Here is a 72,089-nt window from a genome sequence, read left to right as displayed (position 1 = left end):
GCTATGCTTTCCTGAGAGTGGGTGGATAGGTACTGACAAAGATGGCTGACACTGGTGCCTGGTGTTTTGAGCACAAGTCACTGTTGGTATTTGTAGAAAAGTCTGACACCAGAGCCCAGTGTCATGCATTCTGCTAGTGAATAAAAAAAACTATAGTCAATCTTAGTTCCTGTTGGTCTGTTTGTGATGTTTGGGGAGGTGTATGTTGAACAGTGCCTGATGTGAGTTGTAGCCTTTCCAAATTCTCCCCTCCCACACATCCAAGGTAAGTCTTTCGTGACTATGGCTAAGCGGCATTGAGGTCAAGTGTACTACAAGGATGCTGATGCTGGTGCATGTTGTTACACTTGAATCCAAATTCCCAAAAAGGCCTTCTGCCTCAAACAGCATGCACCAGTGTCAGGCATCTTGCTAGTCCACTTCCATTCACTTTCATGTAGGCATAGTCCCAGATTAAGGTGTTAATCTGGGTGGGTGTAAGAGTGTTTCCCATAACACCAGCTCCCAACAAGCTTTGTTAGTCACACACTCTTCCCACCCAGAGACAACTGGCCAAATGTCGGAATGGCTTCATGACAATGATTGAGAGTGTATTGTCAAGCTGTGTAACACTTGTGCTTGGTGTCTGATTTGGCACACATCCCAACAGTACCTTTAGGTTCACACAGCAGTCCACATTGTCATCTATCATAGCAGTACATATCCACTTACTGTCAGGTATGCTTAGTTCCAGGTGTACTATTTGTGCTTGGTGGATAGAGTGTATAGGACAGGGCCTGCTGGGAGATGTAGTCTGGGGCCAGGGATTCCACTCGACCAACCACCCATCCTAAACAGCCCACCATGAAGCATGCTTACCTGACAGTGAGTGGAAGTGTACTGACAAAATGGCTGACACTGGTGCCTATTGACTGGCTTGACTGCAATAGCATGCAGTAGTGTCAGCCACCTTGACTGTACACTTCCCCTCACTGTGAGGTAAGCATAGGCACAGAGTAGTTAGCATGGCTTGATGTGAGGATGAATATTTGCAATGTCTACAAGTCACATCAGGCCTTTTCCCACACACAGCTTCCCACCCATTTGCAAAAGCCTACCTGTAACTCAGATTCCCTGACAGTATTTGTGAATGTACTTGCATGATGTCTGTCACTTATGATTGGTGGCTATTTGTCCACTACTCCTGGCAGGGTGTGGTTGTCCGGTCACTAGTCCCCAGTGTCAGCCATTTTGTCAGTACATTTCCACTTGCTATCAGGTGAGCATGGTTCCTGGTGGTCTGTTTGTGCTGGTTGGGAGGAGAAGTGTTTGCCCGGCTCCATCACCTATCAGGCTCTATCATCCACACACCTTCCTACCAATCCTAAATATCTTACCTGTGACTCTTCTTCCCTGATGGTGAGTGGTAAGGTTCTGTCAAGAAGTCTGACACTAGTGACTGGTGTCTGATTTGTCAAGAACTCACCAACAGTGCCTTGAGGTCCAACAGCAGTCTGCAGTGCCAGTCATCTTGCCAGTACATACTTATTGACTGTCAGTGAAGCTCTGTTCTATGTGGGCTTGATGATCTGGGTGTGAGAAGGAGTGCATGCTCTGACTTCAACTCCCATCATGCCCGGTCCTCCATACACCTACCCAGCCAGACCAAACTGCAGACTTGGAACTATGTAGTCCCTGACAGTGGAAGGAAATGTACTGGCAAGATGGCTGACACTGGTGGCTGCTGTTTGGAGCACAAGGCCAAGATGTAATCAGTAGTCAACTTTGACACCAGGCACCAGTGTCAGACATGTTGTAAGCACACTACCCCTCACTGTCTGATAACCACTCTATTTGGTGTGCTGTTGGAGCTGTTTGGGAAGGTGTGTGGTCACATGCCTGATGAGATTTGTAGTCCCAGCAAACACTCCTCCTCACACACAGGCAAAACAGACCCACAGGAATTTTGCATCCCTCACAGTGAGTGGAAATGTATTAGCAAGATGACTGACACTGCTGCATGGTGTCTGTAGCACAAAGACTTGACGAGAGTTGTAGTACATGCAAGCTACATGCACCAGTGTCAGAAACCTTGATAGTATACTTCCATTCAGTGTCAGGTAGCTATACGCCCAGATGAGCTGTTTGGGCAGTGTGGGAGGAGGACTGTTTTCATTGACTATATCTCCCATCAGGTTCTGTCATGCACACACCTTCCCACACACCCCAACCATGTCACCAGGAAAAGTGGTATCCAGACAATTAAGGCATGTGTACTTGCAAGATGTCTGACACTTGTGCATGGTGTTAGAATCGACCACAACTTCCATCATGGCCTTGTGCTCCTCACACAAGTCCCCAGTTTCAGCCATCTTGTCAGTAGATTTCCACTCACCATCAGGGACATCGTAGTCCCAGGTGGGCTGGTTAGGCTGTGTGTGAGGGTATGTGGGAGACTGGGCTTGATGGGAGATATAGTCAGTACAAAGACTCCTCCTCCCACATTGCCCTAACAGCTCATCTGGACGTCTGACTGGATGACAGTGGATGTAAGTCTACTCTCAAGATGTCTAACACTGGTGCCTGTTGTTGACTTAACCACAACTCCCATCAGTTCCTTTTGCTCCTCACACTAGTCCCCAGGCTCAGCCATCTTGCTAGTCCATTTCCACTCACTGTGAGGGTCGCATAGTTCCAGTGGGTCTGTTTCGGCTGTGTGTGAGGAGGAGTATTTGCTGCGACTACAAGTCCCAAAGGGCCTGTGACCAGACCCACCTTCCCAGTCATCCCAAACAGACTACCTGTGACTTAGCTTTCCGATGAGTGAGTGGAAAAGTACTGGCAAGAGATCTGACACTGGTGCATGTAGTTTGCATGGACTACAACTCCCATCAGTTCCTTATGCTCCTCACAGTAGTCCCCAGGCTCCGCCAACTTGCTAGTCCATGTCCACTCACTGTGAGGGTAACATAGTTCCAGTGGGTCTGTTTGGGCTGTGTGTGAGGAGGAGTGTTTGTTGCGACTACAAGTCCTACAGACCCACCTTCCCAACTATCCCAAACAGACTATTTGTGACTCAGCTTTCCTATAAGTGGGAAAGTACTGGCAGGATGTCTGACCCTGGTGCAATGGTGTGTTTGTGATATATATGTACATGCTAATAGTTTGGTGAATTTTCCATTTCATTGCATGAATGTTTGTTATCAATTGGACATACACTTCACATGCTCTTTGACTCTATTTGTTAATCTAAGTTAAAACAGTCATTTGTTTTACTTTAGCCTTTACAGTGATGTCTCTAGGGGTGTAATTGGTAACTTCATTTTAATGTTGACTTGGTACTTACCAGTCTCTGGCGCTTCTGTAAGGACATGGACGCTCACTGGTGGAAGGATGGCACTCACCTTCTCCTAGCAAGAAGTGAAGTGAAATAGTTGTGCAAGACGGCCACCGCCAGTCTGCTGACTTTGGGCGTGTTTCCTGCCCAGCAGTTTTTTGACCCTCCTTCGCACATCATAGTACTTGTTCCTGATATCATCCATTGTGCGCATGCAAGGTGCTTCAGTGCTCACCTTGTTGACTATCCTCTCCCACATACTATTGGTCTGGGACAGGGGGGTCTGTTGAACTTGGTTCCCAAATAACTGTGGCTCTACTCTGACAATTTCATCTACAAGCCCTCCCAACTCCTTATTTGTAAAATGTGGCTGCTTCCTTTTGGCCATGGTGAGGGTGAAGGTGAGGGTGAGTGTGAATATGAAAAAGAGTGTGTGTTTTTGCATGAAATAAAATCTGTGCAAGTTGTGTGGTGTGTGAAGTGTGAGTGTGTGAGGAAGAGAGCTGGGAATGTGTGGTGGTGGCTTCTTGGACCTATTAGCAGTCGTTGCAAAGGATCATGGACAAGGTTTTGGCCCTTTATATAGGTGGATTTGTGGGTGTGGCTTTTTTTTCTGTTTTTGGCATTGCCAATGTTTTTTTTGACTGTTTTTGACTTTTCCCCCTTGACATTTGAAACACAGACCAAAACCGAGTCAAATGCATCGTCATCTGCTTCCGGGGGTAAAATAGACTGATTCGTAAGCGGCATGCTATTCTAGCGATTCCCAGCGAGATTTGTCGCATCAGACCTATTTCCAGATGTTTCTTTCGGATGGATTGCATTCCATACAACTCGGTTGGAGTTTAACATGCAATGCAATGTAATCTGTGGCTGGGAAGGCTCATGGTCGAGTCAGTCGGAAAGCATCCCGGAACCGATTAGGTCAGGCTGCTTACCGAATGAGATTGAAATCGAGCCCATAGTGTTAAAGAAATACAAAACCACACTTGATATCTCAAATGGATTTTTCTACCAAAATATAGCACATGGAAGCAGATATCTGATTGTGTTCTCAGTGCTAGTCTTTCAGAGTTAATTTTGTCCAAACCCCGGGGCTATTCTTATACCCTGTGGGCAGTTTTTAGCCAGAATAACAGAGGTGCTACACAATTTTGATGATCAAGCGTTGTCCTAAGTCGATGACAAGAGGGGATCTCTTGACAAGAGTGGATCACAAATTTCTGGGGTTTGCTCACATGGGCTACAAATTTAAATAAAAATAATTAAAAATTGCCCACCTCAATGTCCTTTTTTTGGACTACGAGTTGTTGTGAAGACAACAGCCCTGCAACACACTTCTCAGAGAAGTGTGCGATACTTCAACCTTCAACAATGTTGAAAAGACTACAATTCATGTTGAGATTCTTAAATTTTGGCAGAACATACTTTCCAGATTATGCAGAATGGGTTAAACCATTCTACAACTTGATATGTCCATACTTTTCCAGTACACATTGAGCTCAGGAACACACGAATATCTTACATTCTGTACAAGCTGAAATGATAAACTTCAAAATATTTGCACACATGTGTAAACACAATCAACATGGTGATCCGCGTCATCGCGGGGACATCAGGGTACACCTACATTATGCGTAATGAAGGTGACAGTACTGGTTGCATATTAATTGTATTCATACACCGATGCTGAACTGCTTTTTGTACCTACAAATATACTGACATCAGTACAAACTGCTGCAGTGAGGGAAAGAGCCCTGTTTCAGGGTAAATGCATTATTATCGTAACTATGGTGCCAACCTTAGAGGCAGTCACCAGAGCAAGCATTCCACACCCAAAAGTATTCCATCCACGATGGATACAATGGGCTAACTCACTCAGAGCAGCCGATGTAGACTACAGATTTTACTCTACACTACAAATGAAAGCCTTTTTACAGTATGAACAATGCTGTCCTCTGCCCAATGAACTAATGCCTCTAGAACTATATGATTACATCATATATACTGATGTTTTTTGCCAGCCTGCCGTGCAGACAAAGTGCCAGTACTCAGCAGCATGCACAATTGTGAAAGGGAGCATGCACGATAGAGAATTCCATTGTGAGAAAATGTACATACAGTCACTTGGTGACTGTAGGCACAATTGGCTGAACTACATGAAATCCTGTTTGGGGTAAAGATATGCAGGTAGATTCATCAAGCATTTTTGCGAGCGCAAACGGTGCGAATCGCAAAATTCGGCCGTTTGCGCCCGCAAAAATGGCATTTGAGATTCATCAATGGTTCATGAACTCGCATTTTGAAAAATCGCAAATAATTGCGATTTATCAAATTGCGATCGCATTTAAGGAATCTCAATTTGAGATTCCTTAAATGCAATTCATGAACCTTTTAAAAATTGCGAAATCGCTATTTTTGGCAGCTATTTACCGCGAAGTCTGACTTCGTGGTAGATAGCGAAAACTTAGAAAAATGCACTTTAGTGCATTTTTCTAAGTTTTATGTGACACACACACATGTCCTTTGGACATGTGTGTGCGCAACATCAGGCTACATTTACATTTCAGGGGTTCTACAGGGTGTCCTTTGGACACCCCTGGCACCCTTGAAATCGCATCCTTATTTGCGATTAGCAAATTGCTAATCGCAAATAAGGATTGACTCCCCATTCATTCCTATGGGCCTTTAGGCCCATAGGAATGAATGGGGAGTTATTCCTTATTTTCGATTAGCAATTTGCTAATCGCAAATAAGGAAGCTGTAGGAATCTCAATTTTTTGCGAATTCTACATGAATCCCGTTTTGCGAGTCTTTAATAGCGATTCCTTAATAATCGCTATTAAGGACTCTCAAAACGGGACATCGATGAATCTGGCCGATGGGTCCCATACCTCAACAATCCCAGCAATATCAATGAACGTTTGGCTGTTTTACAGGAACTGAATGGCTTCCGCGATGACCATAGCAACATCCAAGTAAAAAATGTTCCACCACTGGGGAAGGGAAGGAATTGCAAATAGAACCTGACTGGGTCCCCAAGGTTGGGGATTTAGTCAGGGAGAAAATTGCGTAAAAGAATTAATTTTGGCCTGTCCTGGCTGTTGAAGGTACCAGAACTGTACTTCTTCTGCCTCTTGCCGGTCGTAAAGGTAAATGAGTTGTATCCATTGATCGGATCAAACCACAATTTGTGGCCTATTCTCAACAGTAAGCCATGTGGGCTCCTGGGTAGCTACCTGCCTTTTCTTGCTACCGTGCAGGAAGTTCAGATGGAAGCTTTAATAAATAATGAAGCATCCTCTTTTCAAACAAGAGACTACAATAAACAACAATGAAGCATACCTTCTACTAGTTGCTACAATAACCAAAACTGTACAGTCAACTAGCACAGAAACACATATTTCAATCCAGAATCCTGACAAGAATACTGTCTACGTCATCGTACCACAGATCAAGTCATCTCCCAGTACTACTAAACCTGCTGAGCTGCCAAAAATTGATCGGACTCCCTTGGGCTACTTCATTGACTTTGATGATTTCTCTTCAGATTCATCGGACCCACCACCGCTGCCGTTTAGGCTGAAAGTTCATGTTTTCTATCTTACTTTGTTTCTCCATGGTTACAATTTTGTTGCTTTTCCTGAACCTTTGGATTGATTTTGTGACAGTCTTGTTCCTTCTTCTGAATGGACACTGTCTCCCAGAAACCTCTGCTGTACAACTGGTGACCTTTATTCTTAAACCTCATTCATCATCACACCGAGAATGAGGAGACCTTTCCCTGGTGAACATTTCAGCAGCTCCGGTTACTAATGTGATTGTTTAGGGTAGCATATTATATGATGTGTATGGCTCCACTGAACCTCTGCAAATTCCATACCTACTTAAAGTATCATTTCATTATGTAATTAGCCTTAGTACTGTTTCTGATGATTGGGAGATTGATAGTACAGTGCATGAAATGCTAGAGGATCTTGAGCATTCTATTGTGTTCTCTTATAATGAACTGTATGAAGGTATATCTAATTATGATTAAATGTTTTCTTTCAACATTACGGTCGTTTTCTGCATAGAGCAAGTACTGCCTGTGCTGTTTTCAATTACACACAATGGGAACATTGCCCTACACCACCAAGGGGTAGTTAAAAAACATTTGCACAGAAATGCGCTTATTTTTTTGGTTATGATACATCTGATCCAGCCTCTACTTATTATAAGCAGGTACCTTCAACTGCAAAGAAACAAATGCTGACCAACACCAAACTGATATATTCTCTTCTTTTCTTTCCCAGTTGTCTGTACAAGGTTTTAACTTTTGAAGGTAAACTACTGAGGCTTTGTTTAGAGCATACCTAATACCACCACTGATGAAAACTGTGCAAAAAAAATCATGTCTTAGATTAGTTAAGATAAAATATTTGAACACACCATGCATTCCCACTTTTGCAAGCTTTTAAAAACTGGCAGCAGTTTACAAAATACAAGGAGGGTACATTGGACACCATGCTGCGCAGTGGCGCATACATTTCTTCAGACCCCAATAGGAAGGGAGGGTTTGTTTGGCCATTAGCCACGAACGGATGACAAGTATAATTTCTGCACAACCCCGAGGGTTTGAAAACAAGCAGACCTGACATACGTTACAGGCAGTATGAACACTCAGTGGTAACAACCTACAGTGTTGCAAAGTTGTGCTTTGATTGGCTATAAACATCAACACTGTCACAGATGAAACAACACTTGTTCCTTTTATCTGATGACCTGGAACTCAGGAACTTTCTATTAGGTCCTCGGAAACCACGCCAAAAATGCTTCTTGTATTCAATATACAATGAAATATGGAAAGTTGCATCATCAGTACAGTACAGTCATATCTTAGGGATACAACTGATTTCATCAGGCAGATCGAGGGATTAGAGTTTGACAAATCCGAACAGTGGATGGTGACTTTTGATGTCACCTCCCAGTACACTCAGACACCTCAGGAGGAAGCACTGGAGGTTATTGAGTTGCATTTAGAAAAAAGAGTAAGACCTCACAGAGTCTCTACTGAATTCATTCTCAGACTAGCAGAGTTGTCCCTCAGAAAAAACTACTTCAAGTATGACAACGACTTTTACCTACAAACGAAAGGGACCGCCATGGTATTTCCTTTTGCACCAGAGATGGCGGTCCTCTTCATGGCTCAATATGAAGACAAATTAATTTTTTTGAATAATCCCTTCTCGAGCAACATCAAGCAGTGGCTTTGCTACATAGATGATGTCTGGTGTCTGTGGTCCGGCCCAGTTGAGACTTTGGAAAGTTTCTTCGGGTGGCTGAACTGCAGGCATCCAGACATCAAGTTTAGTCATACCAAAATCAAGCCTAGAATAACATTTCTGGACGGGGAAGTTGTCTCACAAGACAAAGTCCCGGCAGTGACATTACACCAAAAAGCAACAGACAAGAACACAATCTTACAGTACAATAGTGCACACCGTAAGAGTTTAAAAGATAACTTGCCTTATGGTCAACAACTACGCATTCATAGGAATTGTTCTACTAAAATAGATTTTGATCGATATTCAGGGAGTTTTTGCGACCAGATGTCAGCTAGAGGTTATCCGAAGAAGATGCTGAAGCAGGATAACACAATGTCGATGTAGGCTTTAAAAAAAGGTGACAACTGCACCAATGGTAGAGTACTTCATGAAGGCGGGACTTTAAATGGACTGTTTTGACTGCATTGAATGTGTCTAGAAGTGTGGCAGATGTCGAGTCACTATTGTTGAAAAAAGAGGCATATTTAATTATGCGATTTAATAGTTTTCAATCTGGATTAAATGAAATGTCAGAACTTTCAAGGATATGACGTGATTGTGACACAGACTTACCTAAACGGATGTAGCATGATAATGTAAAATGATCATTCAACTGTAATCTGTATTGTGCATCAAAGATGCTTCATTGTTAATTTGTTTGCGATAATGTGGATGCAAAAATGTAATCAAGAGAGGGTGAAGATTGAGCTTTTTTCAAAAAAGAGTGTGAAGGTAGGTGCTATGTGAGACAACGAACAGCATATAATTAAAAATGTCCTGACAGAGAGGCATGGTGGCTGAAGTAGGATGGGCCTGACATGCCCCGTGTGGCAAGATATCCTCGTTGAAATGACAAAGATACCACAGATGAGAGCAATAATCTATTTCCCATAAAGAAGTCCACCAGAGAATGTAATTCTCATGACATTCCTGTAATGTCGTTGATGTGGGGTACATAATGGCTAAAATACATCAGATTACGCACTTTTCTCTATAAAGTATGTTGTGTCATTGAGACGCACATAAATAGTCAGGAGATCGGCAATTGAGCGCGTGAGCAGTTGCGCAAAAAGAAACAGAAGACCAAAATTCCCACAAGGCATAGCAGTATATTCCGGGGTACCTGGAAACACGGCACTTCCCGCTGTGAGTTTTTGCAAAGACGCAAGTGCGCTATTAGGAAGAAGCATACGGTGAGCACACAACGGCCAGTTAATTGTCATGGCAGTATGTTTAAACTCGTGCAGCATTAACTAAACCCGCCCGCTCTTGCTTTCCGCAGAACGAAGGAGAAACACACGGAGTGGACGAACGCACTACCGTTTTACTTAATTCATTAAAGGTACGTTGCGTACATGATTTTTCTTCCCCCGTGCGAGTCCGTAGAAACGAGGGCCCGCTAGTTACATAGTTGTTTGTTGGTTCTTCCCAAAGATTTGCGGCCACATGCATCATTCTAGGATTTTGCATTTCCTAAATTGCGGAAATTAAGGAATCGCAATTTAGGAATTGCAAAATCCTATGCATCAACAAATCCGATTTTTTTTTGGGATTTCTTAATTTTCGGAATTTGCAATTCCTTAATTGCGAATCGCAATTAAGGAATGGCATTACATTGATTCCTATGGGCCTTGAGGCCCATAGGAATCAATGCCGTTTTGCATTTTTTTTTAGGATTCGCAATTTGTTGATGCATTGTATTGAAATGTTTTTTTAAGTGCAAGTTTCACACACATGTGTGTGTAACATGACACTTTACAAAATGCTTTTTCGAGCTTTTTTGGAGGATTTCGCAAATTAACACGAGGGTCAACCTCGTGTTAATTTGCACCTCCTATTTGAAAATTCGCATTTTAAAAAAAAATCATGCATTGCATTTAAGGAATCCCACAAATGCGATTCCTTAAATGCAATCGCATTTTTAGGATTTCCAAAAAATTGCGGTTTTTGGAAAAATGTTTCATGCATACCAAAAAATGATTTTGGAATCGCAAACGCTCGAATTTTCCGATTCACACCGTTTGCGACTCCAAAATCGTTTGATGCATGTGGCCGTTGGTTTCTTGTCGTGCTAAGAGGAGAGTAAACCACAAAACAAACAACGTACCGCCACGAGATGGGTCTGTGGAAGGTATGTTTTTTTTATATGTAAAGCAACACCACCACAAGATAGAGCACCTATCTAGTTGTTCACAAAATGGAACTTAATTGTTCACAGATATTTACGTGAAATATATTCAGTAGTGGACATTGAGAGAGACACATGGTCACAGACATTACAGCTTCAAGCAAAATATTCAAGATAACGGCAAGTATGTGCGAAAGTGCCAGTAAAGGTCACAGGAATAGATTAAAAAGGGTAGTAGGTGCAACCAGTCATAATTTGTTTTATTTATATTTTAGATGTTTCCAATGTGGTGAAAAGGAGATGCCCTGATGAGAGCCCCATAGAGAACTAGTGAGGCTTGAAACACGTCGGCAGTTGCTAATAAAGTAGCAAAAGTAAAGGATCAAAAAAGAAATAGAATTGATTCAGGCTAAAGTTCAGATTTGTTTATCAGAACACTTAATGAGATTTAATTGAGCCATCGCTTCAGTTTGTGTAGTACATTGGTCCGTTTTTGATGTATCTATGGTTGTCTTAAGTATTGTTATTGTCATGAAAATGTTGGTTTTGTATATTGATGTAAGTACGGTACAAATTGTGATGTATGTAAATATGTATATGATATTGTGGTGTTTCATGTTTTAGATGTAAAGGTCCTTCAAAGAGAAAGGAGCCGTTAATAAGAGGGTGAATAAAATAACCCAATAACTAAATGAAAATAGTGTGGTTGTCGTAAAAATCATTTATAAATAATTAGGACACCAGGTTTTCTTTTCTTGTCAAAATATAATAAGGCCCTACCTGGGTTCTGCTCAACTGGGCCTAGCCCCCCCTGGTTTCAAGTATGCATTACAACATGGGCAGTCACAGGTTTAATCTATCCTGATTTTAAGTTGGACACTACAAACACTCTGTTCTGGCAACATATTAATGCCACAAGTCTGTGGTGAAATGGGGACACTAACTTTTTTCTCAGCGGTTCAGACTGCGAGAATGCTTTAGGTTGATCCTTAGTGTGCAAGGACGTTTTGCTTCATTGGGCCTGTAATTTTTCATAGCAAACCTATCTTGCTACTTAAAAGGTACCCAGAGGCTGTGATACGTCTGGCTTTCTGATTGCTCTAATGGGAGCTATTTGATGCAAAATGATCAAGGTTGCTGTGGGATGAAACCAGGGGTTAGGGAAAAGATGCTTTGGCCTTCAACAGTCTTTCTAGCATGCACTTTGATGCCCTGAGCAGTCAAAGGGGCACATGCATCAACCTATTCAGGAAGTGCAAACGGTGCGAATCGGTAAATTCGGCCGTTTGCGCTTCCTAAATACGTTTTTAGGATGCATCAAACACTTTTTCAGAATTCGCATTTTTTTGCATTTCTTAAAAATGCGAATGCATTTAAGGAATCGTATTTGTGCGATTCCTTAAATGCAATGCATCAATTTAAAAAAAATGCGAATGTTGAAATTGGAAGTGCAAATTAACACGAGGTTGACCCTCGTGTTAATTTGCAAAAATCTTTCAAAATGCAAAAAAATGAATTTTTTACACTGTCATGTTACAGACACACATGTCCTTAGGACATGTGTGTTTGAAACATGCACTTTCAAATACATTTCAGGGGTGCAGGGGGGGTCCTTTGGACCCACCCTGCACTCTTGGAATGCATCAACAAATTGTGAATTCGTAAATGCCTTCCCATTGACTCCTATGGGCCTTTCGGCCCATAGGAATCAATGGGATTTGCGAAAAAGCAGTTAGGAATTCAGTATTTATTTGCGATTCGGTAAAAATTGCGATTTTTACCGAATCACAAATAAATACCGAAAAAAATGATGCATAGCATTTTGCAATTCTTAATTTGCGATTCGGTAATTTTCGCAAATTAAGAAATGCAAAATGTATGAATGATGCATGTGCCCCTAAAAGCCTTATTATTCAGAATGATGTGGCCTCTGCATCTACAAATTACACATTTGATCTTCAAATTACAAAGTTCTCTTCATAGATATAGCTGCTACTTCGCACTAACCTCCTACTTAATTTTGGAGAGCTGGTGCACCACATTTTTAACATATGGCGGGAATAGCACACTTTTTTAAAGGTATAGACTCTGGGTTGCTGAGCACCTTCCAGACAGTGTTTGGAGTCATTCCGTCCTTCATACACTCCATGCTTAGAGGCATTTTTGGAGGTCGTTAGCTGGTCCTGCTCCTGATTGTCAGAACTGTGATCTTAATTTTTCTTTTCTGCATGAATGTCCCATTTCAAGAACAAATGGAGCTGGCACTACCGCATGTGCTGCTGTGCCGTGAATGAATGGCACATTGCGTGGGCACACCTTTGCTTCAGGAGCTAAATGAGCATTGGTTCTTGTTTATTTGGCTTCGCTGCATGCAGCCCGTACTCCGCTGTCTGCTGTGCACTTTTGAGTGCGCCTTGGACTTGTTTCTCGGAATGCAATTGGTTGAACCATCGGACATAAATGCACTGGTAGATCCCTTAAAGGCCCATTTGTATCGCTGCCCACTGCGTATTCCATTGCTTCTAGACACATTTAACAAGCCTTCCTGGGATGCCTCTGCTCCTGATGAGATGATCTTGCCTTTGGTTTTCTGGAACGTCCGCTGGCTTTGGTAACTTCCTTAGCGACTGCTGTGGGGGCTGGATGGGAACACATTTTCTCCATAAACCCAATACAAGGTGTGCCTCTGGTATCATTGTCTGCAGTTTCTGGGAACGGAAATGTTTCATCTACCAATCAGACCACATACATATTTGGCTATTCTGATGGTGGCAACTTTTAATTTGGCCCATTTTTAAGATCCTAGATTGATTTTAAATTAGATTTCATCAGTCTTTTAACATTTATTTTTACTAGCTTTGTACATTTTTAATGATGGCTTTCTGTGTGCTTTAGCTTTAAAATTGTATGATTGCCTTTTTTATATTGATTTTATTTTTATTGATTTTTTTTTTTTTTTGGAAAGCAAAAACTTTTATTGCATCATGTACAATACACTGCGGAATGCCTACAACCCGATGGGCCGGCCGCTAAGGTGTAATTGAGTTTTCAGTATAGCATTACATAGATTTCAAAGGAGTATTTATCCGTGCAGATTACAGTATAGGTGTCGCACTGGCAGTGTGTGGCATTTATCGCAGTACATCAGTAATAAGCGTTCTTTGATTTCCCATTTTCATAACTAAGAAAACAAACAAGTTAACTGTGCGGAACACAGGTGTGGTCATTTCTATGCGAATAATGAACTGCTGTATGTAACTTCCCTAGGTTTCCCATGCCAGAACCTGGCGTTAGCACCTCAGTCCCTGTAAGGGTCTAATCTATAACTAGTCATGCGTGCCATGAACTTGACATCTTGTGCGTTTCTGGCCCTAAAATCTGGCAAGGCAACTCAGGGAGGGTTCTCTTTTCTTAATCCCATCTCTCTTGCTCTCTCAGAACGTATCGCAACCCGTCACTCCTCCCCTTCATCCTCTGAGTCGTCCGGTTCAGTCTCCTGCAAGGGATCACATATATCACCTCTATACATATTCCATTTAGACCAGATCTTATTCCACTTCCCCGGGCAGGCACGGTTGGAATATACCGCCCTTTCTGTCACCATCACCTTATCCATATTCGAACACCAGTGCGACTTGGTCGGTGTTTCCGGCACTCCCCAGCGTTGTGCAATATCTCTCTTCGCCACCATCAACCCCACCGTTACCCAGATCCGTTCGAATCTGGAGAGATCCGTAGGTTCCCATACATTAATAAGGCACCTCTTCGGGTCAGGCAACAGTGTAGTTTCCAGTGTCTGTGAGATTGTGCAGAGTATCTGTTTCCAGTATTCTTGGATTCGGGGGCAGTCCCATATAGTATGGAAGAATGTACCCTCTTCCCCACACCCGCGAAGGCAATAAGGGTGTTCTATCCTGTGGATGCGGTGTAACATAGTTCTAGTGTAGTACACCCTATGTAATATTTTTAATTGTACCAGTCGTAGTCTCGCAGAGATGCCTACCTCCCTAGGCGACGCCAGTGCCTCGTTCCACTCGTGTTCATCCATCTCGCTAGTGTCTTCCTCCCACTTTATCTTTAAGGTCAATGTAGGGTCTGGGAAATTGTTTATCAGTTTGCGATATGTGAGGGATGTTGCGCGCTCAACCATGAATTCTGTAAGCAGGCGATCCTCTAGTGGGGACGCCTCAGGCAGGTCAGTGTCTACGGGCAAAACCGCCAGCAGTGCATGCCTGACCTGAACGTACCTATACAATTCCTTCTCATTGAGATCATACAGTTCTTTCAGTCGATTGAAAGGTATTACTCCGCCCTTTTCCCACAGATCTCCCACTGTGGAGATCCCTATCGTGTCCCAGTGGGAAAATCCTTTGCTGTTTCGTAGGTGTCCGAGGACCCGAGAGTCCCACAGTGGAGTTAGCTTGGTGACTGTCCCTTTCCAGCCCAGAGCAGTTGTCGCTGTGTGCCAGATTGTGACCGTTAACCTGGTGGGCCCCACTAAAGCGTGGATTTTACGGCAGTCATATAGCGGAGTCAGCATGCTGGCCGTGCCCAGCTGCCCCCTGTCAGCCTGAAAGGCTGGCTCAACGTGTGAAGCGTGAATCCAGCGGTTGATGGGCTTAAGGTGCGCTGCCCAGTAGTAAAGTTTTAAACTGGGTAGAGCAATGCCGCCATCAAACCAACCTCTATGTAGTTTTGATTGAGAGATGCGAGCCGGGTGGGTTCCCCATAGAAGGTTGGAGACCAACGCTGCGACGGTCTGGAAGAATTTAGGGGCTACCGGGTAAGGCGTGTTCTCAAGGACATATAAAAATCTGGGCAGAGCCATCATCTTGTAAAGTGCAGCTCGTCCCAGGAGCGTTAGTGGAAGATCCGACCAGAACTTGACATCACACCTGAGCCTATCTAAGGGGGGCTTCAGATTTTTATCAACGAATTCTGCGGGGTCTCTAGTGACGTGAATGCCTAAGTATTTGAACGATGAGCCTGCCCTTCGCAGAGGACAATTCAGGTCGAGGGCCGGTGACTGCCCCCTCAGAACATAAAGTTCCGATTTATTCCAATTCAGGGTGTATCCAGAGATCTTGCCATGAGCGTCTCAGAGCCGTAATAGGGCTGGCACTCCATCGTCAGGGTTAGTTAGATATATCAGCATGTCGTCTGCGTACAGCGACAGCCGATCCTCCCAGCCCTCCCTCCAGCAGATGCCCTTAAGCAGAGGCGAGGTCCTAATGAGCGTAGCGAGTGGTTCCAGCGAAATCGCAAATAGCAAGGGGGAGAGGGGACATCCCTGTCTCGTGCCTCTTCCCAGCGGGAACATCCGCGAAGTATGGCCATTGGCTACCACTCTTGCCACCGGGTCCGTATATAACAGCCTGACCCATGCAATAAATCGGGGTCCAAATCCCAGGCGGGACAGCGCTTCAAACAAGTACGGCCATTCCACCAGGTCAAACGCCATTTTGGCATCGAGGGCCAAAATCACTGCCTGCGACGGAATTGAGTCAGCTTTGGCTAGTACCCCGTGCAAGCGTCGCAAGTTCATCGCAGTGTTTCTGTGTGGCATAAACCCTGACTGGTCCGGGTGTATCAGGGAGGACAAATGGGGCAAGAGTCTCATCGCCAGGAGTTTAGCGAGTATTTTTGCTTCTGCATTGAGCAAAGAGATGGGGCGGTACGATGAACAGTCTTCCGGCGGTTTGTCCGGTTTGGGGATAGTCACTATAGTCGCTACTCTCTGGTCTGGGGGGAGCGTGCCATTTCTCTGACATTCCTTAAACATTCCCAGCAGATATGGACTGAGAGTCTCGGGTATCGCTTGGTACCATTCTACTGGTATCCCGTTAGGCCCCATAGCCTTACCCGGGTTCAAGGCACGAATAGCCAACTGTATTTCTTCCGCGGTGATCTCGGCCTCTAGTTCATCGGACACCTCCGAGGACAGTGTTTGGACCCCGATCGGCGCCAGCACCTCTCTAGCCATATCTGGGGTGATCACATGGTCAGGGGTATATACCTGTTCAAAGTGGTCCGCTAGCAGATCTACAATTTGGTCTGGGTTAGTGTGCAGTGTTCCGTATTCGTGCCTTAGATGTGGGATTCCCCTGGAGTTCTCCTCCCGTTTGTCGAGCCACGCCAGTAGTTTCCCGGCCTTGTCCCCCACCTCATAGATCCTGTTCTGGGTGTCAGTCAGATGTCCCTTTACATGCATACGTAGGTGGTCGTTGTAAAGCTGTTGTTGCAGAGTCAGTGCGTGTAGAGTGGAAGGAGTGGGGCCCTGTTCGTGTACCTTTGTTAAGTTCTGCAAAGTCAAGTCTATACTATCTAGTTCCTGAGAACGTTCGCGCCGGTAACCTGTGATCGTGTGTATGGCTTCTCCCCGCAGGACCGCCTTGTACGCCTCCCACAGTACCTCGGAGGAGCTCACTGAGTTTACATTTTCAGCGAAGTACTGTGTCGTTGCCTTTTTGAGGGCTTTACGGACTTGGGAATCTTGAGATAAGTAGCCTGTATGGGGTACATGCGCCTGCACGTGAGGAGAGTGTAAGTGTGAGCGGGGAGTGATCTGAGATCCCTCTCGGGTGAATTATCATTGTATCTACCTGTTGGAGACCGTCTCCCAGAGTCAAAAAGTGGTCAATTATCGACAAACTCCCATGTACTGTGGAGTGAAAGGTGTATTGTTTGGCGCTGGGGTTTAGGTGCCTCCAAATATCTGTCAGGCCCATGGCTGTTAAGAATCGTTGGAAGTAGGGGATCCCGTGGGGGCCGGTATGGGTAACCTATCGAGTTGGGTGTCTAGAATCGCGTTGAAATCCCCTCCCAGGATAATTTCCCCTTCAGGGAGAGTCAGAATAAAATCGCCTAATTTAGGGAGTTGTACTGAGTGCAGTGCTGGTGGGATGTACACTGAAACCAGGTTAAGTAGTTTCCCCTCCCATTGTCCCTGGAGGGCTGCAAAACAGCCTTGGTCATCAGTTTTCGTAAGGAGGGGGATAAAGCTCGTGTTTTTCTGCATCAGGATACCGGTCCCCCTGGATCCCGACGTGAAGTCTGAATGGACTATCATCTTGTATCCACGTCTATCTAAGGCTTTAACCGTACCCCCTGTTAAATGCGTTTCTTGTAGCAACGCTATTGTGGGTTTCCGTCTCCTAAGCGCTGTAAGGACCAGCCCCCGTTTAACCTTGTCCCCCAGCCCTCTCACGTTCCAGGACATAATATGCAATGCAGGGCAGTGTGTCTCCACAGCTACCTCATCCCTCCCCGGACTTGAACCACTCGCCATTGGATATTCTGGGGCTAATAATGTAGTGATGGGGATTTGTGGATCGGGTGCCGGGTGTAGGAGTGCCCACGCGTGATGCAGAAGGCCAAATGAGAGAGCTATCTACCCGTCCTCTCTTCCCACCTCGGGTTGATCCATTGATCAATGTCCTGCTGGGAGTCGTACCCTCCTGCTCGTTGCTCCTGCCTAGTCCAGATTCATACGGAAGTCTAGGTACCTTCCCTGACCGTGAAAGTGTGTTCCCAACTGTAACAAAACCCTCCCCCCCCAACTCCCCCTCCCTGCATCCCTGCCTAACGGACTTTCAACTGCCCGCCTCCCCAACTGAGCAGAGCGCTTTACCCATCCCGCAACCAGAGTACTTGCGTGTAAGGGGGAGAGTGTCTCCCCGAGCAGGCGGCATCCCTGCGTGCTTCCGGGATAGTGTCGCCAGAGTCCAATTGCAGCCGTAGAGTGATGCGTCGACGATCAGCGATTTTCACCAAGGCCCTTTTCCACGTGGGGGTCATTCCTCACCGCCAGATCCTGCAAATCCATGTGAGGGCGATCCCTCTGCTCCACCTCGATTGGAAGACTGTGAGCCCGTCCCGTTGTTCCCTCCGCGTTCGTGATGTTGTCTGGGTGGTTTCCGCTGTCGTTCCACAGTATGCCATACCTCCAACCAGTCCCGTGCAGCATCGGGGGTGTCGAAGAACCACACTTTTTTGTCTGCTACCACACGCAATCGGGCTGGAAATTGCATCGAGTATTGTAAGTCCTTGTCTCGCAATGTTTTTTTTACCTCCAAAAACGTCTTCCTCCTCCTAGCGACCTCCGCTGTATAGTCGGGGAAGAACGCTATCTTTGAGTTTTGGACCTGGATGGTCGGTGCCACTCTTGCGGCCTGAAGAATGGCGTCGCGGTCTCTGAAATTGAATAGCCTTGCCAGTATCGGCCAAGGTGGCCCTCCAGTCTTAGGTTTCCCCCCTGGCACCCTGTGGGCCCGTTCCACCGAGAAGAAATGTGAAAGCCCCTTAGGTTGGAGCCTGCTTTTAATTAGTTCCTCCACGTAGAGGTCCATCGCCCCAGTATCTTCCGATTCCGGACATTGTTGCACCGAGAGCGCCCTTCCTGGTCATCCAACTTGTCACGAAGCATTTTATTGTCCGTCTGCAGACGCTCCATTGCCGTCTGCAGTTCTGATACATCCTCAACCAAGGATTTAGTAACAACTTCCACTTGTTTGACCCTTTCGGATATTTTGTGGAGGTCCGCCCGGATCAGGGTGACCTCGGTAGCTGTAGCCCCCACTGTTGCTTGTACCTGTGCCAGTGCCGCTAAGACGTCTTCAATAGTGGCCTTCTTGGCCCCCTCTGTCTCCGTCATTTTCCCGGCCGTCTTGCGTTGGTCCTGGGGCGGAGAGTGCCTTTCGTACGCGAATTTGTCAAGCTTGGCCTGGGTGGCATTTTGTCGGGGGCCTCTGTGCGACATTATTTGGAGCGTGTCCTGGGCAGGGCCGCCCGAGTACGCCTCAAATAGTACGGCCTTTTCTGTGGGTATATGGCAAGTCTTTTCGTGTCCGTGATTGCTAGCCCCGGCCACCGCCTCCAACCCGGGTAATGCAGGGCGCTATGTCCACAGCCGCAATTGGCGCAACTTCTCACCTCACCACTGAGCAAGGCCCGTTGTTCACGCTCCTCCGGGTAGCGGTACGTAGTGGATCCGTTCAGGTTCTGGTGTGTGATCCCAATCGCCGTGTATATGCGGCGTACCCCCTAGCCTCCGTACCTCCAACGGTTTCAGTGCCCTGGATAGAGTCTTAGTAGGGAGGGAATGGGGGGGTGGGGGAGAGTGTTCATCCCCCGCCGTTCGTGGCCTCTGCCGGTCGTCCACCGTCAAGGGTGTGATATTTGATGCAGCTGTGCCTTTTGTGAGCACCCGCGATCCTGGCCCGGCCACCGCTAGGCTGGGGCCGCTGCCGCTGGGCCGTGACGCACGTTTGGCATTGAGAAATGGCGGCGTTATTTTTTCTGGCCGGCGGCGTAGGCGGATGCCTTGGGTCCGTTATTGTTGCCCCCTCGGTCGGTGCCGAGGGTCGCAGGGCTCCGCTCGTGTCACTGGATTCCCTGGGTGAATGTAGTGTGTGACTCGGCAACTTTCCCGATGAGCCTGCACTTCCGGCTAGGTGCGGCCGGGGAGGGTCAATTTCCGGTCGGGCTACAGGGTTACCACAGCTCCGCTGCTTCCCGGCTGTTGTCAGGCCCCACCTCCCTTCAGGCCGTGTCTGTTCTCCGAGCTTGCCGTCTCGCCGGATTCGTTTCAAAATTGCAGCGCTGAATGCTGCCGGGACTCCGGGTCCATTCCACCCCTTCTGTCACTCTCGATTATCGGATTAGTGTTCCGGATGATTGCGGGAAGCCATCACCGCTCGGGAGCCTCTCTAGTCTGTGGCCGCCATCGCCGAGCGCTAGCCACGCCCCATTAGATCTCTTTATATTGATTTTTAGATAGATTTTGAAATGTATTTCATATGCATGTGCTGCAGCAATAATTGACATAGCTTTCTTGATATTAGATAGCTGGTTACTTAACTTCAATCAATCAGAGGGTTTATAAAGCTCGCTAATCACCAGCGTGGGTCTCAAGGCACTGGGGGGGAGGGGTTAGCTACAGGTCAGTTGAAAAGCCAGGTCTTGAGGTCCTTCCTGAAAAGTGTGCAGGGTCAGGGAGCGTCTGATATTCACAGGGAGCTTGTTCCAGGTCTTGGGTGTGATGTAGGAGAAAGCTCTCCCTCCTGCTCTGTTTCTGTGGATGCGGGGGACCTCTGCCAGGGTGAGGTCGGCGGAACAGAGGTTCCTCTTGGGTACATGGAAGGAGACACTCTTGTTGAGGCACTTGGGTTTGATATTGTTGATAGATTTGTAGGTGTAGATGAGGACTTTGAAGGTGACCCTCTTTTCAATGGGGAGCCAGTGAGTGTCTTGTAGGTGTTGGGTCATGTGCTCGTGGCATGGTGTCCCAAAGACGAGTCTGGCTGCAGTGTTCTGGACGGTTTGGAGTTTGTGTAGAAGAGTTCTGTTGATTCCGGCATATAGGGCATTGCCGTAGTCCACTCTGCTGGTTATGAGCATGTGTTTGATGGTCCTTCTGCAGGCAGGGGGGATCCATTTGAAGGTCTTGCGGAGGACGTCCTTTCTTCCATCGTGAAAGCAGAGTCTGGTGTCTTCGAGATTCTTTGTGAGCGAGAGGATGAGCTGGGTGTCATCGGCGTAGTATACTCTCCTGAGCCCATGCTGTCTGACGATAGCGGCGAGAGGGGCCATGTATATGTTGAAGAGCGTCAGGCTGAGCGATGATCCTTGGGGTACTCCGCAATTGATGTCGGTGGGTTCGGAGAGGAAGGGCAGAAGTCTGATTCTCTGGGTTCTGCCGTAGAGGAAGGATTGGATCCAGTTTAGGTCGGTACCTTGTATGCCGCGTCTTGAAGTCTGTGTGTGATGTGAGACGGTGTCAAAGGCTGCAGAGAGGTCAAGATGGAAGAGGGCCGCAGTGTGTCCCTGGTCGAGTAGGCAGCCAATGTCGTCCGTGGCGGCAAGGAGGGCTGTCTCGGTGCTGTGTTTGCTGCGGAATCCAGATTGTGAGGCGTCTAGGATGGAGTTTTCTTCGATGAAGGCGGTCAGCTGGGCGTTTAGGAGTCTCTCTGTTACTTTGGACGCGAAAGGGAGGAGAGAGATGGGCCAGTAGTTTCTGAGGTCCGTTTGGTCGGCTGTCGGCTTCTTGAGGAGGGGTTTAACCTCAGCCCGTTTCCAGTCATCTGGAAAGATGCTAGATCTGAAAGGAGGCGTTGATGGCCCGTCCTAGTTCGGGTGCGATGGAGGCGGCGGCTTTGTGGAATATGTGAGGTGGGCAGGGGTCCGTACAGGCTCCTGAGTTGGTTTTCTTCATGGTTGCGGTCATGTGTTCGATGGTGGTGGGATCTCAGGTCATGACGGTTGGCTTATCTGCTGTGGCAGAGAGAGGGGTGGCATCCGTAGTCTGTTCACTGACGTTGTCATAGAGGGCCTTGATCTTTAGATGAAAGTAGGGGCTGAGCTTGTCGTGAAGTTCCTGGGAAGGTGTGATGTCTGTGGCTACGCTGGGAGGTTTGGTGAACTGTTGTATGATGTTGAACAATTCCTTGGTGTTGGTCGCATTGGTCTCGATTTTGTCACTTATGAAGGTCCATTTGGTGTCTCTTATGCGCTTGTGGTGTTCCTTCAGGGCGCTCCTGTGGTTGTTCTGAGTTTTCGTGGTTTTCTGGTTTCAACAGACTTTCTCTAGGCATCTGCAGGAGCGCCTGGCTTCTTGAAGTTCTGTGGTGAACCAGGCGGAGGGGTGCGAGCTTGTTGGCGCAGTGGGAGATCCAGCGGTGTAAATCTCTGGCGGCAGAGTTGGTGTCAGTCATGGCACGAGAGGGGTCTTGGAGGAGGGTGCAATTGAGGTGTTCCTCTGTGACCTTACTCCAGTTCCTACGTGGTGGTAGTGGGGCTGGCTTGGGTCCAGTGGTGGTGTTGAAGGTGAAGTGGACACAGTGGTGATCCGTCCAGTGGGGCTGGTTGGTGAGGCTGAAGTGGATGTGTGTCGCTCCTGCGAAGATGGGGCCGAGGGTGTGTCAAGCTCTGTGAGTGGGCATGTTGACCAGCTGCTTCAGTCTGAGGTTGTCGAGGAGAGCAGCAGAGTCGGGGTCATTGAAGTTGTCGAGGTGGAAATTGAGGTCTTCCAGTAGAATGTAGTCCATGGAGGTGATGGCATAGGGTGCTCAAGCTCGGCGATGGTAGTTGCGGACTGGGTGTGAGGTCCCGGCGGTCTGCAGATGAGAGTGCCGCATAGCGTCATCCTGGGGTTGGTCTGGATCTGGAAGTGGACGTGTTCTGTGTTGGAATGGGAGTCACATGTGGAGGTGCAGAGTCGGAGGGGGGTCTTTTGTGCGATGGCGAGTCCTCCTCCTGGGTGGTGGGGGCAGTCCTTTCTCTGGATCTTGTAGCCGTCGGGAATGGCAGTGGCGATGTTGGGCCGGAGGTGGTGTTGGTCCAGGTTTCCATGAAGAAGGTGACATCGGGCTAGAGGATGTCGATCAGGTCTCAGATCTCTACGGCGTGTCCGTGCAGGGAGCACACGTTGAGAAGGATGCATGTCAGGGGTTCGCCGGTGCCTGTATCAGACGGGCCTTGTGTCAATGGTGAAAGATCTATGTCAGGATCTGCACAAGAACTGTCCGTGGGTGGTGTTCAGTGCGAATCTTGGTGTGTCTTCTGGGATTGAGTGTGTGGAGTTTGGAGGAGTCGTAGTGGTGGGGCCTAGGAAAACCAGCGTTCCTGGCACTGTTCGCGTTCGGAACGCGGACGGGCGCAGACAAGCTTGCCTTAGGCGCACCTTTGGCGCACCAGCTGCGCATGTCCCCTTAGTAGGGTAGGGGTGCGGTACTGGAGGTGGGGGCGGGAGCGGGTGCTGAGCCAGTGGAAGGGGCCGCGGGCCAGCAGCAGCGGGAAAAACGGTAGCACTGAAGGCTAAAAGAAATGAAAAACAAGGCAGAACAAAAGCACACCGCAAGGCTTAGGGAAATTAATAAAACAACACACAATATCCCAAGACAGTAATACGGTGAAACCAGTAAGTCAGAGTGCTTGGTGATCACGTGAGCACTCAAGGACTATACCGGGTGCCAGTGAGCTGGGGCTGCCGGCGCGAACCCTGGAAAATGACGGCGGACTCTGGTAGCGGCGCTGCCACGCGGAGTTTCTGGGGAGAGTGCTGCCCTGGACTGAGGTCTAGGAATTTAGGAATGTTCGAGGAGTGGGTGTCATATGGTTCGGTTAGGCCTGGGGAGAAACGCTGTCATTTTAACAGCACACATTTTCTTAAGTGGCCTGCTCTTTCACACAATGATTTGACATACATTTGAGTGTGTGAAAGTGCAGGATTAATTTCCATGAAACCACCTTTGCTTAGAAATTCCAATTTGTAAGAACACTATCATAATACCTTGTACAGGGTTCAAACATGCATACACACACACACGGACACACACACATACACACCCCCAGACACCTAGGTTAGGGAACGCATGGTAGGAGTATGCTTTAAATATATATAGTTTCATATGCTTGCATGTATACATTGTTTTAGCAAGATGATGGAACTATTTATTTTGTTCACTGTCCTTAAACTACTAATTACTTTTATCTTCTTCTGTCTATTGATCATCGCAGCACATATATTCTATGCAAGAATCACGATGGTTCAATAAATATTGAATATGCCCATCTGTGTATTCTTTTTGAGAGAGCAAATGACTGATCGAAAGGGTTCTAGATCTGCAATCATGATACCTGGGGGAGTTAGAGTTATCATGATCTGTGGTTGCCAAAACCATTTGTTACCTATCTAGGCTTAGAGGTACGTATGGTTTCACTGTGAGATAGCTGGCCTACAGGACAATATATCCTGAAGGGGTGCCTCGAATCAGTATGGCACCAACCCAACATTTATGTTGCCCAACTAACACGCAGTTCCTACTGGAAAGTGGAAACTACACAAGAATTGTACAGTGATTACCCTGCCTGACGATGTGGAATGATTCAATCATTAAAGCTTGTGAATATGTAAAATATTCAATGTTGGAGAAGTGACTTGTTCTGAAATTTCATATGTTTGATAGTGGCATTTTCTTTACCCAATCACTTCTTTATTAAATCTGCTTGTGGAAGTTTAACATCTTTGGTGGGCATCTGTTTTCATTATATGTCCATTTATTGCTGGATCTGAGAAAGTAACTTACCACATTTATCCATAAGTCTAGATTCTTAAAGATTCCTGGGTTTATTGTCAGAGAACTATGCTGCGGAGCACAATTTTGTCACAGATGTGGGATGTGCAGGAGTGTAGGAGTTAAAGAACTTAGGGGCATATTAGCAAGAACCTTGTTAAAATGATTGCAGTTTCCTGACACTAAAACGGCGATAATGATCTTGCTAATATGCGTTATAGAATTCCAATAGAAGCGCAGGTTAGAGGTCCTGCACATCTAACCTGGGCTTCTATTGGAATTCTATAATGCATATTAGCAAGACCATTATCGCCGTTTTAGCGGCAGTTTCCTGCCGCTAAAACGGCGATAATTTTAACGAGGTTCTTGCTAATAAGCCCCTAAATTAGGATTTTTTTGTATGAGATAGAGATCAGTGATACCCTCAATACAGGATAGGTCTGGTCTGTGCCATCCTTTTTTTTTATTATTACATTTTTATTGATTTTTATTGGCAGTGTAAAGTTGCTTGACATAAAAAAAAATATGTGCATAAGGATGTACAAACCATAACCTAAGAAAAGAACAGATGATACATACATAAAAGGTACATACAGAGAAAAATTTATATTATCGAGTTGAGACGAAAAGAATTTAAACAAATACACAACTTTCGTATTAGATCCAATTACTAATTGGTGACCATAATTTTTGACCAAATATTTTTTTCTTCCGGCCCTTGAGTTTATACATCGCATTTTCGAGTTGATAAATACTTAAGATTTTAGATTGCCAAAAATGAAAAACCGGGGGATCAGAATCTAGCCAGCGTGAAGTTATACAGTATCTAAATACGGACATTGCTAAAAAGAGGAAACCTTCTTCTTCAATAGTTTTAAAACCAGTTTGTTCGGTTTGAATTCCTAATATAACTAGTTCCGGAGATAGTATACATGGTGAATCAAGAAAGCTGTTCAGAAAGCCCTGTACGTCTATAATAAATTGTGTTAATTTGGGACAGCAAAAGAACATGTGAATGTGCCAGATGTTGGCAACGGCTGCAGTGAGTGCCTTCCTTGGCCTTCCATTTCATCAGTTTGGATGGTGTATAATATAAATCAAAAATGGCCATAAAATGCTGACTTTTAAATGGCCCGTTGAGTATAACCTTGCTTGCCAATTCTAAAGACCTAGAAATATCAACCTTTTCTATACAGAGATTCCTTTGCCATCTCTCATTATACACGTCTAGGTTGTCTTGCATTCTGTTTTGCATCAGTTAGTATATCACACCAATTCTATTTTTTTCCTACAGCTTTCTAGAATGTCTATTCTGCTCATGACAGAAGTATTTAAAAGGGTTCTTGTCTCAAGAAAACTCTGAATCTGCAGATACTTAAAAAACATCTCCTCTTGTCAGATTGTATTTTATTCTGTAAGTAAGAATATGATACAAATTGTTCATCCTGGTATAAATCTCCAAAAGAGCATATTTTGGAATCCTTCCATCTCTGCATGACAGAATCTCTAAATATTTCAGGGAGGAAGAGATTCTTTAAGAAAGGTGTATAGTAATTCAGATTTATGCAACAACTAAATCTTTTTTTGAATTGTTTCCAAATTTGTAACGCCGAGCTTAAAACTTTAAATTTGATTTTTTTATGATAACTTGGTTCAATCAATCTGAAAAAATGTTGTCTAGCTTCTGTACCAAGTATCATCTAATAAATTGTAGGCATACATGCTTCTTCCAAATTAATATTTGAAAAAAGTAGAATGCCCATTAGAGTTAGTGAGACTGCCCAATAATATAATCGAACATTCGGAACACCCCATCCACCTTTCATTCTTGGCAAAGTACACCACTTAAGCGACCTTCTAGCTCTACGGTACCCTCATAGAAATCTTGAGATAATTCTGTCCAGCTTGTTAAAAAAAAATAGATGGGAACAGTAACGGTATAGTACGGAATAAATAAAGACATTTGGGAAATATCAGCATCTTGATGACATTAGTACGACCATATAAAGATAGATGTAGATTATTGAGTTGCTCTAGGGTCCTGTTTACCGAAATTAAGAGGGGATCTGAATTAAGTCCTACGATATCCTCCACTTTAGCTGAGATTGTAACGCCTAAATATGAGGCTGTGGGTGTAAATGCTACCCCTCCCGGTCTTCCTTCCGCTGAGTGAATAAATTGAGTTTTTGAAATATTTAGTTTATAGCCAGAATGTTCACCGAACTCCTGGGCTCGTTCAATAATTTTAGGTATAGCCAACTCAGCGTTGGAGGTGACAATCGCAACATCATCCGCCTATGCGAAGACTTTATATTCAACTTGATTCAATATGACCGGAGGGATTCCATTTTTATTTATCAATCTATTTAAATAAGGTTCTGTATACAGCGCAAACAACAAGGGGGAACAAGGACAGCCTTGCCTTGTCCTCCTTGTGATTGGTAACGGATCTGAAATATTTGTGCCTATCCTAATTACAGCCTGAGGATTGGTATATAATGCCTGGAGAGCTTGAATAAACACATTAGAGAATCCCTTCCACCTCAGCACAGACCAAAGGAACCCCCAGTCGACCCTGTCAAAGGCCTTTTTGGCGTCCAACAGGACAACGCCGACCGGGGATCCGGTGGCCTGCGCCCAGTCTAGCAAAGTGATGATTCTTCTTATGTGGTCTGTTGTGTCCCTTTGTGTTCCTGTGTTGAATCTTTGAGACCAAATTCGGCATTACATCATTTAGTCTATTGGCTAATATTTTCGAGTATATCTTGCTGTCAGATGTTATAGGAGAAATTGGCCTGTAGGAACCCAATTCTGTACTATTTTTTCCTTTTTTTAAAGACTACTATAGTAGCCAAAGACCAGGAGGTTGGCGCATATCCTTGGAATGCATATTGGAAGGTCTTGAGCAGCTCAGGTTTAAGTATATTACGGAAAGCTCGATAAAACTCTAAAGGAATTTTATCGGGCCCCATCGCTTTGCCTGGGGCTAAACTTAGAATTGCTGCCTCGATCTCTTTCCATGTTATAGGGGCGGCAAACATTGCATTATCTGCTTCAGAAATCAAGGTGCTCTCAACATTTCCCAGATACTCTATTTGATCGCTAGCTGCACTATTCGAATTATTCTCATTATTCTCATTATCTGGCTTATTATATAATAATTCATAAAAACTACTGAATGCCTTAAGTATCCCAGCATTGGATTCTTGAATTACACCTTCTAAATCAACAACTTTAGATATATCATTCAGAACAGATTTTTGCCTTAGCCTTTGTGCCAGAATTTTACCTGTTTGTTCATTTAACTCGTAGCATTCTGCCTTATGCAACTTATATTTAATGGCGACCTGGTCGGCTAGATAAGATTATGAGGTGGCCCGTTCGATGGTTAGCGAACGTTGGGCTTCCTCAAAGCCATGTCCATTTTTAATACTAGTCATAAGTTCCGACTCTGCGTTCCTCACACTGTCAAGTTTTTTCTTAAACTCTTCTTGTATTTTTCTCCTTTGACAATTAGAATAACTAATTGTTTCTCCTCTTATAACTGCTTTTAAAGTATCCCATACAATTGGAATAGAAGATGTGCCATTATTGCGTGTGAAAAAATCTTGGATAATTTTAGTCATATGTAACAAATAATGTTCATCCAACAGTAAATCCCTTTGGAATGTCCATTGGGTATTTATGTTTAAACTATGAGAGGGTGAGTGATACTTCCGATATGTTGGGATTATGGTCAGAAACCAATTGTGGTAGAACTTCAACCTTAACATTCTGCAAAAGAAGGGAAGACATAAAAAAATAATCTAATCGAACGAACTTTCGATGTGGAACAGAAAAAAAAGTATAACCAGGGTCGGTATAATGTACTTTGTTCCATACATCGAACAGCCCGTTCCATAATGCTAATTCTCTCAATGCTCTATAAGTCTTAATCTTGCGGCCTTTGTAGCTCCTTATAGCCCGAATATCATAATCAGCATCAATATGTATATTCAGATCTCCACAAAGAATAATGGGTTGAGACCAGGCAGCCAATTCTAAATTAACTGAGTTAAACATCTCATTGTCATCCAAATTTGGGCCATACAAACAGCATATTGTCAACTTGTTACCCGCAACAATTATTTTAGCTAATCCCCATCTCCCCCATTTATCTGCAAGCGTTTTGACACATTTTCCAACACCAGGTCTCATGAATATGGCGATTCCTCTTTTTACCCCGGTTTGCTTTGAACACACTAGAAGTTCGATGCCCAAGCTTTTTAAAAGATTTTGTTTTTCCCAAGAGATATGGGTCTCTTGTAAACAAAGAATGTCGACCCGTAAAAGCTGATTTAATCTACGTAAGATCCCTATTTTTTTGAGTCATTCAGTCCATTAACATTCAATGAACATAATTTGATATTTTTATCCATTGCAGCAGAAAATGAAGACAAAGCTAGACCAGAACCAGACTACTCCTTCACTGGCTAAATCCAAGCAAAACAAAACATCATAAGTTAAACTGACTTTCTGTATAGACTGTAACAACTGCCACTGCCTTACAACCCCACCACCGTCCCTTCCCACCACCCCTCCACTCTCCCCTCTCCCCTCTCCCCCCTCCCCAACATCTGAGGCTCAGGAACTACCACTTCCTGTACAGTATGGTGTGCCGTGTCCCCCCGCCTCCCGGATCTCGAAAGAAAAAGCCGTATTACCTAGGGAAAAAGCAATAAAATATCAAAACATTGTCAGCTCTGCCATTGTTCAACTATCCGACAGTTAAGAGTTCGTGAGCCAAGATCCTTTAGATCCCTTAAACCTCCTCATCCTCTATAAATCATAGCTCATAGCAACTCTAGGTACTCCTTGGCTTTAATTTCGGAGAGGAAAAAGTTGTTCTGTCCTTTTATTACAATTTTAAGTTTTGTTGGGTTCTGCAAGAAAACGGAAGCACCTTTTTTTTTAAACTCTGGAATGAGCTGTCGTAGGTGCCAGCGCTGGGAGACTGTGGCCTGACAGAAATCTGGTCTTACGAAGAAAGCACAGTTTTTAGCCACTGCTTTTTTATCGGGTCTTGCTAGCGAGTAGATTTCCTCTTGAGCTAAAAAATTGTTGAAGCATACCAATATTGCTCTTGGATATTCTTCCTCACCCTGACGAGGTTTCCGCACAGAAAACGGGAATCGATGTGCTCTCAATATTTCTTTGGACCAGTCCCAAGACTTTAAATCAGGAAATGCTTCAGCCAGTAATTCAATAATAAACTTTCCTACATCGGACCCTTCTTTTTTCTCGGGTATCCCAAGAAAACAAAACGTAGATTGTTTCTACGCGCTTGATTCTCTAAGCCTGACCGCTTGTAGGTGATGTCGTCCTTATGGGCTTTAGTTCAAGCTTTTGTGACATAGCCTCTTCCTTCAACGCAGTAATCCTTGCCTCGGTTTCTGTGACTTTATCAGCTGTGTCCATACAAAGTTTAATAGCGCGTTGCACCGCATTTTTCACTTTAGAGCATGTCGTCTGAGTCCGCTGATTCTCAGCTTTGCTTTCGGCCCGATGGCTCATCATGGTGTTATAGATAGTTATAAGGGTAACCTCTGTATCATTTGAGGGAGCACCCTCGCTCTCTTTAAGTTCGGATCTGGTTACATTTGAGCAAGCACTATCTGATAGATTGTGGATGGCTGATCCATGTAGTTCTGAACTCGGTTCAGGGCCCTTAGGGGTATTGCGTTGTGATCCCCTCTTTCTTCGTTTTTTAACAGTAGACACCGTCATGTTCAATGAGATCAAGCTTGGCCTCAACCCCTCATCCTCTCCCTCAATAGAGCTACTTCCTTTGTTATAATTCGCCCAATGTTTACTAATGTTAGTGCTCTCGTCCGAAGAGGGATCAGATAAAGAAAAAAAGTTCTCCGTGGCTTCTTGGATACCCGACGTTGTTGATAGTGCTGATACCCCTGTGCCCCCAGTAGCGCTGGTGCACTAGAATCTTGAATCAAAATATCGGAATTCGAAGTTTGATGTAAATCTTTGGAGACTCCATTTCCCATAATACCACTGTTTGCTAGTGTGGCAGTGTCGGCGTTATTTCTTGGTTTAACTGACTTTTGCATTTGTTTCTTGAATAACGCAGGTAGAGTAAGAGCCCCTTGCTGCAGTTTCCCTGAGGTTATAGCCTGACCTCTAGTTTGTTCACTCACTCTCCCCGTGTCACCAGCGCCATTAGTATCAATGCTGTCGCCATTAGCTCTGGCACAGGCTAAATCTTGCTCACCTTGGGTTTGTTCCCTGCTCGCAGAGCCTGCACCACCAACAGCCTTCGATTTGTTGCTGCGGGTAGTAGCCTTCAACTGAACCTGCACTTTAGGCGGCATCTTTTTTTTAGGGGAGCCTCCGTGACCCCGTACGACAGAACTCCGAAACCCGAACAGAATCGCGGGAAGGGGGGCTTGGGGGAGGGAGCTGACCGAAGGGAGGTCTCCTCCTTCTTCCGGGCATTTTGGGAGGGCTGCGAGGGGTTAAGCATTAGGTAGAACCTTCTAGAATTGGGCTGGTCTAGTAGGTTTTTACCAGCCCAATTATAAACCCTGATGTCCCCTCCTCCTAGCCACCATTTTAGGTTTCGTGACCTGGTGGCTAGGAGGACAGTTAGCGTTTTTTGTGTGTGGTGTTTGAATTGCTGTTAGATAGCATACTTTTGGTGTTTAACTTTTTCCCTTTAGTAAGCTTAAGCGGTCATGGAAGATCACAGAGTTTTGGAAGCAATGAGGCTTCTTTCAGAGGCAGGTCGGATGGATCTGCTGGTGGGAGGGGGGCCAGCGCGCCCTCAGCGCCAGGCCTCCGCTGGTGTTTCCGCAGCGGTAATGGCGTGCTCCTCTCCAAAGAAGAGACGCTCCGGCCAGGTAAGCGAGAGGGGCCGGTCCCGTGTGAGGAAACCGGCCCCTCCTGTGCAAGCGCGAGTGGCGGTTGGGGCGGGGTTAGATCCGGCGGTGTCTGGCGCGGCTTGTGGTTTTACGAGGGAGGCGCAGTTGGCTCCCTCGGTTGCAGCGCGAGTAGCGGTTGGGGTGGGGGGAGCTCAGGCGGTGTTTGCGGAGCCCGCTGGGCTCCTCAGCGAAGCGAGAGGCGCTTTACCAGGCGCGTCTGTTGGGCAGGCAGGCGGGGCTCTTATGAGGCAGGGCCTCGGCTCTGCAGCACCAGCTGCAGTGAAGGCGGCCGGTAAGAGGGGGGGCGGAGAGCGAGTGCAAAGCGCTCCGCCTCTGACCCGGTTTGTGAGAGGATTTCAGAGCCTGTGAGGGGGCGGGCAGTGCGTGGGGCGAGGAGAGCCTCCCTTCAATTTGAATCACGGGAGGCATGGCAGTATATGGGGGAAGCAGTGGGACAGACATTAACCCCTCCAGTACAGTATAATAATAATAATAATCCACATTTGTAAAGCGCACAATCACCCGTAAGGGTCTCTAGGCGCTGGGGGCCGTCGGGAAGATTAAGCAAGCTATTGCCCAGAGTCACATGGTGCTGGGCTAACCTGCCGCCGGTGCCGGGGATCGAACCGTGGTCCCCAGATTCCAGCGTCAGTCGCCCTGGCCGCGACGCCACACCTCCTCCTCAGATGGTAGTGGAAACACAAGTTTTGGTTGGCAATGAGGAAAGTACATTGTTAACTCCTTCAAGACATTTTGTGCCAGGGATGCCTATTTCTGTCAGGAATGCTTCGTGTGGGTTTTCTTCAGGTGGCTTAGAGGTTGTTGGGGGTTTGGCACATCCAGTGGGTCAGGGGTTTTCTGGTGCTCATGCAGGTGTGGTTGTCAATGAAATGGTGGATAATGTAGGGAGTCCTTTGTTGTTTTCTACGCCTGGTTCATCTGTGGGTGCTGCATTGTCAGTGGGGGGGGGTTCCAGGGGAGAGGGGGAGTGGGCTCAAGTGGGGGAAGGAGGTTCAGTTTCTGGCGCTGCTCTGGATTTGGAGGGCTCTCGGCCTGGGGCTGCTGGGTCTGTTGGGTTTTTGGACGTGGATGACCGTTTTCAGAGGGGAGATGGGGGTGTGTCACAGGTGGGGCATGGAGCCTTTTCTTGTGCTGTCACTAGCGCAGGTCACGTGGCCGGGGCAGGGAGGTTGGGGCTTGAAGGGGCAGTGGGGGGCGATTCTTTAGGGGTGTCGCATCCTGTTGTCAGGGGTTTACAGGGTGTTGTGTTTCCTGGCACAGCGGCCCAGCATGAAGGGGGTTTGAGGCAATTGAGTGGTTGGCCTGTATAGGGACCTTTGGGGGCTGTTCCATATGGGCCGGGAGGTGCAGGTGGCCCCTCTTTGATGTTTGGTTCTCCGGGGTGGGAGCATTTTGGTGTTGCAGGTGTGGCGCAGTGTGGTTTACAGACGGATGGTGAGGGTCACGTTTGGGGTGCAGGGGCTCCTCTTCGGGTTTCTTCAGCGGTGGCGTTTGATAATTTGGATTGCAGTGAAGATGAAGAAGTGGTAGGTGACTCTCCAGTCAAGGAGGTGCCGGTGAGGAGTAGTATTAGAGGGCGTTCTTTGGATAGGGCTGCAGGGTTGGTTGTTGGTTCTAATTTACAGAGGACAGGGTCTGGGTCAGTGGTTGTATTTAGGGACCCTAGCATACCAGTCCAAACTTTTTCTTTTCAGGACAGGGTTAGGTGCGGCGGTCCAGACTTGGCAGGGCGCGGTCCAGTCCAACTGCGCCAAGATGAAGTGAGGAGAATGCCTAGCGCGGCCCTCTCTATTCCACCGAGGGAACCCGACGCGGTCAGCACACGAGGGCCTGGCGTGGCCCCGCTGGCCCCGACGAATAGCAGGTATAGGTGGTCCACCTTACCGTCGGCTATGGAGCCACAGAGTCAGCGCAAGGGGAGGTACGGGCGTGTACAGTCTGCTCCCCCTCATGGAATTTCTTCACAAAACTTAATAATGAATATTGCTGATGCCGGGTTGGGTAAGACCCGTAGTGTGGGGTTTCCTGCTGAACTCGATTCAGTGGTACTGGATTATGATGAAGATAGTCCCGAAGAAGGAGAGTTACGGGATGTGGAGGGGGGGTACCCTCTCATGTCTCTAGTAGTGTTTTTCAGGCTCAAGCGGTGCAAAGTCAAGTAAAGGAGAGACGAGTACACGGCCCGTCAGTCAGGGCGCCTCCAAGACGGGATACATTGGTATCGGCACCACGGGCTGAGCCTGCGAGAGTGGTCTCTTTGTTACCAGGTGAGCAGTTAGCTACACAGGCCAAACCAATTATGGTGTCTGTGGGCACAGGTAGGAAGGGGCTGTGGGGGTTGGTGAAGGGAGGTTGCTGAAGGGACGTTATGTTAAAGACACTGCTGTAGGCACTGACGAGGTGTTGGACGTTACAGGTAAAGTGGAGTGTGGTACTACCACTGAGGCTTCGAGTGGTGTAAAAGAGCCATTGGCTAGCAAGGAACTGAAAATTAAGAAATTGCCTTATATGGGGGTTACGAAGCCTTTGGGTGCACATTTAATGTTGTCTACCAAAGAGAGAATTTGGAAGGGTGAATATGTTGAACTTCTTAAGTTGCTACACCGGGAAGTCCGGTCCAAAGAAGGATCCAAAGAAGAAGAATTTGAGCTTGCAAAGCGACCTAGAGTTAACCATTGAGAATTGGACGGCTGCATTCCTTATATATGCGAGTGTGTATTGTGAGAAATTCCCAGAGCGCAGCGTGTCTCTTTTTAAATACATGGATGTTATACGTAAGGCGCAGCTTACTGGGGGGGGGGGTTTGCTTGGTCCCAATATGATGAGGAGTTCAGGGCCAGGATGGCTTGGGACCCGGAGGCCAAGTGGGGGGAGCTGGACACTGATTTATGGCAGCACACCATGGGGTCAGCATCGGGGGGTAAGACGATTTTTACTGCTAGTGGTCTCCCCTTAATTTACCGGCCCTTTCAGGGCAAGCCCACCAGGGGAGGGGTGGGAAGTAGCTCAAACACACAATATGGAGTTGGCACGTGCTGGGAGTTTAACAAAGGGTCCTGTAGTAGAGAGTATTGTAAATTCAGACATGAATGCTCCGGTTGTGGTAAGCGGCACCCCTTGGCTAGATGCTGGGATAACAAGACAGCGGGAGGTCAACAGGGGAAACAGTCAGGTGCAGGTGGTTCGGGGACATCCCAACAGTTTTCAGGGGGTAGGGGATCTAGAGGTAATCAGGGTGTTGGGCCCAAGGGCTCATACACCGGTTAAGTTGGAAAAGTTGCGCCTTGCACTTCAGGATTATGATGATGAAGCTGTGAAATGTACATTGTTGGAAGGTTTTGAATTTGGATTTCGTTTGGGTTACATGGGTTGCAGACAAAGGAGATGGTCTGCTAATTTGAAATCAGCGTCTGAGCATGGTGCAGTGGTACAAGAAAAATTAAACAAGGAAGTGCATGAAGGAAGGATGGCAGGCCCTTTTCATGATTGGCCGATCCATAATTTGATAATATCACCGGTTGGAGTAGTCCCTAAAAAAGATCCGGGACAATTCAGGCTTATTCAGCACTTGTCATGGCCGGAAGGGTCGTCTGTGAATGATTTTATTGACCCTGATTCTACTTCGGTCTCTTATTCCTCAGTTGACGTGGCCATGTCACTTGTTGTGACCGCGGGCGCAGCTGCTGAGATGTCTAAGTGTGACATTAAGTCTGCCTTCCGGCTGCTGCCGGTCCATCCGGATGACTGGTGTCTCCTGGGCATACAATTTTCAGGAAAGTGGTATGTGGATAAGGCATTGCCGATGGGTTGCTCCATCTCCTGTGCTCTTTTTGAGCGTTTCAGCACTTTTCTGCAATGGTACTTTACTCATCAGTCTGGTCACTCACTGGTAACGCACTACCTAGATGACTTTTTCTTTGTCGGGTCCCCGGGCTCCGCGGAGTGCCAGTCTGCTCTGGACACCTTCCAAGGGCTTATGGAGGATCTGGGAGTTCCTTTAGCTCCCGAGAAAACTGTGGGTCTTGCTACTGTCTTGTCCTTTTTGGGAATTGAAATTGATTCGGTGGCAATGCGGGCTCGCTTGCCAGAGGACAAGAAAGTAAAGATGCTGGAGTTGCTTGAAAACATGTTGTCAAAACGGAAAGTGATGGTGAGAGATATTCAGGTCACCTCAACTTTGCGTGCAGGGTGGTGAGAGCAGGGAGAACTTTTTGTCGCAGGTTGGGCAGGGCTCTTGCAGGCCAGCATTTGCCTCACCACCGTGTTCGCTTGTCTGCTGGTGTCAAGGAAGATTTGAGAATGTGGAAATTTTTTCTATCTTCTTTTAATGGTGTACCTTTGGTTCGGGATGTTGACTTCCAGTGGGACTTGCAAATGTTTTCTGATGCAGCAGGCAGTGCGGGATTTGGCTTGTATTGGAATGGGAGATGGTGTGCGGAACGATGGCCGGATGAATGGTTGAATGGTGGTCGCAGCATAACCTTTTTGGAGCTTTTCCCTTTACTGGTGGCTTTGACTCTGTGGGGGGAGGTTTTGGCGCATAAGAAGGTTCTTTTTCGTGTGGACAACATGGCTGTGGTGGAGATTGTTAATCGTCAGTCTGCCAGGGATGAACAGGTTTTGAAGCTCATGAGAGTCTTTGTGCTGGGCTGTTTGAAACACGATATTCACTTTCGTGCTTTGCACATTCCTGGTGTGGACAATGACATTGCGGATGCTTTGTCTCGTTCGCAGTGGGGGAGATTCCGTGGACTGGCCAGGGAAGCGGACAGATCACCAACCCCGATGCCGATTCATCTGTGGCACGTAGGCAACGTCGGGTCTTACAATTGGTGGTAGGTTCTTTATCTGTGTCTACGCGTTCAGCATATTCTCTAGCTTGGAGGGAGTTTCTGGAGTCCGGCGCTTGCAGGCGTGAGGAGGTTTGGCGTCGTTCTGAAGACGTGGTGAAATTCATTTTAGATCTCATGGATAAGGGTCTGACTAGAGTAACTATTGCTGGAAAACTGGCAGGAATAGCTTTCATGGGTAAGTTGGTTTGGGGTTATTCTCCTTCAGCAGGTGAGATTGGCAGGAGAATGCTTGAGGGCTGGGCTAGAGAACAAGGCCATTCTAGTAGACTACGGGCCCCGTTATCCTGGCAGTTGCTGGCTCGGTTGATAGCTATCTTGCCTTCGGTTTGTTCAGATGACTTTGAGTCTTGCTTGTTGTCAATGTTAATGGCATTTATGTTCTTTGGAGCTTTTAGGGTATCGGAGTTGTTGGGTTCCAAGTGTAAGTGTGGAATTTGTTGGCGTGATGTGTTTTGTTCTGATGAAGGGGTACATGTTTGGTTAGCTAGTTCCAAAACTGATCAGAAACAGTTGGGGAAAGGAGTGTGGTTGGAAGCGCGATCCCCTAAAATTACTTGCCCTTTATTGTTGGCCCGGCGCTGGCGTTCTTTATCGGGGGGTGGAGATGATGCTCTAGTCTTCCAGCATATTAATAACACTCCGGTTACAGCTTACCAATTTCGCATGGTTTTGCGCAAGGCGTTACAACACTTGGGGCTGGATGGGAATTTATATGGTACACATTCTTTCAGGATTGGTGCTGCAACTGAAGCATTCAATAGAGGATGGACGCAAAGGGATATCATGAGGTTGGGTCATTGGTCTTCCAATTGCTTTCAGCGTTACGTGAGAAACCAGGCGGAGGAGGCGCATGCGTCATCTTCCTTTCCATGAGCTTTAACTATGTTTTCTTTTATAGGATCTGTCGCTGGGCCCCGTTCTCCAGTGGTGACGGTCTGGATAGTTGGGCATTCCTTCGTGAAATGGGCCCGAGTCCAGGCGGCACAGAGTTACTTCGGAGAGCTTTTGGGTTTTAATGCTCACATGTTTAACATTGTTTGGAAGGGGAAAGGTGGTATGCTATGGAAAGAGTTAATTCCATGTCTCAACAACAGTATGGTGGGTGGGCCCTGTCCTGACATTTTGGTGATTCATTTGGGGGAGAACGATCTGTGTACCACGAAGGGTGTTGTTTTGTTGCGGGCTATCAAAAAAGATTTGAGTCTCATTAAAGAGTTTTGGGCTGGTTGCCATGTTTTCTGGACTGAACTAGTTCCGCGTAGGATTTGGAGAGGAGCGGTAAACCCCAGAGCTGTAGACAGAGCCAGGAAAAAGGTGAATTCCGAAGTTTCTAGATGTTGCAGGTTGCTTGGTTTCAGCAGGATTTCCCATAGAGAGATATGCTTCGAGACAGTGGAATTTTTCAGGGACGATGGGGTTCATCTTTCCAGAATAGGGATGGACCTATACTTGTTGGAGCTGCGTGAGGTTTTGGCACGATCACTGTCGATGCAGCATTCACTTTTGTTAGTTTCTGCTTCTGTTTTTCTAGTTGGGGGGGCAGAAAGGGGGGTGGTGTAGTTATTCTCCCCCCCCACCTTTCTGGGTGGCGGGGTTTTTGCTGTTTCGGTGCTGTTATTGTAAAGTTTTGGTGAGTCTTGGTCTGATTCATTGATTGACAGGTAAAGGGGAAGTTGGTCATTTCTTGACCGTCAGGTTTTGGGGGGTCTTGACAGGGGTGAAGGGTCAGGCAGGATTTGGTTATAGAGGGCCTGGTTTTCATTATGTGATGGGGATTGTGGATGACGTAATGTGTTAAGTGATGACGTAATGATTTAATGGATGATGTAATGCTTTATTGATGATGTTATGTTTATAATGTTATTGTAATGTTTTAATGCTGTATTGTCGGGTGGGGGAGGGGCCAAAGAACTTTAGGGGAGGGGGTGGGGGCGGGGTTTTGAGTTATTTATTTATTTAGTGAGGTCTAGTTTTGTCAGGCTTTGCCAGGTTTTACATATTGTAATGTGCACCTGTTTCCTAATAAAGCGGCCTTTTTCACACTCAAATACTTTGGTCTACTTTTCTCCCTCACCCCTTGCCCTCCCTCCCAAGGGGGGCTTGGGGGAGGGAGCTGACCGAAGGGAGGTCTCCTCCCCCGGGCATTTTGGGAGGGCTGCGAGAGGTTAAGCATTAGGTAGAACCTTCTAGAATTGGGCTGGTCTAGTAGGTTTTTACCAGCCCAATTATAAACCCTGATGTCCCCTCCTCCTAGCCACCATTTTAGGTTTGGTGACCTGTTGGCTAGGAGGACAGTTAGCGTTTTTTGTCCCTCCCTCCCGCCCTCTCAAAAAACTTTTTTATTTACCCCTGATGACAATTTTCTCTCCTCCTTAATTTTTGTAGAGTTTTTTATATTTTTCTTACTTTTTATAGTTTCTGCTTTCGTGTCCAGAGGCTGTTTTCTTGTTAACAGGTGTGCAAGGGGTTTTTGGTTTGTATTCGTCGCTAGGAACAGGTGCAGTGCGGGGTTTTTGCTGTTTCGGTGCTGTTTATTGTAAAGTTTTGGTGAGTATTGGTCTGATTCATTGATTGACAGGTAAAGGGGAAGTTGGTCATTGCTTGACCGTCAGGTTTTGGGGGGTCTTGACAGGGGTGAAGGGTCAGGCAGGCTTTGGTTATAGAGGGCCTGGTTTTCATTATGTGATGGGGATTGTTGATGACGTAATGTGTTAAGTGATGACGTAATGATTTAATGGATGATGTAATGCTTTATTGATGATGTTATGTTTATAAAGTTATTGTAATGTTTTAATGCTGTATTGTCGGGTGGGGGAGGGGCCAAAGAACTTTAGGGGAGGGGGTGGGGGCGGGGTTTTGAGTTATTTATTTATTTAGTGAGGTCTAGTTTTGTCAGGCTTTGCCAGGTTTTACATATTGTAATGTGCTCCTGTTTCCTAATAAAGCGGCCTTTTTCACACTCAAATACTTTGGTCTACTTTTCTCCCTCACCCCTCGCCCTCCCTCCCAAAACGCCACAGCGGAGCACACCGCCGATGAAGCAGCAAACCGGCCAACATTCAGAGAGAGGTCGTGACTAGGTTCAGGTGAGCGTTCTTCGACCGAAAAAAAAAGTCCTCCGTGATACAATGTAGCGTTGCAGCATTGCAGTGTTATGAGCTGCTCCGATTCATTTGAAATTAAATACTGAATCCACACGGAGCTATCCCGGAGCAGCTCAAATGATTCTCCCGGACAATGACTTCTTAGCTCTCTAACATCCAGGCAGAGATACGGCGTTCAGTGGCCCCTTCTTCCAGGCACCTGAGTAGAGCTGCTTACACAGCCCACGCCACGGCAGCCATCTTGCCTGTGGTCTGTGCCATCCTAGTATTATAATTATTCATGTAAGAGGTAATAAGTCACCCTAACTCACTATCATGCAGCAGCCATACTCATCTGAGGAGCAAGGAAATTTGATCACATAACTCTCTTTCTTACTAAACTTAAATGGCTTCTTTTCAAAGCAAGGAGACAATTCAAACTACCCTGCATCACTCACAAAGCTCTCCTCAACTGCACCTCAGATTATCCCACCCGCAAGCTGCTCATCCCAGGAGGTCAATGAACAATAAAGTTCTGACACTCTACTTCTGGGATCCCCTTACTTCAAGAAAGAAAAATGGAGAAACTGTCCCTAAGATCTAGAACTCTTTGCCTCCATCAATCAAACTTTCTTACCACCTTCAAAACCTTCAAAAGAGACTTAATAGGCTTTCTTTTCCAGCAGTCCTTCCACTCTTATCTCGACCGCCGACACTCAACAGTCTTCCTTCATTTTCTATTGTATTTTAATTTTGACTCTTCTCTTCCTTCTCCTTCCCTCCACCATGATGCAACTCTCCTACCTCTGAGACTTCAAAGTAACCCTCCGCCATTTACCACCATTTTATTTATCCCATGATTTTTACTGTGTAAAGTGCTCTGACACCTTGCTCGTTGTAGTTCGCACTGTCTAAAACTCATAAATAAATAAACCGTACATAATGTTGGGCCTATTTCAGACTCACATCTTTGTTCTGTAATGAAGGAAGACCGTAACTCATTATATTCAGTGTATCCCTATTCATCAAAGCCTTCTTGAGTACGCAAAGCAGTACTTCAGTTTTACTACTTTTGGTACTCACAAATACTGTTAACAAACATGCTAGGGGAGATCTTTTTCTGCACCCGATCTATCTCTTATGTGTAGAGTTCCCCACAGCGAGTGCTTAGAACTCTAAGCACGACGGTATATGTTTTTATAGGTATGAGGCAAAGGGGCATGCCTTAATGGAAATATATAATGGTAAAATAAGGAGGGGCACAGGGAGGCACGGGCAAATACAAAAACAGGTTTACAGAAGAGTAAGACTAAAACTAAAGTTATACCCATACCTACTTCAGTAGTACGTCTGACCCAAAAAGTTTAAATATAGTTCAGACAAACCTTGGAGTAAGTCGCACACCACACATGACCAATGTGAGATAATCCCACTTTTTATGTGACCACCCCCATTTTTTGCTGACTGGTATTGCTGAATATTGAACTCTGCAGACTGAGGCACTGCTGTCTGATCCCCAACATATATGCTCTGTCTCCTAAAATGTGGTAACATTCTCTAATTTTCAGTTGGCATATTTCACATTTAAGTAAGGCCAAAATATATGGTGCATTAAAATCCACCAATGGCATGGAACGTTGTGCCACCTGTGGTCTGCAGCACTTATTGTGTCATTCACTCGTCTGACAAGTAAAACCCTGACCTCAGGCCAACATGAGTAATGTGACTTCTGCAGCTTTAAACCTGCAGGTGAACATGTCAAAGTAATCATTTTTGACAGGAAGGCACCCTACTTAAAACATTTTTTTTATTAGGTTCCCTCTGTAAGTCATGTAGCCCACAAGGTAGGGTGCCTAGTGTTTAAAAGTGGTACATGCAATCATTTAGTGTTGGCATGTTCCTAAAGTGACTAGCAGCAAAAGATGTTGTCACTGTATAGTGCAGAAGCTGATATTATGAGAAAAACTATGGTGCAATTAAAATACTAGTGGGCATATTAACAATGGCCAGCGATAATTATTGCTGTCCGTGCTTCGCGATAATTATATTATCGCAGGTTATCTCTGGTATTTATCGCCCTGGTAGCGCGTAATTAACAACGCGTTACTCCAGGGCCATAAACATTCCAGAGATAGCGATGTTATCACCCTTTTCCAGCGATGTTCTCTGCAAAAGGGTGATAACCTTGCTGATACGATCAGCATAATCCACCCCCTATGTTAGGGATAACTAAGTCAGGATTTTAGCAGATGTTAGAAAATGGCAGTTTTTGCCAAAATCTAATGTGTGCTAAAATCATGTGGGCTGCCTTGTAAATATTGCGATGTAAACATCAGCGATGTTTGCAAGGTAGTCCATCTGGGGTACAACCAGTAACGCCCACTTTGAATCTCATTGGAGATGCACAGGGAGGCGTGTTGGGAAAAGAGTTATGCATGTTAGCACCATCTTGTAAGTAGGGCGCTGGTTTTATCTCCGCTTTTTTGCCTTTGTAAGCCAAAAAAGCGGAGATAAAGCCCTTGTAAATATGCCCTCAGTTTTGTTAACTTTTGTGTGAGATAACCCCACAAAATGATTTAAATAGGGTTTTAAATATTTATTGAATGGTGAAGTTCTTTTTTACAAATATAGATGAAAGCTAGCTTTTAAAAAGGTAGACTTTGCCTGCCTTAAGTTCCAGTAGTTTAATTAACATGAGTCTGCCTGCAGTTCCCCCATCATTGTGTTCCCCTAATAAGGTATGAAAACTGCTCACAGAGCAAAAGCAATGGCTTTAGCATTTTCATAGGAAGACCTTGTTGCAGGATATTGGATTCAGCCAAGGAAGGGCAGTGGGGAGAGATTTCAGAAGCTTTGTTAACTTGAAAGGGACCAGTGTGAAGCAATCAATTCATAGTTGAGTTAAAGGGATACCTGAGGAAAAGAAGATCAGGGTACCGTGTAGCCACCTGTCTAGAGTTGATCTTCTTGGCAATGCTTGGAGAGACTTCTTTGTATGCAGGAACAACCTACTATCTCCTGCAACATCGGAAGACACAGGGATGTAATTGTGAATCTACTATTTTTCCAGAAATAATGTCCAATAGAGAGGAAAAAAACCTGGAGATCAGACAGGAAAAACCTTCCCGCTGTCCACGCCAAGAAGCAAGACGAAGAGCAGGAATGATCAAATAGGTATTGGAGAAGGAATAGAATGCACAGAGTCAAGTGAGCCAACAATCAAACAAGAACAATTGCAAAGCAATTGGACTCAAAATGGACTCCCAATTTATAGTGTCATATGGTGTGTGATGTCATTCAAAAGTTTGACCATCTTAGATTAGGAAACAATTGCTAACAGTTCATACATATAATCATAATTAGTTTAATGCAAACCCTGGTTTATTGTCTAAAAACAATTATATACCCTTAGGCATTTGTAATAGAAATTATGTCACCCTCTGGAAACTGATTTCTCCTGCATGTGACATTTGCACACATGTAGGAACTGAGTCACCCAACAATCCTATGTGTAGTTTCGGACTGAACCAAGAGGTGCAGGAATGTGGCTAAATGGAGCCTGGGAATGGGACCTCTGCCGTGAGTGCAGACAACCCGCTTATGAAGCCGGACCCTCAGTAGTCTGGAAACAAAGCCATTCAGCCAGCAATCTGCGGAAAGCTGAATTTGCCGCTAGCAGTAGGTAAGGGTGTACTCTTACACAATCGTATCAAGAGGCTCGTGGGAGTTGGAACTGGTCCCAGAACGAGTTAGATGTGGTTGAGGAAAAGGGGAATGCTCATTTCCCTAGGCCTAACTCTGGCTGGCACACCAACCACCTCCAAGAGCAGTAGGGTTCTGACATGTTGGATTTACTCCAGAATAGATCACCGTGAGATACTTTGTAGTAGGCAAATCGGATGTACAGCAAAAGTGGGATATTTTGCCGTTGGTTATGAAGTGTCAAAGGAATTCCCTCCACCCACTGTCTATTGAATCCTTCAAAAGTGGCACCTCACCCCCAGCTCATCAGAACACATTCTGGTCATGTGCATGCTTAATTCAGATACTCTGTCCATCACCACCCCCTTTATGAATCGTTTTGGCCACCACAAGTGTGGAAGGGTATGCTCAGATGTGAGTCCCTTGCTCACTGCACCATCAGGATTCAAGCAAGCCGGGCCGAAGACGGCTGTAATGCCAGAAACCGGTCCCCGGAAGCTTGTTTCCTTTCCAGTAAAGAATTGGCTTGGTAGTTTGGTCTGCCCTGTTCCCATGATGCACTGGGCCAGGGTCAGACTGATTTGCATGTAGCCAGGTTCTGAGCTGGGATGGTGCAGTGAGCTAAAAAACGGTGATGGATCAAGCCCTGATCTTTTGACTGGGTAGGAGTGTTCTGCTTAATTCAGATACTCTGTCCATCACCACCCCCTTTATGAATCGTTTTGGCCACCACAAGTGTGGAAGGGTATGCTCAGATGTGAGTCCCTTGCTCACTGCACCATCAGGATTCAAGCAAGCCGGGCCGAAGACGGCTGTAATGCCAGAAACCGGTCCCGGAAGCTTGTTTCCTTTCCAGTAAAGAATTGGCTTGGTAGTTTGGTCTGCCCTGTTCCCATGATGCACTGGGCCAGGGTCAGACTGATTTGCATGTAGCCAGGTTCTGAGCTGGGATGGTGCAGTGAGCTAAAAAACGGTGATGGATCAAGCCCTGATCTTTTGACTGGGTAGGAGTGTTCTGCTTAATTCAGATACTCTGTCCATCACCACCCCCTTTATGAATCGTTTTGGCCACCACAAGTGTGGAAGGGTATGCTCAGATGTGAGTCCCTTGCTCACTGCACCATCAGGATTCAAGCAAGCCGGGCCGAAGACGGCTGTAATGCCAGAAACCGGTCCCCGGAAGCTTGTTTCCTTTCCAGTAAAGAATTGGCTTGGTAGTTTGGTCTGCCCTGTTCCCATGATGCACTGGGCCAGGGTCAGACTGATTTGCATGTAGCCAGGTTCTGAGCTGGGATGGTGCAGTGAGCTAAAAAACGGTGATGGATCAAGCCCTGATCTTTTGACTGGGTAGGAGTGTTCTGCTTAATTCAGATACTCTGTCCATCACCACCCCCTTTATAAATCGTTTTGGCCACCACAAGTGTGGAAGGGTATGCTCAGATGTGAGTCCCTTGCTCACTGCACCATCAGGATTCAAGCAAGCCGGGCCGAAGACGGCTGTAATGCCAGAAACCGGTCCCCGGAAGCTTGTTTCCTTTCCAGTAAAGAATTGGCTTGGTAATTTGGTCTGCCCTGTTCCCATGATGCACTGGGCCAGGGTCAGACTGATTTGCATGTAGCCAGGTTCTGAGCTGGGATGGTGCAGTGAGCTAAAAAACGGTGATGGATCAAGCCCTGATCTTTTGACTGGGTAGGAGTGTTCTGCTTAATTCAGATACTCCGTCCATCACCACCCCCTTTATGAATCGTTTTGGCCACCACAAGTGTGGAAGGGTATGCTCAGATGTGAGTCCCTTGCTCACTGCACCATCAGGATTCAAGCAAGCTGGTCCGAAGACGGCGTTAATGCCAGAAACCGGTCCCCGGAACCTTGTTTCCTTTCCAGTAAAGAATTGGCTTGGTAGTTTGGTCTGCCCTGTTCCCATGATGCACTGGGCCAGGGTCAGACTGATTTGCATGTAGCCAGGTTCTGAGCTGGGATGGTGCAGTGAGCTAAAAAACGGTGATGGATCAAGCCCTGATCTTTTGACTGGGTAGGAGTGTTCTGCTTAATTCAGATACTCTGTCCATCACCACCCCCTTTATGAATCGTTTTGGCCACCACAAGTGTGGAAGGGTATGCTCAGATGTGAGTCCCTTGCTCACTGCACCATCAGGATTCAAGCAAGCCGGGCCGAAGACGGCTGTAATGCCAGAAACCGGTCCCCGGAAGCTTGTTTCCTTTCCAGTAAAGAATTGGCTTGGTAGTTTGGTCTGCCCTGTTCCCATGATGCACTGGGCCAGGGTCAGACTGATTTGCATGTAGCCAGGTTCTGAGCTGGGATGGTGCAGTGAGCTAAAAAACGGTGATGGATCAACCCCTGATCTTTTGACTGGGTAGGAGTGTTCTGCTTAATTCAGATACTCTGTCCATCACCACCCCCTTTATGAATCGTTTTGGCCACCACAAGTGTGGAAGGGTATGCTCAGATGTGAGTCCCTTGCTCACTGCACCATCAGGATTCAAGCAAGCCGGGCCGAAGACGGCTGTAATGCCAGAAACCGGTCCCCGGAAGCTTGTTTCCTTTCCAGTAAAGAATTGGCTTGGTAGTTTGGTCTGCCCTGTTCCCATGATGCACTGGGCCAGGGTCAGACTGATTTGCATGTAGCCAGGTTCTGAGCTGGGATGGTGCAGTGAGCTAAAAAACGGTGATGGATCAAGCCCTGATCTTTTGGCTGGGTAGGAGTGTTCTGCTTAATTCAGATACTCTGTCCATCACCACCCCCTTTATGAATCGTTTTGGCCACCACAAGTGTGGAAGGGTATGCTCAGATGTGAGTCCCTTGCTCACTGCACCATCATGATTCAAGCAAGCCGGGCCGAAGACGGCTGTAATGCCAGAAACCGGTCCCCGGAAGCTTGTTTCCTTTCCAGTAAAGAATTGGTTTGGTAGTTTGGTTTGCCCTGTTCCCATGATGCACTGGGCCAGGGTCAGACTGATTTGCATGTAGCCAGGTTCTGAGCTGGGATGGTGCAGTGAGCTAAAAAACGGTGATGGATCAAGCCCTGATCTTTTGACTGGGTAGGAGTGTTCTGCTTAATTCAGATACTCTGTCCATCACCACCCCCTTTATGAATCGTTTTGGCCACCACAAGTGTGGAAGGGTATGCTCAGATGTGAGTCCCTTGCTCACTGCACCATCAGGATTCAAGCAAGCCGGGCCGAAGACGGCTGTAATGCCAGAAACCGGTCCCCGGAAGCTTGTTTCCTTTCCAGTAAAGAATTGGCTTGGTAGTTTGGTCTGCCCTGTTCCCATGATGCACTGGGCCAGGGTCAGACTGATTTGCATGTAGCCCGGTTCTGAGCTGGGATGGTGCAGTGAGCTAAAAAACGGTGATGGATCAAGCCCTGATATTTTGACTGGGTAGGAGTGTTCTGCTTAATTCAGATACTCTGTCCATCACCACCCCCTTTATGAATCGTTTTGGCCACCACAAGTGTGGAAGGGTATGCTCAGATGTGAGTCCCTTGCTCACTGCACCATCAGGATTCAAGCAAGCCGGGCCGAGGACGGCTGTAATGCCAGAAACCGGTCCCCGGAAGCTTGTTTCCTTTCCAGTAAAGAATTGGCTTGGTAGTTTGGTCTGCCCTGTTCCCATGATGCACTGGGCCAGGGTCAGACTGATTTGCATGTAGCCAGGTTCTGAGCTGGGATGGTGCAGTGAGCTAAAAAACGGTGATGGACCAAGCCCTGATCTTTTGACTGGGTAGGAGTGTTCGGCTTAATTCAGATACTCTGTCCATCACCACCCCCTTTATGAATCGTTTTGGCCACCACAAGTGTGGAAGGGTATGCTCAGATGTGAGTCCCTTGCTCACTGCACCATCAGGATTCAAGCAAGCCGGGCCGAAGACGGCTGTAATGCCAGAAACCGGTCCCCGGAAGCTTGTTTCCTTTCCAGTAAAGAATTGGCTTGGTAGTTTGGTCTGCCCTGTTCCCATGATGCACTGGGCCAGGGTCAGACTGATTTGCATGTAGCCAGGTTCTGAGCTGGGATGGTGCAGTGAGCTAAAAAACGGTGATGGATCAAGCCCTGATCTTTTGACTGGGTAGGAGTGTTCTGCTTAATTCAGATACTCTGTCCATCACCACCCCCTTTATGAATCGTTTTGGCCACCGCAAGTGTGGAAGGGTATGCTCAGATGTGAGTCCCTTGCTCACTGCACCATCAGGATTCAAGCAAGCCGGGCCGAAGACGGCTGTAATGCCAGAAACCGGTCCCCGGAAGCTTGTTTCCTTTCCAGTAAAAAATTGGCTTGGTAGTTTGGTCTGCCCTGTTCCCATGATGCACTGGGCCAGGGTCAGACTGATTTGCATGTAGCCAGGTTCTGAGCTGGGATGGTGCAGTGAGCTAAAAAACGGTGATGGATCAAGCCCATATCTTTTGACTGGGTAGGAGTGTTCTGCTTAATTCAGATACTCTGTCCATCACCACCCCCTTTATGAATCGTTTTGGCCACCACAAGTGTGGAAGGGTATGCTCAGATGTGAGTCCCTTGCTCACTGCACCATCAGGATTCAAGCAAGCCGGGCCGAAGACGGCTGTAATGCCAGAAACCGGTCCCCGGAAGCTTGTTTCCTTTCCAGTAAAGAATTGGCTTGGTAGTTTGGTCTGCCCTGTTCCCATGATGCACTGGGCCAGGGTCAGACTGATTTGCATGTAGCCAGGTTCTGAGCTGGGATGGTGCAGTGAGCTAAAAAACGGTGATGGATCAAGCCCTGATCTTTTGACTGGGTAGGAGTGTTCTGCTTAATTCAGATACTCTGTCCATCACCACCCCCTTTATGAATCGTTTTGGCCACCACAAGTGTGGAAGGGTATGCTCAGATGTGAGTCCCTTGCTCACTGCACCATCAGGATTCAAGCAAGCCGGGCCGAAGACGGCTGTAATGCCAGAAACCGGTCCCCGGAAGCTTGTTTCCTTTCCAGTAAAGAATTGGCTTGGTAGTTTGGTCTGCCCTGTTCCCATGATGCACTGGGCCAGGGTCAGACTGATTTGCATGTAGCCAGGTTCTGAGCTGGGATGGTGCAGTGAGCTAAAAAACGGTGATGGATCAAGCCCTGATCTTTTGACTGGGTAGGAGTGTTCTGCTTAATTCAGATACTCTGTCCATCACCACCCCCTTTATGAATCCTACGGAAGAAAAGCATAAGACTGGCCTGCTGTCAGTAATCTACGTGTAAACATGAGGGTCTGGACCTGCTCCCATTTGTACTGAGTACTGAGAAGTTGAATCCAAGGGTCAGTCAGCTGACCTCATGTGTTGTTACAGGGACACAACAAGCTGCAAGAGGTTTTTCCTCAAAGTGATTAGTTGGCTTGTTACCACAGGACATGGGCAGACCCTGCTGGTAGCCTCAGTAGTAGTGATTTTTGGCACCAAAGATCTGTTCTTTATGTCCTCAGAGGCTTATTAGAGACCAAGAGGAACTGCTCCAGAAGTCTAAATAGTTGAGACTTGCAACACTTCCTGAGCGTCTGCCTTACCTCACTGCAAAGTTGATTTTGAGCGGACGTTCTCGGTTAAAGCTTCAAGACCTGCCCAAACTAAGGGCATAATCTAGAGTTTGGCAGACTAACTGTTCCACCTTCATGGCAAATCTCATCCGTCTGTCAACCCCGATGTTATCCGTCCTTCCTATTTTAAGTTTTCCCTGATGAACTGATATATCTCATGATTGAGGAAGGTCAGTCAGCTGCCCTACCATCCTCTGTTGCTGATGCCCTCTTTTTCCATTGATGGATCACTCTGCCAGCTTCTGCCATATTTAGAGTCGTCTGCCATCTGAATGAGATGGAGAGACTCTCAGGACGGAGTACAGCATTGTTGGGTGGGGTGTCCAATAGTGAACACAACAGTCAGTTTTGACAGATGTGTCCCTACAAATACACCTGATCAAAATCTACTCTAAAAAATACCTACAGCTCCCACTCTAAAAGACGCTTCTCAGATGATACAAACCATATAAACACTCATAATATGGCTTGAGTGATGGCTCCACTCTCCAGAGACTCTGGACTGGCACTGTCCCAATGCTGCGAATACAGTGACCCCGGGGCCTTTACTGAGTGCAAATGCATGGAGGTGAGGAGCTGAGCATTTAAAGGACATGTCGGGGTAAGGAACTGGCATCAGCCCACATCCCTGCATGACTCACCGTGCAACACCATTCCTGGCAGAAAGGGTTCTTTGAGTGAGACCTTCAACTAGTGGATGCCGCAGAAACAATTGGTGATGAGTCACCTTGCAGAGCTCTGTCCTCATTCCCATACCGAGACAGCAGGTCACACCGCCCTCCCCCCCTCCCCGCCAAGGCCCCGGCTGCCACAAAGAAAGAACTGGGTTGATTTATGGTGCCTGTGGTCTCTAAGAAGTGGAACTGGAAAACACAGAGATACTTACTCTGCTGTATAATAGGTGAGGGAACCAATGTCAGCATAATGTGAGGGTACTAAACCAGCTGGGAGACCAGAGATTGGTGTTGGTAAAGTAAACAAAAGACTTGATCTATCCAATGCTCTAATACACCACCACTAATTCTTGCATCCTCCGTGAATAACTGTGGTTTCTTGCTCTCTCCTCTTGAATGCAAAGACTCTTCCTTTTTCTTTCACGCTCTGCAATGATATCATCCCTGTACTGACATAGGACCACAACAAAAGACATGTAGAAGATAGAATCATATTGCAGTGGACTAGCTGATTTCCTGCAACACCTAGAAGAGCAGGGATACCAACTACTACAGCCCACTTCTACAACAGGACCCAGCTATTGTTGACATGTATTACTTGGGAGACCAACTAAGAAAAGAGGACTGAGACCCACAGATATAGAACATATGTGTTTCCGTGCTGCCAAATCACTTTTTCCCATCCACCTATTTTTCTGAGACTCCTTCTGAGTTGTGGCCGCCCTGTTGAAGCACAAATTGGTGTGGCAACTACTATTTTTGGAGACAGTGGCTCTCAAATTCCCCCTTGCACCAAGTCAAAACATGGCAGAGACACAGGGAACTTCAAAAGCAACACTAGACATATTGCACACAAAAAGGTTGCTTACATGTACACTGTGATTCTCCAGTATTGATATCTTTCATAGATTCACATGCTTGAATATTCCCCGCCATTAAGGTGGGGGTCCCATTGTAATTATAATTAGTTGTGTAAAGCAAAACATTATACAGTAAAGCTAAAACCAGTGAGATTGTAGACCAATTCACATTGTTTTAGCTGGAACCAAACCAGGCAATCAGACAGCAGCATCTGCATCATCCTTCTCCCTCAGAGCCACCACACCTGTGATTTCAGGGCAAGTGCGTACCAATACATACAATACCAATATATTAGTATTTCAAGAAATCTATCTGGTGAGTGACAGAAAGCAGAGGTGGTAGGGTCACATGTGAATCTATGAAAGATATCAATCCTGGAGAACCACAGTGTACAGGTAGGAACTTATTTTTTTCATCAGTAATGAATCTTTTATAGATTCACATGCTTGAATCTGAATAGTGAGCAGTAAAAAACGTGATTCAGTGTACATAACTTGCAAAGGAGGGAACCATTTCATGTGTACTGTAATTTGTAGATGAGAAAAATAATAATAGCAATAATGTCAATAGTTCTAATGGTAGCTCACCTCATTGAAATAGGTTGCGCAGGACTGCCTGACCTACTGCCACATCCTGGTTGGTAGTTGCATCTAGACAGTAATGTCTAGTGAAACTGTTCCTATTTGTCCATATGGCTGCCCTACATGTCAGGTATTGGTACTCCGGCAAAACATATTGTAGATGTTGCCAGACTTGACCTTTTTTCCTAGGTGAGAAGGCAACTAGAAGTTCCTCCGATTTTTGAAAGTTATTTTGTTCTGTTGATATAAAATTTCAAACACCTTTAAATGTTTAGACCATAAAGTGCTCTTTCTACTTAATTTGATTGATTCTGGAAGTATGCTTTTAAAAAAGGGTTCGTTAGGGTGAAAATGTGTTGGTACTTTAGGAATGGAATGTGTAGTCATCCGCAAAATAACCGTATATTTTTTTAATTGTAGCCATGACCTTTGTATTGTAAGTTCCTGTATTTAAAGAAGTCTTCTATCTGATGTTAGGGCTATGAGAACAGCCATTTTCCATGAAAGAGACTTCATATCAGCCTTGGGCTTCGGTTCAAAAGGTCCTCACATTAACTCTGCCAGAACTGTGTTCAGCTGCCATGCAATCAGTGGCTCTTGATAATATATGACTTGATAATACATGAATTCATGCTTTTAATTAATTCTTGAGGAAGTCCCATGTGGGGACGAAATGTGTTGCCTGGGCTGACACTTTCTACTTTTCTGAATGAAAATGAATAACATATTTTTAATGATGAAGCTTGTGCATGTTATTTGAATTCCACATGTATAATGCATCAACACAGCATCTTGGATATTCGGAACTTTAATGAATTAAATATGTGAATGGGTAACATTCTTTACCCCACAGTCTTTACAACGACCTGCCATTAGAACGAAGTCACTACCAGGCCTGCGATGTTACCACACGTTACTTTACCACACAAGTCGTTACAATGACTTGTTCTAGGGGCTGTGTTGTTGGACTGGTGTTGGATGTTTAAATTCAACACCTTCCCCACTGTTGTGTAGGCTGGATTTGGAATAGTAATTTATACTATTGCAAAGTTCAGCGCCGCCTAAAGCAAGTCGTAACAACTTGCATGCTAAAGTAATGCATGGTAATGATAGAGTGCGCAGGACAACTAGTTTAGTTTTACCATACTCACCTGGGCCCATACATCATTCACACTTTGAACTAGCAGTCCTGCCTGCGATTTACTAACTAAATCACCCTATCAGTACTTTGAGTCATTTCAGGACTTATACCTGTAAACCATGACTTACCAATCGTTGTCACCTTTGCTATAAGTCCTAGGGATCGAAGATGGAGTTAGCATAAACAGGCAAGATTTAAACACATTTACTTTTCCTGTAATAACCACAGACTCGAGAAAGTTTTAAAAGTTTTATCTATGAAAGATTTTCTAAGTCAAAATCAAAAAGGCCACAATACCGTGACCATACATTTTACAAGCAGGAATATAATCAGAAGGACATAAAGTTTGTAAGAAATCACAGTAACACCTTTAAACATTGGTATTTGGGAAGGGTGAGAAAGGGAAATAGCACAAGGATATACCACATGGATTATATTTACCTAGAATGGTGCAATGACCAATCCTGGTAACAGGCTGGGGCAAATCAGGACCAAGACTAGGCTCCCGAATAATCAGGTGCCCACGGGACGAGACAGGTGCAGATCAGAAAAGGTGACCTCCTCTAAGTGCAACACCAGCATCACACCCCCCCTCTCTCTCTCAGCAAGCCAATTATTACCCCAACTGGGTAATCGATAATTTCCCCCAACACCTCTATTCTTCTAACAGAGTGCTCTGCCAGCACCTCTGCTCTCGATCTCCTATAGCAGTCGTTGGGTCAGTGACTGGTCAGCTACTTGGACAAGTTGGAACAATTTCTCTATCTTAATGTACCTTAGTTATACCCTTTCAAGGGCAATGTACCACCCCTAAATGTTGCAAATCTATGTGTTCCCCTTCAATGATTGGTTGGGAAGACGAGGAGAGGTCATCACATCATACTAAGATGAGGTAATTTCAATATTGGTTTCAGTTGATTCCGGTTACCGCCCATAATTTATTTTCCCATGCACTTTTATTCCACCCAGCAATACTGTTCAACAAATTGATACATTTTATATAGCTTCAGTTCCTCCGGAGGTCAGAAGGGCAATTTCTCATAGGCATCGTGGGTAAGATGATTCTTGGCTGGGGTTCAATGCCAATGCTTCAGCAACTTCGGAGCTAGCGTGCGCACACGCAGATTTGTCCAAGATGGAGAATGTGTCAGTATTCAGGCCCATGTACGAGCTAACAGCAAAGTCAAAGAGAAACATATTAGAATACAAAAATAAATGAATGCACTGTATACCACTTATTTCTACTCTAACCCCATTACCCGCATTAGTTTATTTTAACTTTCACATTAATAGTTGAGCAGAACGAACAAGCTTAGAACAAGCCGCAGCATAAGCGTTAGCATGTGAAATTTAAAGTGGCCATTTCTTGCACTAGTGCGCAGAAGCAAAGATTTCCCTCCAAAGCAGAAATATGTCACACCACGTAGATGTGGCGGACGCATGCGTAGTACAGTTCCCGTGTTTTGGCGGCCATATTAAGACACTCAGGTTAATGTTAGTAAAAAGCACACTGTCAAGCTTCCCCTAGATACTAGAAATGCTGTCTAAATGCAAATTTTAGTAAACAAAACATGTTGGTTAATAAGTTAAAGTTTATTTCGAGAGTACAAGCAAGTCTCGTTATATGTGAAACCTTGCTCCACCAATCCCCTCTTTGATGATGTTTTATATCATCACAAATTAAGGAACCAGATGCCAACTTCAACACTCTCCTAGTTCAATTTCTTCAATTACTTTGGGAGTTCTTTTTCCACTCTCATTCCAGAAAACGTTCATTCTCCTATATATGTCCCCCTTTAGTTCTTCCATTTGAATTTCATCTAATTTTCTTTTCTTCTTTTTCTCATTTACTGTATATCTGTTTCTATTTCTGCAGCATTTGCACCAAATAATTATCACCAATATTAATAGTAATATTCCCATTATTGGCATCAGTGCATTACCTACAATACTTCTACCTACATTAGAAATCCATTTACCAATAGAAGAGAGACGATCAGTTAGTCTCTTCCGTGCACTATCAACCTGCAGTGAATGAATGTCTTTATTGTTTAAGTTAATTAAAACCATAACAATTTCATAATACAAATATAAAGTCACTATAAAACATAATTTAAAAAAGAATGATATTTTCAAAAAACATGAACCCACTTATGAATTCAATATTTTCAATGAAGCAGCAACAGTGTCCTTCTCACGATGCCAATTTAAAATTTGTCTCATAATACAGTAAGAATTTAATTATTTTACAAGTCAACTGAGGGTCAGTCGTGCTGAGTCCTTTAATTATTGCACCTCTAGACGTTCGAATACCTCTGTCGTTAAATGCCTTTTTCAGTAGTCGCATGCGTTGCATTTTTAAATTAGGACAGACGCATATTAGATGGATGATATCTTGCCAGGCTTCCCACATAAACTGTAAGATTTGATGCCACTATATTTCCACGACGGTTGTTCTGCTAGGCTTGGTAATACCCCAAATCTTGTTGCCGACGAGTATGTTTGCTGAGGTATTCTGCCGGTCGAAGAGTTGTATATGATTGGAGAACCATCCATCCGGGTGATCTTTTTGCTAAAGTGGCTTTGTCTGCCAATAATGATTGCAGTTTTGACGCCTTATTTGCGAAGCCACGGAAGATTTGGAATGACGTGTTCTTTGACCATAGCTTCTTCGTATTAGTATGATCTAATGCCTTTTTTTAAAAATTCCTGTAACTTGAGTTTGGATCCTCCTGGGCTTGCCACAAGGCATCAATTAGCCGATTAGCTCAATTCTGCCATAGTTTATACCATGTTTTGATTGCTGCGTATTTTCTCCCAATATCCGGCTTGATGAGGCCAAATTCAAGTCGGACCTGGGCCGGGGCTGCTGACTGGGGTAACCTGAACTCTTTTTTGTATGCCTTTGTCTGTATTGAGTCTAAGATTTTAACATCTTTCCCATTTAGCACTATGCTTCCATGCGTGATTGATGGTAGACGTTTTGCGGCCATCACAGAAATTAGGGGCGTAAATGACGGACCATGTAGCTTCTTCGCGATAGCGCAGAAGGCATAAATATTTCTGTTTCCTTTTTTTCCAAGATATTGAATCTGAGATTGAAAATTCAGACTTTTGTCTGCAGTGGTTTCACTTCTTCTTCCAAATGAGTAATATTTCTTACATACCTTTCAATTACAACACTTTTATCAGGTATGTAAGTGCAACAATGTTGCCTTTTCAACATTCTACAGACTCTGCCCTCTTTCGCCAATAGGATGTCAAGAGCAAGTCGATTTTGTAAAACCATTGATCTGATCGCAACCAATTCGGTATTGATCAATAAGAATCCTCCAGCATTGTCAGTCGATAAGCGATCCACCACTGTAGACAATTTACAAATTTGATGTGTATTCAGAATTACTCCCACTGAAGGTATCAATGCACTAAATATATCACCTACAATTTCTGCAAAACTAGCTCTTTTATATCGTGTTAGTTCATTTTCGTGTTCATTGCTTCCAGTGACTATTTTAACATGGTATACTTTTGGGAATACTATTCTAAAATAGCAACTCCCATACCAATGATCAGGCAGCTTAAAGTAAGATTTGTTTCCACAAATATAATAGACTCCAGGAAATACTGGATCAGTTTCCCCTTTTAGTCCCCAAACCTCAATTATGAGGAAGTTGTGTTCACATTCACTGGAACCTATGAATACATTGTTATACTCAGTTTTCTTTCTATGGAGACAGATTTTCCCCTTCTTTTCAAAGTCCAAAGACATAGCAGCATGAGGTTTGCCAGTTGCCATAAATTCCCCCATTTCAGCCCATTTGGGTATCTGGGGTATCGTTTCAGTGGTTTTTCCATGGAAATCCCTCCTCCTTTTCTCCTCTAAATTAAAAAATATATTTTCCTCTTTGTGTAAATTACATGTTAAATTGTCTGTATGTGCATTCGCTATATCTATTTCTTTCATTGTTAGGAAAAATTCACCAAAGAACTGGGCATCTTTAGCACTAAGGACAGGATTCATTTTTCTACATATAGGAATTTCAGGGAAAATGGCATCTATGTTAGAATAGTAATACTGTAATTATCCAGTGTTATTAAATTGGCTAGTTAAGAGGCTTCAGGAAATGCCATAGGTCAGGGGTAAATGGTGGTAAGTAACACCTTCAGCTACAGAAGTAGGTAGTTTCATACAGGCATAACAATCACTAATTTGCATAGTCTCTACATTATGTACTAATAGACTGGCGAATATATTCATCTCAGTTTCATTTCTGTGTCTAATGTGATGTAAATCTATCTCATCTGGTGCTTCTAAGTCTACTCTATCTTGTTTGTGGTGCGCTATCTTTCTGTGTATACTAGTGTCATTTTGTTTAGCAGCCAAGTAAGGTATTGCTATTGTCAGTCCTAGCCATACTACCAGTATTATAAATACACTACACATACATATCCTACAGCATGTGTTTATACAACTTCTTTTCAAGTTTCCAGTAACTCTTTTATCAGCCATTTTAACTAAGGAGGCTTAATCCCTCTTTGAGAATTGTACACAGAATACACCTGTGATTTTATCTCTAGTTGGCCTCACTTCTTCAATATCAGCAATCAATTCGTCATCACTTTCATCACTGAGTTCCAGATTCTCGAAATCTTCAATGATGACATAGGTCCATTCAGGGCCTTTGAATTTATTGTTCAACTTTTTCAGGCGTGGACTTCTCCTTCTTTGATTGCTTGTTGAAGGTTCAGTTGGACTGGTTACTTTGTCCACCTGTTCAGATTCGTCATCTATAGTTACTAGGTGATCTTTCAGTCTTTTAACAAAACCAGGCCATTTATCGCCTTTTCGGAGTCTTTTAGCTGGCACTGTGCTTTCTGATTCTTCAAATGTTCTTTTGTTTTCTTTAAGTTGTGGCACAATTTGATTTTCATCAACCTCGGTATCCTCCCAGGATATGACTTTGTTGGGTCTGGAGTTTTTTCTTCGTCCTGAACCCGTTTTTAATAATCCTGTCTGGTCCTGCACAGGTCTTGCAGATTCCTGATTGTCTTCTGCCTGTGCGTTTTGTCTAGTACCTATCTGTCCTTGCTCTTTCCTTATCTGGTCCTCCTCACGATTACCATTAGCTCGTATTTCTGTAATCTGAGTATGTTCTTCTATACCTATCTCATCCTCACTATCAGTCTGACTATCTAAATATGTTTGGCTTCTTGTTCTCACTCTTATTTCAGCTATGTCAGCCCCTGGGATCCATTCATCCTGTCTGGTGCCCGGTTGTTCTTCGTCAACTACTTCAGGATCAACTTCTTGAGACCCTTCAGCTGCACAACCTTCAGCCTCAACTTCTTCAAGTTTGGTTACCCTTTTAGTGTGGCTTGCGTGGATCCAGTTGGGGAGTCCCTTGCCCTTTACAGCTGTGGTAGTAACCGGTATCAGTTGATGTGGCTCTCCCCACCTTGGTGCTAGATTCCCGGGTGTAATTTTTTTATCACTACCCAATCTCCAGGGTTCAAATCGTGTGCTGTAGTTGAATGTCTGGCTTCAGTGTCTTCCCCAACCTGGTGAGAGATAGAACGCACTTGGTCAGCCAACTCTTTGCAGTAATCCAATGCTAAATCATCAGATATATTTAACAGCTGATGTCCTGGCACACATGCTTGTCTCATTGCCCTTCCCATGAGTATTTCATGAGGAATCAAGCCTGTTTTCTTGTCTGGAATGCTCCTGCGCCCCATCAGGACAAGAGGTAAAGCATCAGGCCATTCAAATTGGGTAGATTCACACATCTTTCCCAAGCTTGCTTTGATTGTACCATTCAATTGTTCTACCAATACAGAAGACTTTGGGCAGTATGCACAGTGCAATTTTTGTTCAATTTTAAATGCTTCACAGATCAGAGCAATAATTTCATTATTAAAATGTCTTCCTCTCTTAAAGGAGTTTGACTACAGCTAAGTTGTCATTCCTACGGGTAGGATATGCTTCCACCATTTTGAAAATGGGCAGACAATGACCAAGATATACTTTAATCCTCGACAAGCAGGTAACTGAATTAAGTCAAATTGGAGTCTGATAAATGGGCTTTCTGCTTTCCCAATTTTCCCAGGACACACTACAGTTTTCTTACCAGGGTTTAATCGTTGACATGTAAGGCATGTCTGGCAAAGACCCTCTACTATGTTCCTGAACTTTGCATTGAACAAGTCCCGTCTGAATAACCTCACCAATGCATCTCTCCCTATGTGTGTGTCCCCATGGTACATTCTGGCCATTGGTGCAAGCATACAGTCAGGTAGTACAGGTTTGCCATCTAGGTAGACTATTATGCCATCTTCAGGTCTTATCTGACACCCTATTTTCTGCCAGCCTTCCCTTTCTGTGGGCTCTGCTTCATCTTGTAAATCTTTCACTTCTTCCCATGTATTTACACCTCTCAATAGCTTAAGTTGGCAGCTGTTTCCACAAGCTTCGATTTTCTTGTTTACTGCCATTTTATATTTGGCACAATTTTGGGCCACTTGGTCAGCATAAGGGTTACCAGCTGCCACTTTGTCATGTCCAGATTGGTAAGCAGCACATTTGACCATGGCCAATTGTTTGGGCAATTGAATTGCTTTAAGTAATTCTTTTACAAACTATCAATTTTTAATAGGGGTTCCAGAAGAAGTCATAAACGCCCTTTGCATCCATAGCTGGCGAAAGTCATGCACAACCCCGTAACCATACTGGCTATCAGTGTAAATGGTTACTCTCCAATTTTGCATGCTTTTATTAAAGCAATCAATTCGGCTATTTGTGCAGACTTGACTCCTGGTAAATAGGATGCTTCAATTATATTAGATAATGTGCACACAGCATAAGCAGCGCTTAGTCCTCCTTCTTTATGGCGCATACATGAGCCATCTACAAATAACTCATGCTCTGGGTCTTTTGAAGATTCTTCCTGTATGTCTGCGCAAGGTTTAGTACTGAATTCAGTTAAGTCGGTACAGTCATGTTTGACTTCTTCTCTCACTTCCTCAAAGTGAGAATGTGGTAATAAGGTTGCTGGATTTAGAACAGTGCACCTCACTATTGTCACGTTTTCTGAACCAATGATAATTCTTTCATATTTAGTCATCCGACTAGGAGTTAAATGCTGAGTACGTGTTCTGGTTAACAGAATCACGACTGAATGTGGAACAAACACTGTTTCAGGATGTCCCATAATGATGGATTCACTTTGCTCAAGACTAATGCACGTTGTAGCTACCGCTTTCAAACAACCTGGCAGTGCAGATGCCACTGGGTCCAATGTGGCAGAAAAATATGCCACTGGTCGTCGCATTAACCCATGGGTCTGGGTTAGGACTGAAAGAGCACAATTGTTTCTTGTGTCACAAAATAGTGCAAACTCTTTTGAATAAAAAGGCATCCCTAATGCTGGAGCTTCACATAGACTGTTACGCAATTTTAAAAATACAGTCATGGCTTCGTCATCTCATTCAACTGGGTCTTTTGCTTGTTTCTTTGTCATTTAAATCAATGGCTTTGCAAGCACTGCCAATCCCACAATCCACTCCCTGCAGTAACCTACAATTCTGAGAAACATTCTGATTTCTTTATGCGTTTGGGGTAATTTCATGTTTTGAATTATTTTAATTCTTTTGGATGTCACTCTTCTGAACCCTCTTTCTATCTAGTGTCCCAGATACTTTACTGAGGTTGTACAGAACTGCAATTTCTCCGGGGACACTTTATGTCCACCTTTTGCTAAATGATTCAGCAATGCATTGACATTGATCACACAGTAATTTCTTGTTCTCGATGCCAACAATAGGTCATCGATATACTGCACCAGGACAGAATTTCCGGGCAGCACCAGTGATTCAAGGCACTTTTTCAGAATCTGATTAAAAATGGATGGACTTTCTGTGTACCCCTGAGGAACACGATTCCAAACGTAAACATGCTCATCAAATTTGAACGAGAATAAACATTTTCTATCTGGATGCAGCGGGATGGAAAAGAAGGCATGGCATAAATCAATTATCTGATCATTATATGATCATCATATGATCCGAGTTTTGGTCGACCTACAGAAACAAAAACAGCAGCTTGGGTCTCGCTGGGTGCGAAAAAGGAATTGGAAAAAACTCACCGCCGAAATTTTAGGTCCAGTTCTGATGAGGAACACTCCTCCCTGCACCTATGACCCTAATACAGATGCCGTGGCTTTCCAATCGTGGATCTCTACGGCCATAGACACGCTGGCACTGACCCACTTATTAAAGTTCAGAGGACTACGCTATCAGCTCCCTGGTTCTCTGATGCCCTTAAAATGGTTTAGAGCAGATGTAAACATCTTGAACGCCAGTGGAGGATTAACTATGATGAGAGCACTAAAACTACCTACAAGACAGCCCTTAAAGAGCTTAGAAAAATGATAAAATTAGCCAGAAGAGAATACATAGCCAACTGTATTAAGTCAGCAGAGAACTCAAGCAAGGAGTTATTTAAGATAGTGGATGTGTTTCTTCAACCCCAAGCAGCACAAATGGAAGTTCCACCCTACCCCTCACTTTATGAGAACATCGCCGACTTCTTTGATAACAAAATTCGCACGCTCTATAATACCTTTGTGGGTAACGTTGCTACTATTAAATCTGATAGGACAGGCGGCATCGACCTACAAGCAGAACTCTGTGATTTTAACCCCATCACTCTGCAAGATGGGATGTCCTTGATTCTTGGCTGCAAATCAGGCTCCCCTGAAGATCCCTGCCCCCTTAACCTATGGAGTATAGTGGCCCATTCAATAGCCAAGAATTTGGTTCACCTCTGGAACTCCTCCCTAGCTACGGGCATCTTCCCTGAGATGTGGAAACGCGCTACGGTGTTACCCCTTAAGAAAAAACACAATGGAGCGCCAGAAGATCTGAGCAACTATCGCCCCATCTCACTTTTGCCAGCCCCTGCAAAAATGCTGGAGAAGTGGGTGCAATGACAGCTGTCTTTGTTCGTGGAGAACTCTGGTATCCTGCATGCTACCCAATCTGGTTTTAGACCAGGCTTCAGCACTGAAACTGCCATCTTGGAAGTCTCAGAATACCTCAAATCTACAGTGGATGCCGGGACTTCTGCATTGCTGGTGTTACTAGATTTACCCGCCACGTTTGATACGGTGGGCCATGTAATACTATTTTCTAGACTCAAAGAGAGCGGCGTAGGGGGCACGGCACTAAGCTGGCTAAGCTCCTTTAAGTCTAACCGGGCACAGCAAATTACCCTTCAGGTGCGGCGTCCCCCAGGACTCTTATCGCCAACTGGGGTGTGAAGGCGAAATCCTATGCCGACAACACCCAGTTGGTGTTTTCCTTTAAAGAACAAAAGTACATAGCCCTAGTAAATTTTAAGGGTTGCCTGATAGACATATCCCGTTGGATTAACAACAACAAGCTGAAGTTCAATGCCATTAAATTCGAGGTACTATTCCTTGGGAACATATGCCCTCCGCCTGCGGAGCTCTGATGGCTGCAGGAAATGGGCCTTCCACCGACCCTGGCAGCATCAGCAAAAAATCTAGGGGTTAAATGGGAGACAGACCTCTCCTTTCAGCCCAGATCACGCAGGTGTCAGTGGCCTGTTTGGGGAAATTGAAAAGCTTACACAAAGTTATCCAACTATTGCCTGAGGAATGCCGTCGGGTGGTCATACATGCCACGGAGACAGCAAGACTGGATTATGCCAACAGTTTATATGTAGGACTGCCGGCCTACCAGATTAAAAGGTTGCAAATAGTCCAAAATGCAGCAGCAAGAATGATAAGGAGAGTACCCTTCCAGCACCACATTTCGCCACACATCAAGAAACTCCATTGGCTGCCCATGGCTAGGAGAATAGAAATCAAGGCACTTACTCTTGCTTTCCATTCTCTCCACGGTAATTGCCCAAATTATTTATGCAGCAACAAACAAAATATGCCCCTTAGATCTGACGCCTTGAGCCTTCTGAGCGTCCCTAGGTTCAAGAAGGCGCGGATTGTAGGTAGATCCTTTGGGACTGTTTTCTCAAAGCTCTGGAATGAGCTGCCCAACTTTCTGCGGCAGATAAAATCTGAGCCCATTTTTAGGAAAGCCTTGAAAACTTGGCTTTTTAGCGTAGATCCTTAGTGATGGGACCACACTTGCCGGTCTAGTTGGTGCACCCTTGTTTCTTTCTTAGCGCCTGGACACCTCTGCTTCAGGTAACTGTTCGCGCTCTTATACATTTTGTTGTTATTATTATTATTATTATTATTAATTACAGTAAACCATCCTGCTTCCCATGGTATTTGATACAGAATCACAGCTGCATTTGGTACTATTGGGCAACATGGGATGACCATTTTATTAACTTTTCGGAGGTCGTGGACCAACCTGTACCGTTTGGTTTCTTTATGCCAGTTATAGGTGAATTACAAGGACTGCTCATTATTTCTTCTAAAATGCCTTGTTCAACCAAACACCCTATTTCTTGTGCAACTCCTGCTTTTATTTCGGGACTCATTTTGTACTGTCATATATTCGGATAAACTGCACCATCCTTTAAAGTCACTTTTATGGGATCGACATTTGCCATTAGACCTACTTCTTTTCCTGAAAAATCCCACACATCAGGATTTACAAAAGTCTTTAGTTCTCCTGGTAAATCTTCTAGGCACATCTTTTTAACTTCCGTTTCTTTTCTGGCTAGCATAATTTTTTACACTCCATCTTCATCTGCAGTCTGAATTTCAACACCATTTGGTGTACAAAGGATTGTGCAGTTCATTTTCCACAGAAGATCTCTTCCTAGCAAGTTTACAGGGCTAGAATCACACACTACAAATTTGTGCATTTCTCGGACGTTCCCAATACAGACTTCCATAAGTTCTGTGACAGAGTCCTAATTTGTTTATTAGAAACACCCACTACTTGGATCGCTTCTCCCGAGAGGGGAAGGTTTGGGATGTCTGCTGTTCTTACATTAGAACGAGTAGCACCAGTGTCCAACAAAAAGGTAACATCATTTCCCTCCACTTTCCCTTCAATGCAAGGACCTGGCTGATCCAACGGTAAGGATGCGCCAAGTACGCAATCCTCTTCCCCCCTCTCAGGCACCGTTAATATTCCTCTGTCTCAAAAAATGCATCCTGCTAAAGAAACTGTGGTGTTACCGTATTTTTCTTACCACTTCCCTCCCGAAATCCGGTGTCCACACTATGGGGCCGATTATGATGGAGAGTTTTTCGCATCCTCTGGGCCGGCGGAAGCCACCGCCGGCCCGGAGGATGCGGAAAATCCTCTGCGGAGCCTCAAAAGACCCACCGCCATATTAGGATGGCGGTGGGTCTTGGAATCTGTCCGCAACTTTTCCACCGCGGTCGCCTTCCGACCTCGGCGGAAAAGCTTTAACATGGCTGGCGGGCCCCCTGGGTGAAGGGGGGGTGCACATGGGGGGTACCTATGGTACCCCCCTGCATTTGCGTGCACAAAGCAGCAGGCACCGTGCGGTGCCTGCCACTTTGTGCATGCAAATGCACAACTTTCATTTTTAACATTGCGGCGGATGCTGCTTCAAGCAGCACAAGCCGCAATGTTAATAATACAGGATGTGACCGCCAGGGTGGCGGTCACATCCTAATTTGCACGGAGGGTCCGCCGCTGCCCCTGCGGACGGTCCCTCCTACTCTATGGTGGCGGACGGACTCAGGTCCGTCCGCCATCATAATCGGCCCCTGTATTTGGGTTGACTCACAAAATCTGGCATAGGGGCTTGAGGTAACTGATTCTGTATTACCTGTTGCAGCTGTCTCATTAGCACCTTATTCTGCATCTGTGGATTTAAATTTTGATTTTGGACATTATTATTTTGTATTCATTTACAGTCGTTTCTCCAATGCCCCAATTTTCCGCACCCATGAAACTTTTTCTTCGCCTCTTCTTTACTCATTTTCCCTCTTGGTTTGGCCCCACTTCCTTCACTTTGGCCTTCCCCTCTTTTATGATTATTTGCCTGCTGATTTAATTGAAGCTCTTTTTGTTCTGCCATTTTTACTTGAGCCCACATTACCTTTTTTTCAAATTTCTTTTGTTTATTATCAATTTCATCCTCATAATATTTTGCATACTTGAGAATTTCGTCGACAGGCTTTGTTTGCCAACACAGTTTATGCTCTTTAATCGTTTGGGAGATTTCAGGTTTTAGTCCAAACACAAAACGATAAATAAAATGTGTCCTGTTCTTATTATCAATATTTTCTAAACCACTGTACTGTTTAAAAACCTGCTAAAGACATTCATAATATGCATGTACAGATTCATCTTTATTTTGGGTGGTTCTGTCTATTTTTGTCCAATCAGTTACTTTAGGAGGACTCTTTCCCTTTAAGTAAGTTATCACCTGATTGTACTTCTTCATAACATCGTTTGATGGGGCTCCTGTTTTAGGGTCTCTAGGTTATTCATCAATTGGCAAATCTACTGTAATTTTACACTCAGTCCACAAATCAGCTGGAACAACAATGTCAAATAATCCATCTAAATCTTTTAACAGCACTTTCGATACTTTCACAAACCTTTCAATTTGTCAGTACCATTCTACAGGTTTTTCTCTGAGCTTTGGGAAATCATTAGTAAATGATAAAATATCCTGTCGGGACCATGGGACATGTACATAATCTCCTCCAGGTACTTCTCTCACAGGATACAACCTTTCAAACTTTTCAGTTTCTTTCATTAAATACTCAGAAGTGGTTTTATTTGCCTGTGCCTCTTCCTTCTTCTTTTTCCATCTAACTTTCTATTTGTCTAAATCTCCCCCTTTTTGCAACAGCGACAACAATTCTTTTATCTGCATTTTACGACCTGACACATTTTGATTTGCCAATGTCAATTCCCATTTCAAAAGCCAAATTCATACATTTTTCATGATATATTTTAGTATTTCGGGTAATATTTCTGCATAAAAACAACAATTCATCTTCATCAAATGTCTGTCCAACCCCACATTTCCTGCTACCATTTCTTCTAATTCCACCCTTAATTTAAATATGTCCAATACCTTTGACTGTGATTTAGGCTTCTCTATGTTTCAAGTCCATCTATCTAATTCTTCTGGGCTTACTACAGTTGCATGTCTCGTTCCTGAGGATGTCTCAAGCTGTACTTCTTTTGAACATTGGGGAGTAATTTTTCTGATTGAGTCACTTACTGGTTCTTGTATAGGTAAATCCATTAGGGAAATTACCGACTCACATCCACTTGCTTGATCATCAACTATTAGGGTTTCTTTTCTAGGCTGTACTTTAGGTGTAGCTAGAATGGAAGCTTTAGGATTAGCTTGCTTATCTCCATATGAAGGAACTACGGGACCTATGGTTACAGGTATTGTCAGAGCTTCAGGACTTGTATTTAATTGGGAGATTTTCTGAATTAATTCACTATGCTGTTTATTTAAAACTTCCTTTTCTCTCTCTTGAAGTACCTTTTCTAATGAGGTTTCATGTATAACCTGTGGAACTAAAGGTGGCTGCAAAAACGGAGCACTTGGAGTAACCCTCTGAGTTTCTTCTTGGTAAGGTGGCTGATTTTTCATTAACAGGTCATCTAAAAAATCATCATCCGAATCACGACTAGTCATTACATTTTTTGTTTTCCCTGTACTTTTACTTCCTGATGGTTCTTCTGTGATAAAAGCAGGATATAATCCATCCACTAGCATGGACTGTCTCCACTTTTTCATTTGCTTATCTCTGGTCTCTTACGGATATCTGGGATAAAACTTACTCCAATTTCTGTCACTTCTGGAATGCTCAAACGCCTCTGTCTCTGACTCTTCTAGAGCTTCATATTGCGTTAATCTTGGTCTGGGATCTAACTTATTCATACAACTTCTTAAGTTATACAAAATTCTACCAATGAAGGTACCATGTTCTGGAAATGCCAAAATACCGTCTTCCTTAGTGTACTCTATCCAGTTTTCTAACCACAGACATGTGTGGTAGCCCCTTTCTACCATCATGTATGATGCAGGCATATTAGGTGGTGGAATAATAATCCCTTCTCTAGTTTTAATTATTTTGTCTTTTTTGAAATAATTATTTATTCTTTTGAAAAGCAACATCTTTCTTTTTTCTCTGTACATGATATAAGGTCTTCCTCTGATTTGTTGTTCTCTCTCAAATCCTAAATATTTTCTATCAGGACGGTTTCCTATAATTGCTGGATCTAAATGCCACATATACCGCTATTTAATTTTTGTACGAAATGTCAATAATTTCAACTACGGGTTGTTTATTTTGCAGAAATATTTCTCCAATACCAGTGTGTTTCTCAATTTAAATAACCAATGAGATTTAAACTTACAAGCAGCGTTAACCAATGACTGCGCAGCCTTTCTGTGATGTGAATCTCCCTCTATGTACTCACCCCTCCTTTACAATTTTCTCACGGCTACACACCCACTGTTTCTACCAATCCCAGCCCGGCTCTCTATGATGTCAGTGTAGCACCCGCGACTGACTCCCTCCTTTCCAAGGTAATATGACAACTCTATTTCCTTTAAATTCAATTATACATTTCATTAATTGACAACATGAAAACATTTGCTACTGTGCCTGATTGACTCAAAAGAAAAGATTATTTTGTTGACAATGAGTAAACATTTTTCCGCCTACTCTTCATACACTGAGTAAAACAACCTTCCGCTTACTCTTCACTTAAGCAAAAAGAACCTGCTACCCCTTCAGAATGACCCTTTCTAGGTGATATAAGACCAAAGTTTCACCAGTGAACTCTTTTGCTACCATCACTCTCACTTTTATACTAGGAAAAATAAACCCTAACTAGTGCTTCAAGTTTTAACTAACTTTACGCACCTATTCCTCAAGGCAAGTAACCTTACAGCAGTGTGGCTTCTACTTACCACCTGCTTTCTTTATACCGGGATATTCCGAACAACATTTAACAACATGAGCGGATTTTTGGTTAGTACATAAAAATCAATAACCATCAATAATCAATGATCAATACACAACTAACTACCTATTTTTAACTAATCCCTAACCATACTACTGCTACCAGAAAAGTATACTGATAGAGCGCACAGGACAACTAGTTCAGTTTTACCATACTCAACTGTGCCCATAAATCATTCACACTTTGAAGTAGCAGTCCTGCCTGCGATTTACTAACTAAATCACCCCATCAGTACTTTGAGTCCTTTTAGGACTTATACCTGTAAACCATGACTTACCAATCCTTGTCATGTTTGCTATAAGTCCTAGGGATCGAAGAGGGAGTTAGCATAAACAGGCAAGATTTCAACACATTTACTTTTCCTGTAATAACCACAGACTCGGGGAAAGTTTTAAAAGTTTTATCTGTGAAAGATTTTCTGAGTCAAAATGAAAAAGGCCACAATACCGTGACCATAAATTTTACAAGCAGGAATATAATAAGTATGACATAAAGTTCGTAAGAAATCACAGTAACACCTTTAAACATCGGTTCCTGGTAAGGGTGAGAAAGGGAAATAGCACAAGGACATACCACATGGATTATATTTACCTAGAATGGTGCAATGACCAATCCTGGTCATGGGCTGTAATGCCAGAAACCGGTCCTCGGAGGCTTGTTTCCGGTCCAGGGAAGGCATGGCTTGGCAGTTCGGGCTGGACTGTTCCCATGAGGCACAGGGTCAGACTGATTTGCATATGGCCATGTCTGAGCTGGGGTGGCAGAGTGGGCTAAAGAATGGTGATGGATCAAACCCAGATCTTTTGATTGGGTGTGAGTGTTTGATTGGTTCAGATGCTCCGTCCATCACCACCCCCTTTTGTACTGCATGGGCTGGGGCAAATCAGGACCAAAACTAGGCTCCCGACTAATCAGGTGCCCACGGGACAAGACAGGTGCAGATCAGGACAGGTGACCTCTTGTAAGTGCAACACCAGCGTCACACCCCTCTCTCTCTCAGCAAGCTAATTAGTACCCTGACTGAGTAATCGATAATTTCCCCCAACGCCTCGATTCTTCTAACAGAGTGCTCCGCCAGCACCTCTGCTCTCGATGTTCTATAGCAGTTGTTGGGTCAGTGACAGGTCAGCTACTCGGACAAGTTGGACAATTTATCTAAACCTTCCTTAGTTATACCATTTCGAGGGCACTGTCCCACCCCTAAATGTTGCAAATCTATTTGTTCCACTTCAGTGATTGGTTGGAAAGACGAGGAGAAGTCATCACACCAAACTAAGGTGAGGTAATTTCAATATTGGTTTCAGATGATTCCGGTTACCGCCTATAATTTATTTTCCCATGCACTTTTATTCCACCCAACAATACTGTTCAACAAATTGATACATTTTATATAGCTTCAGTTCCTCCTGAGGTCAGAAGGGCATTTTCTCATAGACATCGTGGGTAAGATGATTCTTGGCTGTGGTTCAATGCCAATGCTTCAGCAACTTCGGAGCAAGAGTGTGCACGCACAGCTTTGACCAAGATGGAGAATGTTTCAGTATTCAGGCCCAAGTAAGAGCTAACATCAAAGTCTAAGAGAAACATACTAGAATACAAAAATAAATGAATGCACTGTATACCACTTATTTCTACTCTAACCCCATTACTTTATTTTAACTTTCGCATTAATACTTAAACAGAACAAACACGCTTGGTACAAGCCGCAGCATAAGCGTTCGCATGTGAAATTTAAAGCGGCCACTTCTGGCACTAGTGCGCAGAAGCAAAGATTTCCCTCCAAAGCAGAAATAAGTCACACCACGTAGATGTGGCGGATATATGCGTAGTACAGTTCTCGTGTTTTTGAGGCATATTAAGTCACTCGGATTAATGTTAGTAAAAAGCACATTGTCAAGCTTCCCCTAGATACTAGAAATGTTGTGTAAATGCAAATTTTAGTAAACAAAACATGTTGGTTAATAAGTTAAAGGTTATTTCGAGAGGGCTGAGTACAAGCAAGTCTCGTTATATGTGATACCTTGCTCCATCAGTTACATCGCAGGCAGAGTAGTGACAGCATCGTAAAGTGATGCAGGGTAAATGCATGCGGGGTTCCGTCATAAAACCTATAGGAATTGGTGGACATTGGACTCGAATAACTATAGAGTGCTTCCATCATTTGAATATTTTATTTATGTGTATTTAGGGGGATTTGGGACAGACTAACTGAAGGAACGGGGACCAGAATTGGAAAATATATTGTAACATATCCTGCTGTGGTGGGGGCGGGGTTATCATTTCTGCCCAGAAAGTGTGATTCGGCCAACTTCCATGTCTTGTGCTTTCTTGGATAGTAGCGATTTCATTCCTCCTTACTTGTTTAATTAAAACTTTGTGGTAGTGTTGTCAGTTCGAACCAACACTGCAGATCCCCTCTTATTTTTCTTGCTCTTGCTCAACCATTTGCCAGCTACTTTGAGGTGCTGAAGATGCGGTCGCCAGCACTCCATTGATGCATCCACATGTATTCGCATATTTCAGTGGTTTGGTGAGAATGTGAAACCCACAGAAATTATGTCTTTATCCAGCCTTTCACAACTGTTTCCATTTTGGGTGTTATCTTGATTACCTAGCTGAAAGAGCATCCCATTTTCTCTTTCCATTGTATGTCTATTTGTTGCTCTACCTTTCTAATGACTAGAGAACAGTTGGGAATCAATTGAATGTAAGACAAAACCATTCCCAGGAATGACTTTTACTGTGTGACTAAAATGGACCGTTTTCTTGAAAGGGAAGAAGCTAGTATTATAATCTTGGTTACCCTTTTGTTTGTTTGAAAAGCCGTGCAGACATTTGTGTCCAAAATCGCCAATAGGAATGTATGTGCTCGAAGTAAGTCTAGATTTTTCTTTGTTTAATTTGAGAACTAAATTCTCAAATGTTAAAAGACATGCTTTTGTCAAGCATATTACGGAATATAACAAAGTTACAACCCAATATTGTTAAATTACTCCTAATGTTCTTGTAGTCTCCATATGAGCTTTAATTGATTGGAACATGTTATCTATATGTTTTCCAAAAAGAGCTTCTCCATTATAAGGCATACCCAGTATCTTTGACTGCACCTCTGGGCAAAACAAGGTTGCCTTCAGCCAGCCTTGTTGTCTTAAAACTGCTGATGCAGTCATTCATCTGCAGCTAGAGCCATTGCTCTATCAATGGTTTCTGAGGATGTTCTTTCTATCTCTTGAAAAATTGATGTTTCCTCTTTTTTTTTGTCCTCAGACAGGTAGGCAATTAATGGTGCTAAGTGTGACTAGATTTGGTGATCATATCTGTCAAGTATGGCTGATGTGTTCAACGCTATTATGGTAACAGCGGCCATAGCTGAAAAACACTTCCCTATATTGTCCAATCTCTTACCCTCTTTATCAGGAGGAGTGGAGCATGATGTGGTTGGATTTTTAGATTCATGCTGTGCCACCTTGTCTAATAAGGGAATTACCTATGCTAGAGCACCGGGATTTTTCCTGACACCTTCTGTCCAGATATAGTTGGCTATAGGTATGGACTTCACTGATTTTCTTACAGTTTCTTTAAAACATATACAAAGCAATTTGTTTGTTGCATAGGTACTGGCAGGTTGAAACATTTAGCAGCTTTTTCCAATAGAGCATGGAAGCCCCCTATGCCATCCTGCGGCAAACTGACTGCAGGAAGCATTAGAGGAGCTGTGTTGTACCTGCTGCTCAGCCAGGGTGAGTGTGGTGTGGAATGTTGGTGTGGATGATGCTGTGGAATGTTGGATGAGTGGAGTTTGTGAGGTGGGAGAATGGGCTGAGCAGCAGGAAGGCTGCTCCTTGTGGGACTCTCTGTAACTTTATCTTGAACCTTCTATCTTAATAAATACCATCTTGAGTTTACCATGGAACCGGACCCAGTCTTCATTACACCATTTTGGTGACTTTTCCTGGAAAGAACATGTGTGTGGCACCTGTATGGATATGCACTATGAAGCTTAAAGTAACTAGAAACCAAAGAAGCGTAACTTGAAGAAGTTGGCACAGCAATCTGGCAGCCCGGATCCCCACCAGTGACCTCAATACCGGTCGGCCCCAACCAGGGTGTGCCAATTTATGCTGTGTCCTCCTGTGGAGTGGAGCTGTGACGTGTAATGGAACTGCAGTGATCAACTACCTGTCTGCCACAACCTCGAAGTTGGGACATCCTGTGGTGGTTTCTCCTGTGGTGTCAGTTTCGCCACTTGTGCTGCGTGCTGCCTACTGTATTTCTGTCGGTGTAGGGAAGAGCGTCTGGCGAGCTGTTACCTGAAGAGGTTTCCTCGTTGTGAAGAGCGACATGCCCCCAGAGCCCAGGGTGGATTTACCAATGGGAAATGCACAGAACAATCAGTGAGAAAAGTCTCCGCTGTCCCTGTCTCGAGGTCAAAGGAGTCTCTTTGTTCATCTCATGAGGAGGATCCTCGCGTGAGGGACTCACAGTCCTTGTGATGGATTTGTGTTTGGCCTCAAATAACCCCTCTGTCTGTGTCAATTGGAGCAACAGCTGTGTGTAGTCCACCGGAGTATGTGTCATTAGTGATTTGGAGAAGAGGAGTTTCCACCCGCCAATGTGTTTATTTAAATCAGCTGCTTTACATGGTTTGGTGCCGTGTTTTGGTGCTTATGAGGTAACTGTTAGGGGTGGGCATCAAATTCCGTTCCTCTTGCGGAAATTGCGATAATTTGACATTTTCGCGCCCACGGAGAGTGTGAAAATGGCAAAATGTCCACGATCCGCAGCGTACCGAAGATTTTTTTCATGCTGGCACTTTGAAAATACGTTCTCACACGTGCAATCGCCTTACCGGGATCCCGCGTTCGCCGACAAGTTTTCCCGATCCGGTCGCGTGCTC

The sequence above is a fragment of the Lissotriton helveticus genome, chromosome 2_1 (genome assembly GCF_964261635.1).
Source record: "Lissotriton helveticus chromosome 2_1, aLisHel1.1, whole genome shotgun sequence".
NCBI classification, from domain to species: domain Eukaryota; kingdom Metazoa; phylum Chordata; class Amphibia; order Caudata; family Salamandridae; genus Lissotriton; species Lissotriton helveticus.
This window is presented reverse-complemented; position numbering follows the sequence as displayed.